General features: G+C 37.0%; 1 protein-coding gene across 1 annotated transcript; it reads right to left on the bottom strand.

Annotated features, from left to right (window-relative positions):
* Positions 1-18938: 18938 nt before the first annotated feature.
* On the bottom strand, positions 18939-49423 carry TMEM47 (transmembrane protein 47). The gene is given in 3 exon segments (NM_001266555.1): positions 18939-22341; positions 31433-31573; positions 48998-49423. Coding segments are annotated over 3 exon segments (546 nt in total). The 5' UTR covers positions 49224-49423; the 3' UTR covers positions 18939-22162.
* Positions 49424-72089: the final 22666 nt, after the last annotated feature.

Consider the following 72089-nt stretch of genomic DNA (forward strand, 5'->3'; position numbering starts at 1 on the left):
GATAAGAGATTGTGGAGACAAGGTTCTTTTGAAGTCATATAGTGGCTGCCCTTGGAGACAATAAATGACAAATGTTTCCTATTCAGATCTTTAAAAGGTGCTAGACTCTTAGTTAATCTCTTTAGGATTGGGAGGGGCTATAGAGATTCTTTATAGATGTAAATTTTCCCATACAAAGGTCAGCTTTTCAGGGCCATTTCAAGATATGGCAAATAAACACGTTTGGGAGGTAAAATATTTTTACTTTCTTCTTTGTCACATAATGTTATGCCAGAGTCAGATTGGAAAGTAAGTCATGATATATAAGGTTCAATAAAATCCATCTGATGAGAATTTATGGTTTGTAGGGCATGACTCTCCAGACCCCTTAGATGGGAATTTGGGCAAGATAAAGAAATCAGAGCTTAGTTCTCCAGTCCTATTAAGTCAGGTTGCAGTTTGTCCACAAGGACTCAAATATAGAGGTATGGAGTCCTTCTCAGGCCATATTTAGTTTGCTTTAACACTAAATTAGGAAGAAAAATGCAAATCGAATTAAGCTGCAGTTCTGCCTTTCACAGTAGTAGAAAACAGTAGAACATCAGGTTTGAAATGTGAGATTTGATTTTGGTCAAGTATTCTAAGGCCAAAGAGAAGTAAGTAGCTAACAATGATATAATTTTCTGAGACACATTTGGAAGTTTCAGAAAAGCTATAAAGATTGATTCATCTTGGGGAAATGAAATAGGGTGAGGATGGAAAAGAGAGAGATTTTAATTGTGTATTGGTGTTTACAAATGTTGACCCAGATTTAGAACTTTGAAAAACAGAGTTAAATTATACCAGGCCAATCTCCTGAATGGCTCTGAGCAGTGAGGTGCTTGAGAAGTTGCAGAACAATGTTTCCCAAGCATTCATGGTCTTTCCTACCAAACTAGGTCAGTGTTGTTTGGATATGAAGTTTATTTTTTCATGGACATTAAAAATCCTAAAGTAATCTTTAATTTCTCTCTCCATTAAATTGTAAAGGAAGAAATAAATTTAAAGTTCTAAATTGCCCAGATTATTATCTAACTTTCTGAATTTGATAGAATACAGTTAAATATGTTTTAACTCTAATTCAATGAAAGATCATGATTTGAAACCCCCAAATAATAAGCATCTACTATGCTTTGCACTTTGCATTAATTATCTGAATTAATCCTTACTATGTCTCCATAAGATTTACTTCTATTATAATTCCCATTTTACAAATGAGGAAATTGAGATTTTAATTTGTTCAAAGCCACTATGCTAGCAAGTGGATGATTCAGGACTCAAATTCTGATCTGTCTTACTTCTAAACATTATAAAACTTATGTTGTAACACAAAGTGGGATACTCATAAGCCATTTTTTAAAAAATTAAATAAATGATACTGGAACAAATTAGAGTAGAAAATATTAGGCAACAACACAGGTTCGTGAACTTTTCTTTGAGGTGTGTGTATGTGCACAGTGTGTGTATGTGCACAGTATGTGCATGAGTTAGAATAAAATCATGTTTCTGACTGTACCACAGTAAAAAATTGAAAAATATTGCCGTCTATACCTTGAATCAAAATGATCTGTGGCAATTATAATATGCAAAAAAAGAAAAATCTTAAAGTACTATGACTGTCAGATTTGATTGGTAACTTCCTCAGATTTAGAAGCTGTATGGGCTATTTTTTTATTTTCTCCTTTACTAGATAGACAAGCAGATATCTCTCAGATGGTTCTCTGGATTTTACAACTCAGAATTTGATCAACAACTCTATGGTGCTTAAGCATATACGATATCTCATTTGATGCCAAGCAGCACTGTGAGTTAGGGCTCATGCAAACATTAGAGACGAGGACACAACTCAAATACCTTTTTGAAATATCACCCAACTAGTACAGGACAGAAATAGGAAACAAATATGGATCCAATGATGCCGACCCCTTCTCCTCACTCTCCTCACCTGCATATGGGAAGTACTCCATCTACACACAACTTTTAAATTTAGAGCAGAAAACAGGATGGTTATGAAGTGTGAGTCCTTACATCACGAGTGTAGATATGTTGCTATGGCTTTTTGTATGAGTATTAAAGGTATTTCCTTCTTTTTTTTTTTTTTTTTTTTGCTTGAGACGAAGTCTTGCTCTATCACCCAGGCTGGAGTGCAGTGGCACGATCTTGGCTCACTGCAACCTCTAACTCCCAGGTTCAAGTGATTCTCCTGCCGCAGCCTTCCGAGTAGCTGGGATTACAAGTGCCCGCCACCACGCCCGGCTAATTTTTGTAGTTTTAGTAGAGACAGGGTTTCCCCATGTTGTCCAGGCTGGTCTCGAACTCCTCACTTCAGGTGATCTGCCCTCCTCGGTCTCCCAAAGTGCTGGGATTACAGGCGTGAGCCACTGTGCCTGGACAGGTATTCCTTCTTGATTTGACAGCATCAGGAAAATAAATCCAAAGAGTCATTCAGTTTAGAGAACAATAAGTAACACAGAGTCCTGCAGTCTGGAAATTACCAGTTTGTCAGGAATGAAGAATCCTTTGATGTTGCTGACCTTTGGGGTAACAGGAAGTGGGAAATTAAATTGGGACTATTTTAAGTAAGATGCTAATTGATAGGCCAGGAAACTTAATTTAGCGACAATATATTTTATGAGGAGGTCCAATAGCTTATTGCTCTTTACAAATCTCTTATTCCAAATTATATAAAATGTTATTTATAATTGGAATAATAAGTTGATTCTGATGGTCACTAGTCAATGCACTCAGTAGAGGCCATCTGATAGATAGCAGAGAGGACAACTCTAGAAATATTTTGATACATTGTTTAATGCTAAATATATTATAGGCACATATGTAAAAAGAACCTACCTGTAATTTATCTGTTCACCTAGCTCAAATATAATTAGATATACAAATAAGAAATCAACATGATAAAATACAACCACTACGTTTAGGAAAATACAAGTGAGATAAGAATGAAATACTGTATTTTGAACACTGTTGTTGGGAATGTGTTTCCAATATGTTTCCAACTATTATGGAAAATAGTGTAGAGGTTCCTCAAGAAACTAAAAATAGAATTACCATATGTTACAGCAATTCCATTTCTGGGTGTTTAACTGAAAGATCTGAAATCAATATGTCAAAGAGATGTCAGTACTCCCATGTTCACTGTAGCACTATCCACAAGAGCCAGGTTATGGAATCAAATTAAGCGTCCATCAGTGGATGAGTGGATAAAGAAAATGTGATGTATATACACCATGGAATACTATTTAGCCCTAAAAAAAGAATGAATTCTGTCATTTGCAACAACATGGATGGAATTAGAGAACATTATACTAAATGAAATAAGCTAGGCACGTAAAGACAAATACCACATTTTCTTACTTATATGTGGAATCTAAAGCAATTGAACTCACAGAAGCAGCAAGTACAGTGGTGGTTACCAGAGGTTGGGGGATGGGGAGAATAGGGAGAGTCAAAGAGTACAAAGCTTCAGTTTGGAGGAATAAGCTTGATTTTTTAAAATCAATTTCACAACGTGGTGAATATAGGTAACAATTGAGTTCTGCACATTTTAATATAACTAACAGAGTATGTTTCTAATGTTCCCATCCCAAAAAATGTTATTTAATGTGATGAATATTAATTTGATTCAGGTTTCCTCATTGTATTGAAAGGTTATGACACCAATTTTAACCTCATAAATGTGTATGACTATAATTTGACAATATATAATAAAAATTTTTTTTAAAGAATAAAAAACATATTTAGCCATAACTCACAAATTCTCAAGTGCTTTTGAGATGGCTTTTCTGAAAGTACTAATATAGTATTTAGCTACTACCAGCTTCATTTCCATTTCTGGGAGCAAGTAACCAGGAGATGGAATGCTACAGTGTTATTGTTGGCAAAAGTCCAGGTCTTTCAGTTGTCAGTACTCCCTGGCAATGCATAAGTTTTATGACATTAAAGAGTTAGGAAAGTATGTCTTTGTGTTATACATAAAGTGATGTCACAAAATTATTTACCTATCACGAAGCATCTCAAAATACAGCTGTAATATAAGGTAAGACAACTGGATTTAGAATCAGAAGACTACAGTCAAAAAGTTAAAATGTAGTAGCTGGGTAACGTTGAAAATTACTTAGGCTTCAGTTTCTTTACCTGAAAATGATAGATGATAATTCCTTTTTACAACATGTTGTAATATTTGAGATTGAATTATATAAAATTGCTGATATTTAGTCATGTTTATGTACAAAAATGATAATTTCACTTAGATCAACCTCATAGTAATATTTAATAACACACTTATTAAATCTTTCTTTGTTATAGGTGCTTTGCTATAGTTTACATGTTGTAGTAGATTACAATGATGATATATTAGTCCGTTTTTACACTGCTGTAAAGAATTTCCTTGAGAATGGGTAATTTATAAAGGAAAGAGTTTTAATTGACACAGTTTTGCATGGCTGTGGAGGTCTCAGGAAACTTACAATCGTCATGGAAGGGGAAGCAGGCACATCTTACGTGGTGGCAAGAGAGAGACAGAGAAAAAGTGAGGGAGGAAAAGCCTCTTATAAAATAATCAGATCTCATGAGAACACACTCACTATCACATAGAACAGCATGGGGGAAACCAACCACATGATCCAATCACCTCCCACCATGCTCCTCCCTCAACATCTGAGAATTACAATTTGAGATGAGATTTGGGTGGAGACACAGAACCAAACAGTATCATTCCGTCCCTGGCCCCTCCAAAATCTCATGTCCCTTTCACATTTCAAAACCAATCATGCTTTCCCAACAGTCCCCCAAAGTCTTAACTTATTCCAGCATTAACTCAAAAGTCCAAGTTCAAGGTCTCATCTGAGACAAGGAAAGTCCCTTCCACTTAAAAGCCCATAAAATCAAAAGCAAGTTATTTACTTCCAAGATACAATGGGGGTACGTGCATTGGATAAATGTTCCCATTCCAAATGGGAGTAATTGGCTAAAACAAAGGGGCTATAGACTCCATGCAAGTCCAAAACCTACCAGGGCAGTCATTAACTCTTAAAGATCCAAAATAATCTCTGACACCATGTCTCACACTCAGGTCACACTGATGCAAGGCGTGGGCTCCTAAGGACTTGCGCAGCTCTGTCCCTGTGGCTTTTCAGGGTACAGCCACTGTGGCTGCTTTCACAGGCTGGCATTGAGTGCCTGCAGCTTTTCCAGGTGTATGGTGCAAACTGTCAGGAGATCTACCATTCTGGGTTCTGGAGGATGGTGGCCCTCCTTTACAGCTCCACTAGGCAGTGCCCCAGTGGGGACTCTGTGTAGGGGCTCCACCCCAACAATTCCCTTCTGCACTGCCCTAGCAGAGATTCTCCATGAGGGCTCTGCCCTTGCAGCAGACTTCTCCCTGGACATCCAGGCATTTTTATATATTCTCTGAAATCTAGGCAGATATTCCCAAACTTCAATTCTTGACTTCTGTGCACCTGAAGGCCCAACACCATGTGAAAGCTGTGAAGGCTTGGGGTTTGCATCCTCTGAGGCAATGCCCCAAGCTGTACCTTGGCCTCTTTCAGCCACAGCTGGAGCTGTAGTAGCTAGGATGCAGAGCACCAAGTTCGTAGGTTGCACACAGCAGTGGGCCCTAGGACAAGGCCAGGAAAACATTTTTCCCTCCTTGGCCTTGAGGCTTGTGATGGGAAGGGCTGCCATGAAGGTCTCTGACATGCCTGGAGACATTTCCCCCATTGTCTTGGTTATTAACATTCAGCTCCTTGTTACTCATACAAATTTCTGCAGCAGGCTTGAATTCCTCCCCCAGAAAATGGGGTTTTCTTTTCTACCATATTTTCTGGCTGCAAATTTTCCAAACTTATGCTCTGCTTCCCTTTTAAATGTAAGTTTTAATTTCAGACCATCTCTCTCAAGTTCAAATTTCCACAGATCTCTAGGGCAGGGGAAAAATGCCACCAGTCTCTTTGCTAAAGCATAGCAAGAGTGACCTTTGCTGCAATTCCCAAAGAGTTCCTCATGTCCATCTGAGACTACCTCAGCCTGTACTTTATTGTCCATATCACTAACAACATTTTGGTCAAAAGTATTCAACAAGTCTCTAGGAAGTTCCAAACTTTCCTACATCTTCCTGTCTTCTTCTGAGCCTTCCGAACTCTTCCAACCTCTGCCAATTACCCAGTTCCAAAGTCGCTTCCACATTTTCAGTTTATCATCACAGCAGTATCCCACTCTACTGGTACCAATTCTCTGTATTAGTACATTTTCACACTGCTATAAGGAACTTCCCTGAGACTGGGCAATTTATAAAGAAAGAGGTTCAATTCACCCACAGTTCCACGTGGCTGGGGATGCCTCAGGAAACTCAGTCACGGTGAAAGAGGAAGCAGGCACATCTTGTATGATGGCAGGTGAGAAAGAGAGAGAGAAAGAGCGAGAGAGAGAGAGAGAGAGAGACAGAGAGAGAGAAAGCGAAGGTGGAAATGACCCTTATTAAACCATCAGATCTTCTGAGAACTCACTCACTATCATGAGAATAGCATGGGGGAAACTGCCCCCATGATCCAATCACCTCCCACCCTCCCTCAACACCTGGAGATTACAATTTGAGATGATATTTGGGTGGGGACACAAAGCCAAAGCATATCAGGTGGCTTCAATTTTTATCCCTCCCTGTATTTGTGTATTTTGCAATTAACATTTTCAGTGTCCTCTCAACATGAGTGGACTGACTTAACCTGTCCCTTCAATCTGGGCTCATTAACTTGATTTCTTTAGGTCAATGGCATATTAGCATGTTTGAACAAGAAGAGGCTTGAAATGAACTCATGCAATGGGATTATCTCTCTTTTGTCATTAGAATATGTCTAGGATAGACTGCTGGAGAATGAACACATATAGAAGAGAGCCAAAGACACTATGTCATCTTAACCTAGGCTATCTTAGATTAATGGATATCCAGCCAGTCTGCAGACTTGTTGATGAGGCCAAGCATGATTAGCATAGCCAGCTTCTAGCCAACCACAGATATAGTTGTAGACCACTGAGGATTTATTTTGCTATACACATTATTATGAAAGTAAGTAACAGATACAAATGATTATCTCATTTCATCTACCCAATGCATCTGTAGGCAGCAATGTTATCATCATTGTACAAAAGAAGACACTGAGACCCAGAGAAAAGTTCAGTAAACCACCCTGGGTCACATTACCAGACAGTAAATGACAGAGGCAGGGGTGAAATCAGGGAGTCTAGCTCCAGAGGCCATATTCTAACCAGCACACTGCATAGCTTTGTTGTCGTGAAGATGAAATGAGATTATTTTTTGAAAGTACTTTGTCAATGTTAAAGCACACTAAAAATATAAGGCATCATTATAAGGCTGCAACTCCTTTTCAAAGATGTAAAATTCCAGCTAAGTTTCTTCTTTATCTCATAAAAAAATAAACCCCAGGCAAGCACTAGATGATTTAAAATGCACTGTTCTTTGATATGCCAGTTACACAGAAAAAACTGATAAATGGTGAAATTTAACATGCCACCTTCCTTTGAAATCAATGATAGACCGCTGCCATTTGCTACGCAAATACCAAGTAAATAGAAAAATAAAGCCACGGTTTTCTTGGCAAGTGTCATTAAAAATAGATTAAGTTTACAGTAAATGTAATCTGTGATATAGATCATATAGACAAAAAAAAAAAAAAAGAAAAACCAGAAGGGAAATGAAGGCATTAATAAGATATTTCTTAATTTTATGAAGCGTTACACACTGAACCAAAATAACCTCAGGGAATAGTAATGAAACAAGGCACTTATTCCTCAACCTAGAGGAAGCATGCAAATACAAATGATGCAAAACAAAAAGCTGATTATGCCTTGAAATTGGAATAAACATAAAAAGAAAAGTCTGGAGATGCTAATAGGCATTAAGTTTATGAGCTGTGACTTTATTTACATGGAATATTCTCTTTGGGCATGAATTTTTAAAATTCCATTTGATTTTTCATGTTTCCTGTATTGAAATCTCCCAGAGTTATTATTTTTTGAAAAGAAATAAGAATAGAATTCTGCACTGAGTGAAATGAGTAATCAGGAACATGACTGGTGAAGTATAGGATCTAAGCTGAGTAGGGCATGACTAGAAGAGGAGCTTTTTGATCTGCAAGGTTTTTGTGTGCAGTATTCTTTTATATATAAAAAATGAAAACATAGAAATTGCCATTTTTAAAAGGGAGAAATAAAACGAATAGACTTAAAAGAAGAAGAGAGAAGATAAAAAAAAAAAAAAAAAAAGAACCCAAAAGAAATGTATTCCACAGAATAGGAAAAGAAAATTCTGCTTTGGAAAGGGTAACTGAGACTTAAATGATTTATACACAACCTGTTGTTTCATAAATGTTTCCAAAAAACCTTGGGTTTGATTTAACTGGTTCTTATTTTATATCATCTGCTTCTCTGGTAATTGTCACCTATTTTTTTCTGTTCTTTAAATAAAAAGGAAATTTAAGGGGAAGAGAGAAAGAGAGCAGAAGAGCTTTGCTTTGGAGTGTCTTTACATTCTTTAATATTCAGCTTTGAGCACAAAGCATTCACTCATTCACTCATTCACATATTCATCAACTTAACAAACATCTACTGAGTGAAAGGTTTATTTCTCATTGGCGGTTGGCATATACAAGCTCTACTTAGGGAAAACTTACCCTACTAGATTAGATTTAGATAGCACTTTTCTTTTCTGACTTACCACACTTTGGTAATAGTCCATCACCTTCTTCAAGTGAAATTCAGTGACACTTAGTCTCCTCATACTCTACTCGGTCAGCTGGTGTAACTTTGTTTTACTCCTGCTGAATTTTACCTAGCCATCATTGCTTTATTGTCATCCTTTCAATACTTTTTAATACTGAGGCTATAATCCTATAATACTATTTAAAAATTCTTATGTTTTTTTTTTTATTATACTTTATGTTCTAGGGTACATGTGCACAATGTGCAGGTTTGTTACATATGTATACATGTGCCATGTTGGTGTGCTACACGCATTAACTCGTCATTTACATTAGATATATCTCCTAATGCTAAGTCATTGAACAAATTTTCAACAGGCCAGATGACTAAAATATAAAAAACAAAAGAAACCAGAAAAATTGGCACTCTATTATATAGCTAGTGAGCAGGCAAATTGGTACTACCACTTTGGAAAACTGCTTGGATACATGCAAAGCCGAACATGTAAATTTCCTATTACACATCAATTTTATTTCAAGTTTTAAATATGCAAAAGAACTGTATCTACAGTTTTATCAAGGGACCTGTTCAAGAATAATTGTAGCATCAATATTTGTAATAGTCCAAACTGAGAGCAACCTGTATGTCTAACCATAGTAGGATGAATAAATAGTGGCATCTACATATAATGGAAAACTGTACATCAATGAGAATGACCAAACTACAGCTATATGCAATGACAAAGGTAAAGATCAAGAACATAATGTTGAGCAAAACAAGACAGGCATAAAACGAATACTCCATGAGTCCATTTTCCTAAGTTCAAAAGACCGACTAAATAAAACTGATGTATAGAAATGAAGAGTTACATGCTCAAGCTATTTTTAAAAGGTGAACAAGGAAATGATTGTCTCTGGGATGAGCAAAATGGAACTACAGTGATGATATGAGCATGAGAGATCTCTAAGCTGCTGGCAATTTCTGTTTCTTGATCTTCATTATGGTTAAATGAATGTTCATTTTGTGATAAATCACTGAGCTCTACATATGTATATGTACACTTTTGTGCTTGTGATTTATTTTACAATAATGAGATTTAAAAAAACACTAATCAGAACATCATGTAAGGAAGGACCCCTTCAAGATTATCTTCCAGCTCATCTCCAGTCCTGAACCTAAGCTGCGATTAAACAGCATCTTTTTTTTAAATGGTTGCTTTTATAAAGAGCAAGTGTTTCAAATATACTGCTTAAAGTCTTATCTGTTTTTTTTTTACCATTATTATTTTTTTAAATACATGACATATTAGCTTGGAAATGCTAGTCTGGAAACATTTCTCAGAAGATACATAGATAAGTCTCCTAAAATAAAAGACATTAAAAAATACGGACTAAGATATGTGAGACAATTGACTTCTTCTTTTTTTTTTTTTCCGAGGCAATTTCACTCTGGTTGCCCAGGCTGGAGTACAATGGCACGATCTTGGCTCATGGCAACCTCCGTCTCCTGGGTTCAGGTGATTCTCCTGCCTCAGCCTCCCAAGTAGCTGGGATTACAGGCATGCATCACCACATCAGGCTAATTTTTGCATTTTTAGTAGAGATGGGGTTTCACCATGTTGGTCAAGCTGGTCTCGAACTCTTGACCTCAGGTGATCCACGGGCATTGGCCTCCCAAAGTGCTGGGATTACAGACGTGAGCCACTAAGCCCGGCCAATGTACTTAAATCTCAGATATTTTAATCCTAAAAGGTAACTGTGAAGTGAAAGTCCTTTACTTAAAAATAAGTAATAACTATATTTTATCAATTCTAAAACATATTTTTACATACTGAAATCAAAGTGCATCTTATAATCAATAGTATGCTTAATTTCTGTCAGCCTAGATTGAAGTCAAGGTCTTTCAGAGAGAATTTTCACTTGCTTTGGCCAGCCAACTTCAGGTACTAGCCACCTGAGACCACTTTAAATTAAATTCTCTGTGTGAGGTGTTTTGGGTCACACTGGTAATGTGAATTCAGACCTCAAACCTGCCTAAATACTAACTAGTGGTTAAAATTTTCCACCCTATGCCAAGGTTGAGATATGAAAGTTCCCTTGTTATTTCTTTCTCTGTGGCCACACTATTGGGTCATGTAGTCTTATAATGAAGGTATAGCCTTTGGTGTCCCCATTTTATTTAGGGAATTCCTGTTTGATTGCCTCTCCACAAAATCCTGGTTGCATTTTTTCTTTCTTATTGGTACATAAAATCTTACAATCACTGGTGCCTTAGTTCATACAAAATACAGGTTACAGGTAATTAGAGATTTGGTTTTGTTTCCAAAGGAAAATATTTAGCCCAGAATTGGATAGGAAGACTCAGATTGATGTTTACATGTATCATTTTGCTTCAGCACACATTAAATTTGGTCAAAATCTTGCTACATACTCTATATTGTTAGTAAAAGCATCAGGTTGCAATAAGATTAGTGAACTTACTTTGAGAACTGTAAGTAATACCACAATATAAGGAAGAATTGTTTCTATGTGCACACTACATTCCCGACTTGAATTCTAAGACCCTAGAAGTCTAAGATTATATTTTTAGTAATGTCCTGCTGCCTTGTATAGTATTGGGCCCATATTAAAGATGCAATAAAACTTGTTGAATGGTTGGAGAGCTGAAAAATGAACATATGAAATGAAATACAGTTGTAAGAAACAGAAAAACTTCTGTAAATTTGTGTGTGTGTGTGTGTGTGTACAACCGAACGCAAAGAAAAGGTCAATATCAGGACACAAGAGAAAAGACAGCTTCTGAGTCGATCTTCATTGTGAAAACGTTTTGGCCTTGCCAGGATTTGATATTATGGAAGAGTGCTTGGGAGGAGATTGGAAATCCTATCTAGAATGCTTGCTCCAACAGATTCAATTCACAGCCTTAGCAGGTAATAAAAGAAGCCTCTGGACCATGTAAGAGATTGCTCTGGCATAGCTAGGTGCATTGGCCATTTTATGTATTAATGCCAATCTCAGATAAATCACTTTTCTGGTCTGCTGTGGAAGGAAAGAGGATATTTCTTTCAGTAAGCGAATGGAGGATTACTGACTTGCTGACCTTTCCTGACTGTGATAAAAGATGACTTCTTTCCTTTCAGCAATACTTCAAAAATGGAAATTGCTCTTTTAAATGTACGATGTAAGAATGAAGTAGGGAGCCAGCTATTATTCCATAAATAGATGGTGGCAGAGGGCATCCCTTGAGAAAGGGAGAGTTCTCATTAGGCCTATTTTTCTGAGAGCTGTCAGTATGCATGTATTTGCATTTAAAGATTGTGGAGAAACGAGGAAGCAAGTCTTGACCGGATATATTTTTAAGACTCTGTTCTTATTCTTGCTACACTTAAATATAGTGTGTAAAACACAGCACTCTTAAATGCCTTATGCTATGTTTGTTATGTGGATTCATATGTCATTTTCCTGACGAAGGAGTCAGGAATGCAAAATTATTTTGCCCCACATTGTTAGATCCAAATAAGAATGGAAAATAACAAGGCACGTATTTTCTTTTGACCCAGGAAATGTGACAGTTTCCTAGTATTTCAAAAACAAATAGCTTTTGCTACGCAGGCCATAGGAAAAAGGAATGGGCTAAAGGGTTAAAATTTTCATTTTGTATGTCCAAGAGTCTTTTGAAGGCTTGAGAAATGTAAACAAATGAGAAAATTATAATGTAGACTACGTAGTAATATCAAATACTGACAGAACTAAAATGGCCTGGCGGAAGTCCCACCATATTGCTCAAGTCTTTTCCTGTCAATCAAGTCTTATAGGGCTCTTCTTTCCGTGGCAAAAGTTGTCAAAATCATTCCTTTGTCTTGTGTTCTGAGTGTATGTGGCTTCGCTACCAAACTTGAAGATATTGTTTACAACAAAGTAGGGATGGTGTATTATACCAGTGGACACTTTTGATGATGAATCAATTTGTCTTAAGGGCCTAAGGCTATCTTCTGTCATACAGAATCAGAAAAATATACATCAAAGCTTGATTGTCAATCAATCAATAGAACTTTCTTTTTGGAATTAAAACTTCTCAAAGTGGAGGGGAAAAAAAAAAAAAAACTTTTCAAAGTGGATGCTTTTCTTTGGCCCTGGAAAAAAGCTGTGGAAATGACAGATAATTTGATTGCCTATAATACACTGTGATTACAGTTATTAAAATCATTCCACCACATCATTTAAACACCTAATTTCTTTTTTTGTTTCTTTGCCAAAAAAAAAAAAAACCTTTCCTTTTTTTGTAGGTGTTTATGTCATAGGAAGCAGTCCTTTATTTGAAGGTTTTTATCTATGTTGTAGGTGCACTTGAGATTGAAATACATACAAGTCATAATCTTTTCACACACACACACACACACACAAAGAATAAGCAGATTTGCCTTTAGGAAACCTGATAGCAAGAAAGTGGGATTTTACTTCCCTTCTTTTATTTAACCCCAGGCTGAATTGGGAACACAAATGTAGAGACTAGGTCCTGACCTTGGGTTCACCTGTCCATACTTGTGTATAATCATTTTTTCATACGCATAGTCACTATGTTAGCCAAGGGATGATCTAACAATAGTTGTAACTGTTAGGCTGACTTGCTTAAGCAGTCATGTAGGTCAAGTCACCAGAGACTTGGATGAGTACAATCTTTGTCCATAGTCAATTAACATGTCTGCTTCCACAAGCTTGGTTCTACCTGGACTTGATTCACCTGAGCCCAAAGTGGCACTAGAGTGAAGACAGTAGAAACCCCAGTTGGTAGTTATTTGTGTGATATATTACTGTAAAATCCTCAAGAGTAGCTATAAGCACAAAGAAGCAGTCAACTAAACTAGCATTACTGGAGAACACACATGAATGATGCTCTCTTATAGGCCAATGCAGAATGTCGATGTATCCTAAAGATAAGATGGAGAAGAAACTACCATGAGTGATTTCAGAGATTCCAGGACAGTTTTCATGTTATCTGATAATGATTGATTTTCTCCCCTTAGCACATGACTTTGATCCAGAGAAAAATAAACACAAAAATGGAGAATTAATACTACAATGTTTTTTACTTAGTTATATTCTACTGTAAGACAATTGGAACCAATTTTGATGGGGGCAATAGAGAGTGTTTAGCACTCCCGGGTGGGATGGGAAGTTTGTAAACAAATCTTCGTGTACTTTTCAATTCTTGTTTGGAGAGTTAGCACAATATGAATATTGAACCATTTAAAACAAGGATCTTCATCTAGATTTTCTTGCATCCAACTAAACCTGGTTTAATCAAAACAGGAAATTATTGGAAGAACACAGGAGTATTTTATGGACTATAAGGCAACTTGACCTCACTAAGAACTGAGACCACCCACTCTTGTTCTCTCTGCGTCCTACAGGATTCTCTCTTGACTACTTCTCTGTGCATATCTATTTCATTTCTTTATTCTTCCCAGTTTGTTTTCTTTGCATCTCTGCATACCCCAAAGCCTATAGTTTATGCATTTTATTACTAGGTACATGTAGAGACCAATTCCAAATTAATAGGCAAGAGAAACAGAGTGGCTAAAGGCAGGAACTATCTCTGTCTAATCGTCTTTGACCAGGGGTGTAGGGTCATGTGGTACAAATGTGGCTACCTGCCAAATCTTCTGTTTGTCTCTAAGAAACCATTATGGGTGGAGCATAAACTCCAAAGTTAATCAATTCCATCAACCAGTCAGATTTCTACTCTTTTTTTTTTTTTTTTTTGAGACAGAGTTTCACTCTTGTCGCCCAGGCTGGAGTGCAATGGCACATTCTCGGCTCACTGCAACCTCCGCCTCCCAGGTTCAAGTGATTCTCCTGCCTCAGCCTCCTGAGTAGCTGTGATTACAGGCACCCGCCACCACGTCTAGCTAATGTTTTGTATTTTTAGTAGAGACGGGGTTTTACCACAGAGTTTCACCATGTCGGCCAGGCTGGTCTTGAACTCCTGACCTCAGGTAATCCACCAACCTCGGCCAGATTTCTACTTTTTCTCATACCTGCACGCTCTTATAACATACAATCATGACTAAATGGCGGCACTTGGAAGATCCAAATCTTTGACTTCCTTTTCCTATTAAATAACTTCCCCCAATCCTTCCTCTTTGTATTCCATAAGTTATAAACAATTTAAAAAGTGCTCTCATTTCAAAATAGATACCACACAAACCATTCAAAGTACATAAATGTATGCAATTTATATATATTTATACTTATAAATAAAAACCAGCCCAACTTCAGGAAAATAGCATATTACAAGTGATTTCTCCATCCAAACAGCACAATAGTCAAACAAGCCTAACTGAAGCCAAACAGCACTTTTGGTTTGAATGAGCATAAGAGGGCTTAATTGTTGTCTCATCTTTTAGAGCATTTCTGAATCAAAGATGTCATGCAATCACTGGTAGCAGTAGTTTGCTGTATTTTGGCTCATACTTGTAACATCCTCAAAGCTCAAATGCCTGACTAAATATGTACTAATGTTTATTGACTGTGAGACAGACAGGGAAAACTTATTTTTACTCAAGCCTGAACAATGGGGGAAAGTAACTCAAAATATTCCATGTCTTACAAGTTGGCTGGAAAGATAAGCGCTAAGTACTGAAGTTTGTACAGAGAAATATACTGAGCAATGAATTTTGCAAAATTCCTCTTCATTATGAAGCAGTGAAAAACGCTAATGTCTTCAAAGAATATAATTGGAAATTTTTAATGAAACAGTATGTCCCTATAAGGATTTCTATATTGTCAAATTTATGCCAGTGTGTTCCAATGGGAAACGGCATTTGTACCTTGTGGTCAAATGAGAAACATACTTTTCATGATTATAAGTGTTAAATGTTTTATCACAACTTATTTTGCTGCCTTCACACAAACCATGTGCCTCAAAGAATTAACACAATCATCATAGCTAGATAGTGTTTAAGAAATCACCTAAAAGTTAAACATAGGAAAACTTGTGCTTGATGTGAGAAGTTGTCACACCACTGAGCACTGATATAGACAAAGACGGACCTACTCTCCAAACATGCTTTGATGCAGGAGAAGTTTGCCCGGGAGAGGTTACCAAGCATGACGGTATTATCTGCCTTTTTGTTAACATACAGTATCAAAGACTAGCAAAGTAGTCATTCTTCTCCATTTAACCCTTAACAATATAACATTCCATTCATAAGAATCTTAGGAGAAATGCTTCCTGCTGAGGTTTAAAACAATTCCTTCAATGTCTTTGTTAACTATATTTTAATCTAAAAATTAAATAGAATGTAGGGATGATTTTCATTTATTTTACCTTTATGATGACAAATTCAAAGCAAGCTGAGGGGTAGCCTATGGTACCATCATTTCATATATGTAGTATTTTAGGCTTAATTCCATGACTGACTGCTCTTACCTAGTGTAAGAATGCCTTCAGGTCATCATAGACATAGCTTCATACATGCAAATGTAGCATATATAGAATTTTTTTTAGATACAATTTTCTTCATTAATCCTTGTCACGTGTAAACATTGAAGTATTCAAGGTTTCTGGTGGTTCGATGGCATGATTTTCCAGTACTTGTTCCAAGTTTCTTTTATAACCATTATTTCTATGAAGTCATTCAACTTGGAAATAATTGCTTGCCAAAACTGAGTTTCTCTGGTGAACCACTCAACACAGCTTTAGTTTTACAAAGAACACCATTCTTTGTGTGCTGTTAATCTTGGCTTAGAAACACCACATATTTTCCTTCCCAACTGAACAGTTCAGCTCCTGTTCTTTTAGTTATACTTTGGAACCATTAGAGTTACTTGTAGAATACAAATGTGAGTCACCTAGCTGATGACTCCTTGAAAAAAGATTTTCCACGTATGTGTACATATATTATATATATGTATAGGGACACTCTGCCCAGGACATCATTCAGTAGTTGTTAGAAATGTGAGGACTTCTCACAGTCCCCAAGCCTGCCTTGTATAGGAAACACTGTTGACATTTTATTACATGGAGTTTTATTATCTAGTCTAATTTTAACTTACTGGGATTAAGGTGCTATGGTACCACGACCAAACACTTGACATAGAAGTTAAAAAGTCAAATAAATTAGTGTTTCCTGTGAAAATACTCGTAAGCACTTAATTCTAATTTCTGGGTTTTTTTTTTTTTTTTTGAGATGGTGTCTTGCTCTGTCACCCAGGCTGGAGTGCAGCAGCACGATCTCGGGGTCACCGCAACTTCCACCTCCCAGGTTCAAGCAATTCTCCTGCCTCGGCCTCCTGAGTACAGGCGTGGGCAACCACGCCCGGCTAATTTTTTGTATTTTTAGTAGAGATGGGGTTTCACCATGTTGGTCAGGCTGGTCTCGAACTCCTCACCTTGTGATCTGCCGGCCTTGGCCTCCCAGAGTGCTGGGATTTCAGACGCAAGCCACCGCGCCTGGCCTAATTTGTGTTCTTTTAATCTTAGTTAACATCACATTTCTGAAAAGCTATGAACAGAAAATAATAGCATGAAAATTTGATAATTTAGGTATTCAGTGGTTTAGTCTACAGAATACAAAACAATTTCACTATCAATTTACTTCCTAACCAAAATGACTTAAAACCCATCAAAATGGAACAGTGTTGACATAGCATGTGCCTGATTTCATAATTCAAACTGCAACAGCCCATATGGCCATTATGGAAAAGTAAATTGAAATTGCTTTTCTGTTTTATGTTCACAGTGAAAGCTCTGAAGGCAAAGGATTTTTTCTTGTCAAATTCTAGTGAAACTATGTCTCCATGTCTTCCAAATTCAGGGAGACTGGGTCATGGATAATTACTAGGCAAGCCATGTTTGTAAAGGTGATTTACTCAAGAGTATGCTGTATAAAAATGAAAGCACTTATACTGAAAATACATCAAATGAATGCTGCTACTCCATCAAATTAGAGTAAGGCCACTGAAAAGGAAACTTTCTAAAATGACAGAAAAACTGTGAAAAGGTTAGAAGTTATAACTTAAGTATGGATACATCTGAAAATGTGATATTAAATATATCATAGGCTTACAGGGAATTTGTAGTTATTTTCTTCTTAGCAAAACAAATATACTGTGATCCTTGCAAAATGTGATGGTTCCTATGAGACATGAAAAAACGTCTTGATGACAAATATATATTTTATATTCAAACTGATTTTATCAACACAAGCAAGTTTGCTCAACTGTGGTTCTATTTATATCTTCAAGAAAAATTTTTGGGCCAGGTACAGTGGTGCACGCCTATAATCTCAGCACTTTGGGAGGCCAAGGCAGCAGATAGCACTAGCTGAAAAGTTTAAGACCAGCCTGGGCAACATGGCAAAACCCCATCTCTACAAATACAAAAAATTAGCCGGGCATGGTACCACGTGCCTGTGGTCCCGGTTACTTGGAAGGCTGAGGTGGGAGGATAGCTTGAACCTGGGAGGCAGAGGTTGCAGTGGGCTGAGATTGCGCCACTGCAGTCCAGCCTGGGTGGTGACAGAGTGAGACCCCTTCTCAAAAAAAAAAAAAAAAAAAAGAAAAAGAAAAAGAAAAAAATATTGGCATACATGCAAGTGAATTTTATTGAATGTCTAATTTAAACCGCTTTCCACAGACACTCACCATTTATATACATCAAAGGGTGATGAGTTTTGACTTTATCAGTTTCTTCACACATGCACATTGGACACACACATGCTCATGCACACATACACACTGAATTTTTAGTCTTTCTAAGAAAGAGATAATACAGACAAGCCTGCTTTAACACTCTGCAAACATTGAAAATTACACAAAGAACAAAATAGTATATCAAACCCTCTGACGAATTATTTCCAATTGTGTGATTAGAGTCGGAATAATGGAAGCCAACACTACATCTCCTTTGTGTACATTTTAAAACAGAAGGTTAAAAAAGATAGTATTTTTTAAAAATAGTATTCCTTTATCACTGATCGCACAAAGGCTGTGGAGAATAGAAGGATCTTGGGAGATAATCTGTAATAAGAAATTTAAAAATGTTTTCAAGTAAAATCAGCATGTCATATTAAGATGTTTTCTAAATAATATATATTTTGAAGGAGAAAATATAATGAATATATGTGATTTAGAAGCGTTGTCTAAAGAGTTTACACAACAGAGAAGACACAAAGTCAAACCACATCCGTGAAATCACTTTTATTTTAATTTTTTTCCACATAGATAACTTCATGTCAACTACAAAAATCATGAAATGAAGAACTGATTGTGAAACTGCAAACTCAAAATCACTGGAGTGATAAACAGGTTTTCCCCCAGATGACTTAAAAAAAAGTAACCAGGATACCATGAATTCATGTTTAAGTAGTAAACATGTCATATATTTAAAAATAATAAATATAGAATAGCAGTACAGAAACTAACAGCATAAACAGCATGAAGTATATTTTATTTTTTTAAGACAGATGAAATTTCTAGGCACAGTTTTAGGCATTAAAGAGGACACAGAGGCATAGGTTAGAGTGCGCTGCTCTGTACAAAAATACAGTCTGAATAAATTACATTGCTAGCCATACAATTAGACGTCACTTACCAGTCAGTTCATTGCATGTTTAATAATATACAGGTACATGCTAATCCATATATATCATTTATATTCAAACACATAAGTCTCTCTATATTTATGTCTTTAAAATTTACATGTTGAACTTACAAAAAGCTAAATAATTGTGCAAGAAATTGGAATAACTAGCCCTGCTGAGTATTTTATGCTATATGTGTGAGTATATATGTGTGTGTATACCTCTATCTATAGATATAGCTCTATATCCATAGATAGCTAACAATGGGTTTGTGGCTAACAATTCTGCTTAAGAACACATCAAACAAACCTAAAGCTGCAAAGACATAATGTTAATGTAGGTGAAAATTTCACTTGTGTTTATTCTGATAGACAAAATTGTAATTCAGATGTGAAGCAACAATTTTCATGTTGTAGTGAGATTGTTAGTAATGAAACACTTCCAAATATTAGTGATGGTAGAAATACAGCATAGGGCTCTTTGCTGGGAAGGGAAAAAAGTCACATAAGAAATCTAGTTTTCAGTAAACTGCAAATATGTGTGCCTCAACCTATAACATATCCTGTCACTTTGAGCTTGTCATATTGACAGAGAATGAAAACTTGGTAAGACTCGAGATGTGATACTGGTTTAACAAGACACTGCATCCTCTACTAGGACCAAGAGAAGTGACTCATTGGTGTCAGCACTAAACTACTATTCTTTCATTATTCAGGAATAAAGAGATCTCAGAACAGAGAATGTTTGGTTGCTGAAATCCCTATCCAAATATTGTATTTCTCATGCTGCTCTGACAATATGCAATTAACTGCAAGACAGTCTGCCCCACATTTTACTATTTCTCAAAAACTTGCTTCAAAAGACTCTATAATATTATCTTTCTGGAAAATTTCCACTCATAATTTCTAATGATTCTTTACAGAATCGTATATTTTTATAAAGGTTTCTGTCTATGATGTATTTATTCGCTTTTGTCTATCATTGCTAAAGTAAGACTAAACCTGGTACTTCATATTTGTGATTTTATAGAAAAGTCATGTGTGTTTTTTAGCATTTGGGTAATAAAGTAGGGTTTTTTTTTTTCTTTTGGCTGTTGTTTTTGGCAACCGTTCTTAAGACTAGCTGAAAGTAGAACTGTGCTTTGGGAGGTAAAACAAATTATTAAATACTATCGATGTGGTCCTGGTCTTAACAGATTTTGCAATACAGTAACACATAGCTACTTTTAAAGTAATTTTTCTAATGCTTCTTGCTGCAAGAGGGCCAAAACCAGAACATACTGTTTTAGTGTCTTTGTTAACAAAAATAATTATTTATAACTTTTATATTAGAACTGTATATTTGATAGAAAAATATGTTTATAATTAAGCTATCCAAATTTGTATATGAAACAATTAACACAAGTTTGCAGCATGAGATTAGTTGCAAACTTATTCCCTATTATTAATACTTCCTTCCATTGAACAGTCAGTAATTCCCTTAACAAAAATCCACCCTAAGTGTGTGCACAAATCGGTTAGCCCATCAGTTAACTTTAGAGGACCAGGTGATAACCAGATGAATTCTACTCCTCTACTGAGACATTTAGATATTTATATAAATCTATCGCTATTCCTTTTTTTAAAAAATGAAGACATTTAAAATACTTGCAAAAAATAGCAGCCTTCTATTTTAATGAATTTTACACAAAATGATCATCCTAATTGCTATTCTCTTTTCAACTACAGTGCTTACAGAGAATCATTAATTTTCAGATTAACACCATTTCAATTTTTATTCTTAGGCAACTCTATTAACACTTTCCAGTGAAACAGTAAAGAACATAGAGCAAAAGCTTTAAGATACCATACTTTTGTATGGTAAGTATGAAAAATCTAAGCCTCTTAACAATGCGTACAAGGTTAGTGTTCAAACCACTTCACTAGAGTAAATATTAATTTTATGTGTAATAGGCAAATGTATGTGGAGGGTTAAGGAACAACTAATTACCATTTATACTAATGGTTCACCTTCTATGAAAACATGGAAGCTTGTTACATATGCACACTTGTTTGCTGCAATGTTTGGCAAATGATTTAAAGGGTAAAAAAGCAACTCATGCAGATTTCTTTCTGTTTGCCCCAGGAAAAACAGAGATCCTCAATTCTTCCCCAGTCTAGATAGGGCTGAGGCACCAATTTCTAACCACATAATGAGAAGCACATGTCTCCAAGTCTTGACTCTCCTCCCAGGGAGATGCTGATTGCCAAAGCATAACCTCCCATTAAAAAGAGTATTCTTGAAGGTGGAATGTGTACCATTAACCACTTACATTCACAACTCCCATTAGATGCTGAAGGGCAGTTCATTTTTCAAGGGCTCATTCAAGCAAACAACCAACAGCCAATGTAGTCATTGGGTAGGATAAGCAGGCAGTAAGGGCTCTAACAGTGGAATCCTTGTCAGCGCAAAGGAACTTCTAAATGTTGCTTATGCCAACTGCTCCCCTGCAGGCAATAGGAGATTGAGGCAAATCTCATTCCAACTAGTTTCTCACAATGGTTGCTGTCATATAGACCCTTCATTTGTCAAGAAAAACGATATGAACATATTGGAAGTTTGCAGCATTTGCCTATGTCTAATCAGCTTTCTTAATTTGTGCAGATTTCTAAAATGGATGTAAAAGCTGGTTATGATGTTGACAGCCAAAAGGCAAAAAAGATTAAATCAACTGAGCAAACTGCTTGATGCTCCACAAGTGTTTTAGAAAATAGTAAGTTAGAAAAGATGCAGACGTAATCCTTTTGTTGGATGGTGGTGGTTGTTTTTACTTTGAGACTATTGGTTCTAGTAGTAGTCTTCATAGTTCTTAGGGTTCAGGCAATAAAGGATGGCACCCCCAAATGAAAATATAGTTGCACCCCAGGCCAGGCCATAACCCCAGTTGAACTCATGGTAAATTTTCAAGCTCACAGTTTCAATGAACTTGATTGGGTAAAGGACCAGGCTGCAAACCTGTAAAACAACTGAAAGCAAAGCAAATCAAAATTAGAAAATGTTATTTACAGCAAATCAAATAAATATATAACTGTATATGTATGAGAGTAACTTTGTAATCAAATATACATAAAGGCCAAAAATTTTAACGATTGCTTGTTCTAGATGGTATACTTTAAAATACTAACAATGTTTTTGTTTAAATACCTTTTCCCAGTATATAAGAATTATCCTATTAATTAGTAAATCATTATTAGTATTGATGAAATAATTAGTGCAATATAATAATTTATATGAGCATACAAAGTAGTGATTTTCACCTTACAAATATAATTATCATTATTATTATGCCAAGTAGTACTAGTTAAACTAAATTGTGCCACTACTAAAACGTGTAAGTAGCTCCTCAAGAATAGCGACCCCAGCCAGGCACAGTGGCTCATGCCTGTAATCCCAGCACTTTGGAAGGCCCAGGTGGGTAGATCATGAGGTCAGGAGTTTGAGACCAGCCTGCCTAACATGGTGAAACACCGTCTCTACTAAAAATACAAACATTAGCCCGGTGTGGTGGCGTGCACCTGTAATCCCAGCTACTCACGAGGCTAAGGCAGGAAAATCACTTGAACCCAGGAGGGGGAGGTTGCAATGAGCTGAGATCGCACCACTGCACTCCAGCCTGGGCGACAGAGTGAGACTTCATCTCAAACAAAACAAAACAAAACAAAAAAATAGTGACCCCAATGCCAACTGAAACTCTTGTTATTTATATATGCTATTAAGGAATTAGGAAATTCAAATTAATTTCTATTGATGCAACTGGTCAACCTGTGAGTAATAATGTGCTTTTGATGTTGTTGCCGCTTTGCAATACTAACTCATACCAATATGTCAGAAAGCCCTACCATGATGTCTTTGCTTACATTACTCTGATCCAAAGCTACTTTCATTATTTTCTTCTCATCCAGTCTATGCCTCTTGTCTTTAAAAAGTGGCTTAAAAGTTATTAACAGATGATATTTTCATATCTATTTTCCACCTACTTTCAAAAAAGAATTAAGTCTCTAAAGGCAAGAGAGATAATGGCACAGGAAAACCTAGGCTAATTATGGCTACTATAACAGAGGTCAAAAGGTAGCTCTTAGTCCCTGGTGAGATCCTAGTTCTGTCAGGGCTAAAGGGAAAATATGATTAGTCATCCCGAATAAAACAAACCAAAATAATCAGGAAGGGAAAGTTTATTTTGTTTTAGTTTTGTTTTGTGTTGTTTTTACTATCTAAAATAAAATGAAATTTATCTTGTGGATATGCACAAGAGATAATGTCTTCCACTTAAAAGTCTTAGCTTCCTATTAGATCAATTATTACGTAATTTTATTTTAATCAGTTTAACTACAATTAGTTAACTACAGCTTCATTCTCTACCATAGGACGGCTTCCACCCTCAAGAAATAGACAATCTTTTCCCTAAAAAATACGGAGTACAGTTATATTTAACAGGGGTTGGCAAACTACCAAATCTGGTCTGCTTTTTTGTTTTTGAAAAAGTTTTATTGGAACACAGCCACACTCATTCATGTATGTATTTTCTATGCAACAATGGCAGAGTTGAGGAACTGCAAAAGAAACCACACAGCTCACAAAGCCAAAAATATTTACTTTCTTGCCCTTAACAAAAAAAGTTTGCTAAGCCCTGATATATGAAACGATTTTATGGGGTAAAACAATTTTTGTTTAATTCATCTTAAAAGAACAAAAATGTGAATAATTAAAGAAAAGGAGGGAACAAATTGACATAGTAAAACTATGTACATAAATATTTTTGATATAGCTTATATTTTTTAAAAAGAACATTAGGATGGATAGTGTGTTTAATTAAAATGGAATTTTATGTTTTAACATGTACTCTCATCTATTTTTAGCACATGTAAAAGATTATTACCAGTATGATGAAGCTTCCTAGAAAGTCTACATAAATAGTCATCTTTCTCTCCCATAAAACTGGTGAAATACAGCAAATTCATGAGGAAATGATTCCTCAAAATTTCTTTCTATAAGGCTCTGGCTTGGTGTCAAAGGACCTACCTGGAACTAGATATAAAAATACCCAACATTTCTGCTGTGCAGCCCAATACTGCTCTGGGTCAGCACTTTGCCTACCATTACTACTGAGAGTAGATACATGAGTAAGTTTGCATAAGAGGATACGCTACTGATATCCAAAACAGAAATCAGACTTTCTCAGAAAAAGTTTTGGTTGTTGTTAGGACTCAGCTGATGGCATATTATATGACCCACACTTCATCTATTTCCAGCTGGTAAGTGCTAAAATGTGCATTAATTTTAAAAAAGCCCAGTTGGCTCTGTGCCTTTGTGAGGAAAAGGGAGCTTTCATGTTTTAAATGTCATAAAACCAACAAGAAGTCAATTACTATCAACCATGACTACAGAAAAAAAAAATTCCAAAGTTGCCAAGTACATTTGGGAAAAAAAAAAGGCACTTCTCCTTAGGTTTCTATACTCCGGTCACTTGTCAAATACGCACTGATCCTATCAGGATATGACTGAAACAAGGATGTGAGTTAGGTATAGTAATTCATTCACTCATTCAATAAATGCATCCATTCTATAAATATCTGAATGTTTCTAAAGTCATACGGTTTAAGGCATTACCGGTATCAAAAGAGACAAAGCTGCTACTCTCATGGGTAGTCAGTCCGTTAGGAAACAAATATAGAATATAATGTCACATATTGCTAAGAGACAAGAAATGCAAGAAAGCAGACAGGACACAGGGATGAGGGCTGCTCTTTTAGATCAATTGTGAGAGAAGGCTGCTCTGAGGAGGAGATACTGAGCACAGATCTGAATGAATTGGGGGTGCAGAACAACATAGCGGGGACCGAGCATTCCGAAGTGAAAGGCACAGGTGCTGCAAAACTCCCGACACAGGAGCACATCTGGTGCATTGGAACAGAAGTCAGAAGGCTGTGATTGCAGCACAGAGAGCAGGGAGGGAGAAGCATGAGATATGATGGAAGAGACAGCAGGGGCCCTTCGTGGTTCATGGACAGCCTGTGAACCATAGCTAGGGTCTAGATTTTATTCTAAGTGTGACAGGCAGCTGGTAGAAGAGTTTGAGCAGAGAATAATGAATCTGAATTACTCTAAAATAATTACATTGCTTCTTTTGTGAACTGACTAGTCCCCGGGTGAGGTGTTTACCTAGGCTGCTTTTAATATTCATTTCAACGTGTTTTATTTAGCAAATATTTGGCCTCCATGGTATAATATAATGATATAATTTCCCTCTAGTGGAAAAATGGAAATACAACTCCATTAGGCTCCACTGGCATAGTCTCCTGAACAGCTTTCTTAGACTTTTATTGTGTTGGAGCTCAATAAAAATTACTGTAAAACATTTCGTGCGTCTGAATTATTCGACTCCCTTTGGAATCACAGAGAAAAATGAATGTAATAGCAAAACTGAGAAAAATATAATTCTGCATTTGTAAATAATTTTCTCCATGTAATAAAATTCACAGATGTAGGTAAAAATGCCTTCTTGCCTTTCACAGATTCTGTAGAGGGAAGAAAAAAAAAACATAAAGAGTTCAGAAGTCAAGAAAATAGCATTATACTATATTTCCATTTTACTACCAATCAATGAAACAAAATAGGCATTGGATATGGTATTCTCTATGCTCTACCTCAAAGATAACGTAGGTATAGTTCTGGAACATTTTAGAATCTTAAGAGATTTGGGGTTCATTTTATGCCCCCTGCACTTTTTTGAAAACAGGCAATGAAACTATTAACCATGAAATTGTGTGGACCAGAGGCATGACGGGAATACCTACTCATTCTTGTGTTTTATTCTAGTTTTAAGGGGATATTTTTCAGTGTTTTCAATATTAAAATATTCAAAGCATTGATATTGAAATACTCGTTATTTTCTTCTAAGGAGGATATTTCAATATTTTGACAAACACATATTGGGTGCCTACTGTGTGCTAAATGAAGGGGATAAGATAGATAAGACATGGCCCTCGCCCTTTGATAGATTCATACTCTGATAGTGCAGACAGGCACACAAGTAATTACAAATCAATGCATTCAACAGCAATAGTAGAGGCATGTTTACTTATAATACGTTCAACACACATTTACTGAGCTCGAACATTGTGCCAAGTACTGAGTCAGCTTAGAGAAAGAAAGGAGGGCTTCAGAGGGACATCATTTGAATTGCTTCTTAAAGGATGGATGAAAATTGGTCAGAAGAGGCAGAGGAAAGAAAAGACCTCTAGGAAGATGAAGCAGATTATATAGCACTTATAGGTATAAGAGAGTATGGCTAGAAGCAATTCGCATGGGTAAAATGAAGGGCGCATGCACAAGGCTGTTTAGTTCATACTATAATAGCATAGTGTTTCATAAAGTAATAAACTTTCGTTTCTCTAGGGAGACCATCTGAGAGGTTATTGTAATCATATATGCGGTTGGTGTCCTATCCATATATTTTTATCCTCACCACTTCAGCACATGCTAGCCTGACTTCCAATTGCCAGCACCTGCATTTCTTTGCCTGAGTTTCCTCTGGCCACTAAAGCTACTTAAGCTGCCTATGGGGCAGGCCAGGTCCAGAAAATGAACACTGCTCTCCCTTGATCATAACCGACATTTCTCAACCAATGACTCTCCAAATTTGCTGTGTTAATACCCCAGCTCTGTAGTCCTCCGAATGAGATAATTCTCAAGATGTGTGTTCTACACAGGTTTTCAAAGTTTCCCCAAGAAGACTAAGCTCCAGCTGCTTCAAGTGACAACTGGCTTGATAATGTAACCTTTTAATGGCTGCTTTCCCATCCCTGTCTCATTTTCCATATACCTTATCATATCCCTTCTTTTACCTTGCAAATAAAGTATATGCACTTGATTTCTTATCTCGGGGTTTGCTTCTGAGGAAATCAAAGGGACAAGTGACAAGACCAGATGTTTATTTCACAAGGAGACCTCATGTGTTGTATCCAAGACAGATTACATGGGGAAGAGACTAGAGAAGGACAGGCCCCTAGGAGGTCATTCAGTTTGTGGGGACCTGTGGGCAGTGATGACTAAGGTGTCATCAGTGGGAAAGAGAAGCCAGGGAATCTAAAGAAAGACTAAAAGAAAGAACTGAAAAACTAGATTCTCAAGAAGGCAAAAGAAAGGAGTCACATGAACATCTTAAAACAGTCAAATATTGCCATAGAAAAACAAAACAAAGTAAGGGAAGACCAAATTTGGGGACTGAGACGTTCCATTTAGGGAAAAATTGTGGCCTCGACTAAGGAAATAATGATGGTGTATGAAAAAAAAAAGGTATAAAATTAGGAGATAATTTAAAGGCAAAGGTTGATAGGCCCCACCAGCCAGGTTGGTCCCTAAATATAAAATTGACATAAAAGAAATAATAATTTGGAGAATAAAAAGCATTTGCCAGTGAAAAGTTAATATGAAGGTATCAATTTATTTTCTTTTTAAAATTCAATTTGTAACTACTAATGGTAGCAGTATTAAATTAATTATTGGGTTGTGATACTGTAAATTGTTCTAGCCAAAGTGTAGTTTGATAACGGTACAGGGAAATTAACATGGAATCTAAATATTATGAATAGAAGAACTCCCTTTCAGTTTGAAATCTAAACTGAATACTGATTTTTCTACCCAAATCTAGACTTGAAATGGCTCCACAGTATCTTACTGTGATTTATAGGATGGTGACGAGGGCTGTAAAACACAAGTCTCTAATCAGAGATAGCTCAGAGATGGAAATCAGTTGCAGGTCCCTGAAAAAAAAAAATCACCTTTCTATATAAACAATCCTTATAGGAGGCTTTCTGCAGATATAACATAAAGGAATCATCCTTAATAACATAATAAATGGGGATTCTGTATGTAAAATCAAATTATAAAAGAGAATTTTCTGCAATTTGTATTAAAGGTCTGGGGAAGAAAGAAAACACTCATCCTACATTCCTGTGGGACATACAAATGACCTGCAGAAAGTTTGAAACCAGACAATGAAAGAAGAGAACGTGGAAAGAGGCAGTCCCTCTAATTTCACCAAGTCTTTAGTGAGAACTGGATGCCAGTTATCAGAAGCACATCATATATTACCTATCACTGCCAGTTACACAAAAAGAAATATGCTGTAGTCAACTGTACTGGAAATGTGCATAGCTTTCATTATGTGCTATGGTTTAGCCATGCTGCACTGATCAGTTTGTGGTCTTTGTGACATCTCAAGGTACTGAATTCCTTCAGCTGTTGCTCCCAAGAAACGGAGTAACTGGAGTTACACGATGGACTCCAACCGTAGTGCACAGTTGGTAACTGAATTCAAAATCAAGGCTGATTCTGCACTGATTTTTCCTATATGTGATATGTACTGAAGTAAAGATAACTGGGGAATCCTCATTCGGGCTTTCAAGTCAGATAGGTATCCTGAATTTAAACACTAGATGTACAACTTACTAGTTAAAGTAACCCTGGGAAATTACCTAGTTTTTCTGAACCTGTTTCTTCATTGAAAATATGGAGAAAATAAATAGCTAACTTTAAGACTGTTATATCCGAGACAGTGTATGTTAAGTGTCTAGCACTGTGACGCATGACAGGTGCTTAATTAATCATTCTTATCAGCATTATTATTATAAAAATATCTAATTCTGAAGTCTAGATTTCTAGGACTGGTGAGAAAGAAGGCTGTGGAAAAAAGGACAGTATTTTAGATGGGCTACAGCAATGGCTAGCTCTTAGCTCTTCTAGCAACTATTCAAGAAGGTAATAAGGCCACCCTAAATAAAAGACCTCAGAGAAAAAAAAAAGAAGACAAAATCTTTAAAATCTGTTTGGCTATCTTTATGAGACTGAATTATCAGTTTTCAGTAAAAACCCTTAGAGTGGCCGGGCACTGTGGCTCACACCTGTCATCCCAGTACTTTGGAAGGCCGAGGAGGGTCGATCATGAGGTCAGGAGATCAAGACCATCCTGGCTAACATGGTGAAACCCTGTCTCTACTAACAGTACAAAAAAATTAGCCGGACGTGGTGGCAGGTGCCTGTATTCCCAGCTACTCAGGAGGCTGAGGCAGGAGAATGACGTGAACCCGGGAGGCGGAGCTTGCAGTGAGCCGAGATCGCCCCACCGCACTCCAGCCTGGGCGACAGAGTGAGACTCCATCCCAAAAAATGAACAAACAAACAAACAAACAAACAAAAACCCCTAGAGTATATTTTATACCACCAAGATTGTCTACTTGTATAGTGTAGGAGCCCAACATATTAAATAAGTAAAAACATAAATATATGAAAAAACATCCTTTTGATAATTATTACTTTTTTGAGCTCTTTTGGTCTTAGCTTTGTAGTCATGTGAAACTAGCTGCTTCCTAAGACCCCAAAAGAGAAATGGCTTAAATAAAAAAAACCTGAATTACAGTTACTTGTTTAGATGTCTGTTTTACCCCATCAGATTATGAGCTACGTGCCTTAGTCATTTTTATATCATTCATTCAAAAACAATTTATTGAGTGTATATGAGTACCAGGCATAGCACACAGTACTAAATCAAGTAAGTGTGAAGTCTCAGACAGAGAGGTTTCCAAGCAGTAGTAGCAATGTGTCTGTTTTGATTTTATGTACTGCACGTGTCTCGGCAGAAAAAAAGACTTTTTATTTTATTTTTTTCCTTGAGACACAGTCTTACTCTGTTGCCCAGGCTGGAATGCAATGGTGTGCTGTCGGCTCACTGTAGCCTCGAGCTCCCAGACTCCAGTGATTCTCCCATCTCAGCATCCTGAATAACTGGGACTAAGACTTCAAAGCTTTTTACTTTATTAGTGAGTATCTGTGGTGATACTGTGGCCAGTTTTATAGGTGTCTGATACTGTGTTTAGCCTGTAATAGGCACCTAAGAAATAGTTGCATAAATAAGTGAGGGAGTCAGTGGTTAATGGACCACTAGATTAAGATTCAGACGCCTCCCAGGCCCAGTTCTGCCAGTAGCTACTAGGCAATCTTGAGCAAGTCACTTAAAGCTTTGAATCAGATGTACTTCTGGATTCCTTCAGCCCTTTGGACCTTCGTTTTTATGACACCCCCAATTCTGACCAGCCTTCATGGGTATAAGAAAATGAACACAAACAGTAGGGGGCAGCAGAACACTTCTGTTTTGTATTTTTAGCTCAAACTACCCTTTAAATCCTGAGAAATTTAATCTATTCCAATCTTGAAACAGCTTTTAAAAATCCATCTAACAGCCTAGATGGTTTTGTCAGTGTCTTCATTATTGAGAGTCACAGAAGCTTATTTTGCAGTCTTCAAATCAGATATGACTGACAGGGTAAATTGAAGGCACCATAGAATGTTGCAGTTTGAGTCAAAAAGAACAATATATTCAAAGGTATTTTTATAAATGAAAATTAAAGCTCACATCAAATCATGTATTGAATCATGTATTGGGCTTTTAGTCTGCAAGCCCCTTTTCTAAACAGTCCCCTCTCTTTTCATTTCATTGGTTGATACTTTAATCCAAGCTTTGCTTCATAGAATGATGGTTGATAAATTAATTAACATACAATTGACTTCATGTAATTGACTTGTCTAATGGTTGGAGTTATACATCACACATTTTCAGGATAACTATGTTTATTTTCAAAGAGATATACATCTTTAAGGGAACACATTTTGGAATTTGTTTTCAGTTTCTTATCAGAAAAAATAATGCTGCCTTAAGATTACCAGGGAAGCAGTAAAAAAGGGGGAAAAAACTGGATGTAAAAAAAGACTGTTAGTAAATACACCTGCTGCAATTCCTAAGGTAATAGCCCTGTCAGGCAGTATTACTTATTCATGCTTTAGTTAGAGGTTTAGAAACTGCCATTGTGCTCTGTGAAATGCTTAACACACTGAAAACTTATAATCTGATAAAGCTTTAGCCAAGTTACCTTAAAAATATAGTAAATGCCTCTCAATTTTTATGTAATACAGCAAACACATACCTCTTCTGCATAAGAAAGGAGGATGGTAGAAAGGTTCATGAAACTTTAATGCTCATTTAAAAGTAATAAATCTGTTTACCTGCTGCAAAAAGCATGACTGCAACAGGTCTATAGAAACGCCTTCGAGATCCCACGCAGATAGAAATCAAACCCACCAGGAATGCAATGAGAATGATGGCAGCACCGCCCAGGAGTAAAGCCAGAGTAGCAATCTGCCAATCTGGAAAGAAAAAAGAAATTATTTTTGAGTGGTAAGTCCTCAAAGAATCAACATAACTATGTTCAGCAGCCTTCACCTTGCAGTGGCTCAACAGATGTGATTTTACCGCATGCTAAGCATCCTTTGGCGTTTCAAATGTTTTGCAACAAAAATGAATAGGAAATGTACTTATTCAGAAAAGTCTCCTATGCTAAGCTCAGCAGAGTTTTTAGACCAGGGGTTTGCTAGGATTTTCTTCCAAGGACTCTATTACGCATTCATGTTAAATCAAGTGTCCCCTCCATGACCTATTTTCAATATTATTATGATTTAAATTTTTATTGAGCAATAAAGTTCACAAATCGTAAGTATAGAAAGTAGAGAAGTAGATGAATTTTTATAGATATTTATACACCATCCAGATTAAAATACAGGACATTTCTATCACCCAGATTGTTTTCTTGCACCCCTTCCCAGTCAATAATGACCCTCCCACCTGGGCTACTGAGGACATCCGTCACCACAGATTGAGTTTTGCCTATTCTTAAACTTCATATACATGGTATAAACCATTTTGTGTCTGGTTTTTAAGTTTCTCATATTCATCCATGTTGTTGCATGTGACAGTAGTATATTCTTTTTTTATTGCTATTTCTTAGAAAGCCTTCCTTAACCATATAAAAATCTCCAAAGTTTTTATCTGTCTCTCCTCCACTCCCTCTAAAACAACTCCCCATCGAATTAGCATCAGGAATATTGTTTGTTTTTTTCCACTTCTTTTTTATTTGATTCTAGTCTCACTGTTGTATTTACCACCACGGGTGTGGGTTCTAAAATTAAGTATTCCCAGGGAGCCAGAATGGACTCTGAATGGCTGCTCAGCCCCTTCATTCATACATGGAAACAGTAAGCATATACTGATCACTTGTTATGTGCAGGCCTCTGTTCTCACACTCTTAGCGACACATAAACCTTATTGAAATGCACTCATTTCTTATAAAACAAAAATGTAGAAATAATATGATGAAAAACTGGCTTATTTTCCATTCATAAGAATGGTAAAATATTCTCTCAAAAGAGACAAAGTGGATCTATGAAAGTACTATACAGGTTGGAAAACATCATATAAAACTATACTATGGAGAGCAGCAGTTGTTTAAAAGCCCCAAGTGCCTCTTCTGGCCCTCAGTTTAATGTAAGTGCAGAAAATGCAAATGGATTTTAATCTATCATTAAATTGCAGTGGATTCTATCCTAAGTCCAGAAGTCATGGTATTTTGATGCTTCCCTCTGAAATTATCCCCCTAGAAAGCTTCCAAAATACACTCTTTGTTACGGTAGGATAAACGATGAGCAGAGGAATTGCCAATACCCTAAGATTTTCTTTTATTTATATTTGTATATCCCTGCCTCAAGCATCCTCTTCCACATCCTCTCCTCCTACGAAATTGTGGATGCTTCACAGGCTCTCAGCTAGAACTTGCACTGCAATCAAGAAACAAACAAGGGGAAAATAGAACAAATCCAAACTTCTTAAAATATAAAGATGAATCACAACAAAGTGGAGAGCATCTTTTTAATGCCATCTATTTGTAACAAAGCGATACAACTTCAAACAAAAGTATATCTGGCTTTTAACTAGAAGTTAAAAGGATAGCCATACTGGGCTTTTTTTATTCCATAACAGTGTGTAGCTTTGAATTAAAAAGCCAAAAAAAAAAATAGTCCTTACATTTGAAGTCTCTAAATTTCTTGGGAAAAGTTTATATAAGTGAACAATTATATTGCACTTCGGCATGATGGAAATTCTTCTAAAAACAGGTGTGTAAATTGAAATTTCTGAATTAAAAAAGTCAAAGTTTAATTATATAAAAGTGTACAATGAAAAAAATAAAATCCATCCATCCATCCATCCATCCATCCATCCATCCATCCATCCATCCAGTTCCTGGAGAGTTTAAGAAAGCCTATGCCAAATATGTTCTAGTTGGTCTATTTTTTTATAGAATGATTATTACTGTTAGCAACTTGTCCTAAATTATTTTACATAAGAAAAAACTTTAAAGCAGTGGCTTCATTTAAATCAAAATGTGACTAAATATCTACCCATATAAAATATCTTAAAATGAAAGCGCAACAGATCGCTTTTTCCTGATAAGCTCTTTCACATAGCTCAACGCGAAAAAAAAAAGCCACACATTTGACTGTTCGCTTTCAGCCATAATTCAAACAGGAATTAATTTTGATCACTTTTCTCTATTTTAAACATCCTCAAAAAAATAGCTAAAATACACATGTTGTTTTGCATTTTGTAAAGATAGACTAAGGTAGAAAATGATAAGCAAACTTTCCGTATAAAGGGCCAGATGAGAAATATTTTTGGATTTATGATTTATGGTCTCTGTTGTACCCACTTAACTCTGCACGATAGTGTGAAAGCAGCCATAGACAATGTGTAAACAAGCTGGCTGTGCCCCAATAAAACTTATTTATTTTTTTGAGACAGAGTCTCACTCTGTCACCCAGGCTGGAGTGCAGTGGCACGATCTCGGCTCACTGCAACCTCCGTCTCCTGGGTTCAAGTGATTCTCATGCCTCAGCCTCCCAAGTAGCAGGGATTACAGGCATGCACCACCACACCCAGCTAATTTTTGTATTTTTAGTAGAGACCGGGTTTGCCATGTTGGTCAGGCTGGTCTCAAACTCCTGACTTCAAGTGATCCACCCGCCTTGGCCTCCCAAAGTGCTGGGATTATAGGCGTGAGCCACTGAGCCCGGCACCAATAAAACTTAATCTACAAAAACAGGTGGTGGGTTGTTTTGGACTCCATGGCTGAGCTGCTGTTTGCTAACCACTATACTTTATATAGCATTTCAAATGTTGAACGTTTTTCTAGGTAAAGATCTCTTAAACTACAAAACACACAATGAAGTTAATTTAATAAATGAATAATACAGGAGTGCAAAGTGATGCTTAACCAATATAGCGACAGAAAATTCCAAAAAAATCCTAATCGCATTTTTTACATTTCCTCAATATAGTAATTCTTCATTTCATTTGGAAAATGAGTAAAATGCTATAGTAGCAAGCACCAGGAGAATAAAACTTAGTAAAAGGGACTAGAACCTAATTAGAAAAAGAACCTCCTATAGCATAGGAGATACTTCTAAAATGTAGATAAACGTAACCAGTTCTGGATTTTCTTCTACATGTCCTATGTTTATTTTCAGCACTGAGGTTGTAGCTAATGACAAAGTTACCCTAGATGTAAAGTCAACAAGGAGAAGCATCAGCATTACCACTGTTGTGATATTTCTACCTTTCCTTTGGTTCACAACCAGAGACACGCCTGCTCAAACAGAAAAGTCATTTTATTTTCCAAAAGAAACTAGAAATGGGCCATGACTGCCACTGTTCTGGCCAAAACCTGGGGCTTAGACTGGATTATTGAGACTATATCCCTGGCGAATGGTGCCAAATTTTAGAATTGTTGTCATTATATCCATTTGGAATGATTCACTCAGACCAGTTGCCCAGAACCAAAACTTTAAATTGCTGATCAGTTTAACCTCAATCAGAAAGCTGAAAAAGTGGTTCGATATGGCTATCATAGTCAAGGAGGTCCGAGGTGCATTTCAAGGTTCAGTGTGGGTACTTTGGAGCTACAAACAGGGCCTGTGGCGTCATATCTCTTTCAGTAAACAACTAGAATCCATTGTCCAAATAATAGCGCCAGCCTAAGAGGTGAACTAAAATCAGGGACTGTGTAAATCAGCCAGTTACCATTTCCCTCTCTCTTACTGAACAAGACTAAAATATGGGGAGTGAAAAAAAAAAGCGAAAAATATTTTATAGACACCTACTAATGGCCATTAAAATAATAGGCTGGGCTTTATATTGACACAGTTGGACAGATATTTACTTACCATCCGAAGTCCAATACTAGATGTAGCAAGAATATATACATAAGACTTGGACAATTTTACAGTAATATTGTAAGTGACCAGGAAACTTGTTCTACCCTGACTTTTCCACTAAAAGATTTGCATGCCACAAATACTTGCTCACCTACACTCAGTGTTTGCAAAACAAATTAAAATTTCACAAAATTCTCTGTTTCCAGCACCATTTATTCAAAAAAGTCATGCATTTTAAGTTTTCACAATCAGTTAATTTCTGTATCAATCTTAGTTGTCCAATTATAGCCTTCACGGTATTTGGTCAGATGAGGTGTTAAGAGTCTGTAAAGATTTATTACTCCGCATTAGTTTTCTACTTTTCTATAAATAATATACCAATACTATAGTGGAACAGTAAACACAAACCAGACCTGCAGAACATCAATGACCATGGTGCTGTTTTACAAATTGCAGTGCTCTGCACAATTAAAACGGGCCATTGTTCAATGTCAGGCCAGCTGATTGGAAATCTGAGTTTGATTTCTGAGCCCACAGAGAACAGGTGAAATCAGTTTTGAGGAAATAACATACATCCTTGGTTGATAAACTGGTGAGGGCTCGAATGGGCCGGGAGGCATGTTTTGGATCTGAAGACCAAACCTGAAATCAGGCTGCCATGTTACGTGTCAGGTTCTCTCAAGAGAATTTTGGCAAAATTGACACAGTGACACACTGGGAGCATTCAAACTGCACCCAAAGAAGTGGAAGCTCAAAATAAGTGTATCCTTCTCTACTAGTGTTTTCTATAACAGAAAAAAATAAAAGTAAAATGAAAAAAAAAAAAACTCCAGGAAAATATATACGCATAATGGTATATTCCTCTGGCAGTTACAGGATAAAAATCAGGCAGTCCCTATATACTACACCATCGAGTTCAACATTAAGATGCAACTCAGGAACTGATTTCAAGTCCTCTTTCAAGGTATTTTTATTAGGTGGCATCAGAGTTTCCAAAGTCTATAAATGGTTTAGTATTCTGCAGAATTGTGCTGACTTACTTTAGCAGTGTAACATATGAGACTGGTCTGAAATCGCCACTGTATTATGAAAATTCTATGGACCACGTTATAATTGTCCAATTGGAGAATTGTCATTCCCTTGGGGAATTCATGATCAAAAGTCACTTCCAATTTTCAGAAAAGACAAAATTTTAACGAGGATACGTTTTCCATATTTTCGAGCCAAGGGCAACGCACAAAACCAGTTCCTAAAGCTTTCTGCCTCCGCTCACCTCATTTAGAAAAATTTCACTTGTCAAACACTCGCTAATTTATTTACCTCTGTAGCTATTGGTTATATGCTGAGATTCATTCTACTATATGTAAATCCCTGAGCACACAATGGCTATTTCCTTTAGAAAATTAGATATAATTAAAAAGCAATGGAAAAATACGTTTTAAACCTTAGAAACAGAAGTCCTACTGTTTAGGTGGGTAGTATTTCCCTCAATGTATTCTGTTGTTTTTATAGATGATTCTCCCTTTTCTATAATTCTCATCACAAATTAAAACAGATTTTTAAATCATGTTCTCATTTGTCAGCCTGGCACTTGTACTTTCATTTTTGAATGCCTCCAAAAGGAAATTATACTATCCAAAATGATATCTATAACTGTAATAAAATAATTCGCTAGACAAGTTAGAACAGTGATTTTTCCCTATCATCTTGAATTACAAGTTATATACAAATTCTTCCTAATTCACCCACACAGACTGGATTATTTTCGCTCATTCCCATCAAACATTCAGCTTTTCTAAATACTTGTATTCATTTGTAGGACATATTTATAGCAAAACATTTAAATTATATTGTTGAGAACTTAGTTAAGTTAGTATTGCTAATCCCATTCTATCATCAGAAACTGGAAATAGTGGGATGGTTTAGTACTAAAGGCAAAAAAAATGCTCAGATACAGAAGAATATTTCAAATTCACATTCCCTAAATTATCCATCTATTCACCAAAGACTATGTCTTTTTCCCAACTAGCTCACTTTGTCAGAAATTATGGCATTTAATTATTTTCACCAAATGTAACTAAAGAATTTTTCTTAATATTAATGCTACATATATCTGAGTTTGGATAGGAAGGCTGTATCCTCACATACAAAGAATGGAATGCTATTTTGTGTAGAAATATAAACTTAGCCTAACTACTTCTAAAGGTATCAAATGATCTACTTAACTTTTAAAAGTTAGTCTGCATGTGACTAATGAAGTGGAAAACTGAAACCGTTACTGAGGCAGTTTAAATCTTGGTTTATCGGCTAAGTTGCATTCTGACCTAAATTTGTCGATACTGCATTAATTTTCCACCACTCTGTGATGTAGACACAAAGAAAAGCAGCCAAATGAATTCCGATTCTAATTTCAATAATTAAAATGATCACTTCTTTTATCAAAACAACTGATATCAAAACTATAATTTTTCTTGGGCAAAGAAATATTTCTTTGTATATGAGGATACAGCCTTTCTATCCAATATAAGGCAAGTAACTATTTGTATTTTATACATTTACAATATAAATACTATGTGTGTTGTGACACACAAAGCAAAATAGATGTTTGCAAAAGCAACTATGTTAGGTATCCATAGTAGTAATCAGGCTGGCAACAATTTGATTTCGAATACTACCCTTTAGGCCCATTCACAGATACAGACTGCCTCCAAAGTATGGTGCTAACCTGATTTTAAACTACAGACATAAATGACCCCAGGTAACCATCCAAACAGATGATGCAATTACCCTAATGACCAAAATGCATGTTAATTTTGCCAAATTTTGGAAAATCCCAGTTGTCCAAAATGCCAGACGGGTTACTAGTGTTTAACAATGTCAATTTCATTCAAGATCTTGGAGCTGTTTTATGTTGATGTTAGAAAAAAAAAAATACACATACTTTTTATTTTTAACAAATAAAGGAACATTTTAGCTGTTTCATAGAATTCTATCTTAGACAATTCAGTGGAAATGTAATTAATAATCTAAACACAGTAACATATGGTGTTTTTTCCTCAAATAAAACCATTTGAATACAATATTTAGCAAAGAGCCTTGCTGTGAAGGCAAGTTCCAGTATGTGGACAAAAAGAAAGACACTATCAGCTCTAATGACTGCTGTTTCTTACCATACACCATCTTTGAAAGCTTTCATTAGCATTTGATGGTAACTAGTGTTATCTAACAGGTACTGGTATTTTTCAATGATAATTTCTAATCATGGTATTTTTACCAAGTTGTGATGACTTTGGTGTTTTGAACATTGTTCTTTTTTCACTCTTTGAATAAAAACCGAATTAGGTTACAACTAGGAAAACTTGATTATTTTGAAAAGCACAAAGAAAACCTACTACTCCAGGATTAGGAGTGGGTGAAACTTCCTCTAAGCAACTAAAGTTACTGTGATGGGTTTAGGGGAGCTAAGAATAATCAAAGAGTAGAATGAAGAAAGCCAGCCAGCCAGCCACGATGAGTATTAAGATATCCCTTTAGTAAATGCAGAGGAATAAAACTGGCAAAGCTAGTACTCCCACCAGCTCCTTCTTAATGCCCCGCTGCAGAAATAGAACCTTTGTTTCCTCCTTCACAGCACTTTGCACATTTATTTAATTATTAATAATTTGTTTAAAACACACCATTTGTTTCACTCATCATTTTATTCTCACTACCTTCCACAAGGCCTGGAACACAGACTAACTGGCTGACTTTGTATCAGAATAATGTCTACCCCCTGCTAGAAAATCAATGACTATGTTTCAATGAAGTTAACTCATTGAGTACAAGTGAGAAGATGGAAAAATAGAGGGAAGCACTCGAACGTACCTCCCTTTAAGTTTCCCAGAGGAGCTAAGAATAGATTCTAGGCTTCATTCACAGAGCATCATGGCAGCATTCTGGTGAATATTTGGTTTAGGGACCTTAAACATGATGACAATAAAATCTTCTTTGATGAAAATTTGAGTTATTTTGTGTCTGTCCCTTTTTATGTACAGCGAATAAGTAATTCAGGGGTCTCAACTTCTATTTTTTTAACATTGTTTTGCCTAATAAACATACATTTTGAACAGAAAGCATAAATATTTGTGATCTTTTGAAACATGGCTCATTAAAATATCATTTTAAACCTCATAACAGTCAATAAGCTGATAGAGACAAAGGTAATATAGATATTTTTTCCCGGTTCTTTGGAAGAGCATGGATGTTTCGTTATACATTTTTAAGTGAGAGTCCTTGGTGTTCATGATTAGAATAGAAAATTGATGATCTACAAGTGTCCCCAAATCACACATAAACCTAGGAGTAAAAATGTTAAGGAAAGGTGTCTTTGTCTAATTTTCAAGGGAGGTGAACCAATAGTTTGAAAAGATTAGTAAAATTTAACTGTCAGTGCCTTTAATGTGAGAGGTTGCAATTCTGCTGAAAGAACATTCAATCTTTTTTGATAAATTAATACATATTTTTAATAAAGCCAGAATGCAATTAAGTTATTGAATGAAAAATTAATATTCATTTAATCAATTTAAGAAACTTAACATAGCTGACTTCCACATAATTTTGGGAACTCTTATTCAATTTAAAATTAAGCTATTGTTAGCCAAGCCGAGAGCCAAATCAGGAAGGGAATCCCATTTGCAATTGCCACAAAAAAATAAAAATAAAATAAAATATCTAGGAATGCAGCTAACCAGGGGGGAGAAATATCTACAGGGATAATTATAAAACACTGCTCAAATAAAGCACAGAAGACACAAACAAATGGAAAAACATTCCATGCTCATGGATAGGAAGAATCAATAGCATTAACATGGCCATACTGCCCAAAGGAATCTACAGATTCAATGCTATTCCTATCAAATTACCTATGGCATTCTTCACATAACTAGAAAACCTATTTTCAAATTCATATGGAACCAAAAAAAGAGCCCGAATAGCAAAGGCAATCCTATACAAAAAGAACAAAGTTGGTGGCATCACATTACCTGACTTCAAACTATACAACAGGGCTACAGTAACTAAAACAGCATGGTACTAGTAGTACAAAAACAGGCATATAGACCAATGGAACAGAACAGAGAGCCCAGAAATAAGGCTGCACACCTACAACCATGTGAACTTTGACAAAATTGACAAAAACAAGCAATGGAGAAAAGACTCCCTATTCAACAAATGATGCTGGGATAACTGGCTAGGCATATACAGAAGATTGACCCCTTTCTTACACCACATACAAAATCAATTCAAGGTGGGTTAAAGATTTAAATGAAAAACCCAAAACCATAAACTATAAACTACGTTGTCAAACCTAGAAGACAAGGTAGGCAATACCATCCTGGACACAGGAATGGACAGAGATTTCATAACAAAGACACCAAAAGCAATTGCAACAAAAGCAATAATTGAAAAATTGGATCAATTAAAGTTAAGAGTTTCTGCACAGCAAAAGCAACTATCAACAGAGTACACAACCTACAGAATGGGATAAAATATTTGCAAGCTATACATCTGACAAAGGTCTAATAGCCAGCATCTGTAAAGAACTTAAACGAATTTACAAGAGAAAAATAAACAACCCCATTAAGAATGGGCAAATGACATGAACAGACGCTTTTCAAAAGAAGACATACGTGTGTCCAACAGGCATATGAATAAAAAGCTCAACATCACTGATATTAGAGAAATGCAAATCAAAACCACAATGAGATACCATCTCACCCCATGGAGAATGGCTTCTATTAAAAAGTCAAAAAACTAACAGATGCTGGTAAGGTTTTGGATAAAAGGGAACACTTATACACAGTTAGTGGGAATGTATGTTAGTTTAACCATTGTAGAAAGCAGTACGGCGATTTCTCAAAGACCTAAAACAAGAACTACCATTCAACCCAGCAATCCCATTGCCGGCTATACGCCCAAAAGAACAGAAATTGTTCTACCATAAAGACACATGCAGGAGAATGTTCTCTGCAGCACAACTCACAATAGCAGACTTGGAATCAATTTAAATGTCAATCAATGACAGATGGGGTGAAGAAAGTGTGGTGCATATACACCATGGAATACTATGCAGCCAGAAAACAAAAACAAAAACAAAAACAAAAAACAAGGTCATGCATATTGTGGGAACATGGAAGGAGCTGTAGGCTATTATCCTTAGCACACTAACGCAGGAACAGAAAACCAAATACAGCATGTTCTCAGTTATCAGTGGGAGTTAAATCATGAGAACTCATGAACACAAAGAAGGGAATAACAGACACTGCGGTCAACTTGAGGGTTGAGGGTGGGAGGAGGGAGAGGATCAGGAAAAATAATAACTATTGGGTACTAGGCTTAATACCTGTACAAGAAACGCCAGTGACATGAGTTTACCTACATAACAAACCTGCACATGTCCCCTGAACCTAAAATAAAAGTTAAAACAAATTAAGCTTTTTCAAATTGTTTTTGAGATGGAGTCTTGCTCTGCCGCCCAGGCTGGAGTACAGTGGCACGATCTTGGATCACTGCAACGTCTGCCTCCCAGGTTCAAATTATTTTCCTGCCTCAGCCTCCTGAGTAGCTGGGACTACAGGTGCCCGCAACCACGCCCAGCCAATTTTTTGTTTTTTTAGTGGAGACAGAGTTTCAACATGTTGGTCAGGCTGGTCTCGAACTCCTGACCTCATGATTCACCCACCTCGGCCTCCCAAAGTGCTGGGATTACAGGCGTGAGCCACCGTGCCCAGCCAAGCCGTTGTTTTAACGTACCCCATCATGGAGAAACTTAAAGTAGAGGTGTTTATTTTTAAGCACTAGTCATGGTTAAAATGTAAATTTGATGGTAATAAACATCTGAAATGTACTTATCAACACATATAATTCTATTTTCAGACTTTAATTCTATGTGAATTCAAATCATGGATGATAATCTTACAAAAAGTGGGCAGCTATTTCACATGCAGTCCTTCACCTCTTCATCCAAACTGCCATACATGACACCATTCAACAATCCTTCAAACACCAAGTGACAGTTACCTACAATATTACAGAACATTTTAAAAACCAACCCTCCAAAAATACTATGGCAAAATGTATCCTCTCTATTGAGTCTTTAACATTGTATCCTTCCTCATTTTCCTTAATCATGTAATACATGTGATTAGACTGGGTTATGTTAAAAATCTTGTCTATTTTAAACATGTTACAACTCTGTGATTCAATACATGGACGGTAGTCAAGAGAAGAGTTATGTTATTAAAACAAAGGAAAAGGAAACAAACAAAAAATAACTCCAACACTTCTCTGGCACTATAAAACTTGGCTCCTGTCTGGAATCTTAATGTTTTAGTGTTCATGTACCAAGCATATCATCAGATGCATTCACAACTTTCTAAAAAAAGAGTAAAATCTTATCATACAACATAAAGTAGCAAATTACAGTCCAGATTCATAATCGGTTTGAGCCTTGGTTGTGTGAGACTAAACCAAAGATTCTGGAAGGTTTTATATGTATCTCTCTGTTTGTGGAAAAGTTACGTTCTTGAGTTCATTCCCTCTCCTATCCAAAGTACAAGTAACCAGTCATGAAAGCCATACGCTGGCTGAGGGAAGTTTCTGTCCCAGTCAGACATTATTTATATAATCAATTCAAAGTTCTTAAGTACAGAAGCTACAAAGCACAGACAAGCTGGTTGGCTATTTGTTGTTGTTGTTCTTCAAAGGCAATAAAGAATGCAGATTTGCATTTAGACTCAGCGTCAGAATGTATGCTCCAAACATAGCCCAACAGCAACTCCTATCCCACATTCTCTTCTACAACGTGACCTTGCCACTGCTCCATCAAAAGGTGGCATTCAATTGTCCTTCCCTTAAATCCAAGCTGGCCATATGGCTCCTTTGTAACCAACTGAATGTGGTAGAAGAGATGTGTGATTTCTCAGCCTAGTTCAGAGAGTCTGGCTCTTTTATGACTCTTGCCCTGTGGGACTCACTTCGTTTGTAAGAATTCCAACTATCCTAAGACCACAATGCTAGAAAGGCCACCTGTAGGCATTCCAGGGAGAGTCACAGCTTTGTTCAGTATCTCACGGCTTTCCCCACCAAGGTGCCAAACCTGTGAGCGAAATCATTTGGAAAATGACCCTACAGTTCCAGACGTTTCGGTTCCTAGCCATTCAAGCTATCTTCAGCAAGGGCTCCAGACATCCATCCTCATTATGTCCTATCTGAATTCCTGACCCACAGAATTCATGAGTATAATAAAATGGCTATTTTATACGACTAACTTGTGTTGTGGTTAGTTTCCCGGCATTAGCAACTGGAATACTCTTGGTAAGAATCTGTCTTTACCACCAGTTAATTGAGACCTTGGTAATCTTAACAAAAATCCAAAGTTTCCTCAATAATATATACAGATAACTTTAGCTACCTTGCAAGTTTATTGTGACATTGGGGATAACTGAGGTGTCTGGCCTGTAATAGTACTGAATAAAAGGATAATAGATTTGTGATCAACCAAGAGCATTGTTACATGCTAGGTAATGTATATCAAAATTTAAATTTAAAATTAACAAGGTACTTCATTATGCAATGCATTATGCAATGCAGAGACTTTACTCCTTAAAGGGGAAAAATCTTCAATTATTGAAAAAAGTATCACTGGGTTTTACTGAATATATAACCAGGAAGAAACATAACACTAACAAACAGACACTTTCCTATATTTAATCTTTATGATAAACCAGACATTAAGTTGTAGGAGGTCACATGATTGGTAAGTGGCCAAGTTCAGGTCAGTTAGAATCCAGTGTCTCGTGAATTCTCCAAAATACTACTCTACTGTGACACAGAATTACATTATAATTTAGCATAGCTCACATGGAAGTTTGTTGTGGTATTTATTTATTTATTCAGTTAGTTATTTGGGGGTAGCCCTCAGAACCAGAAGAGGTTCAGGGAGCTCCCTGCTGTGGTATTTAGGTTAGGTATTCCAGAGACATATTTTGAAGCGTCTATATCCCTGTCACTAACATGTCTAGTAGCACTGACTATACCTATGGTCTCTGTAAGCGGTCTTACTATTAAACAAAAACTTGCAGGAAATTTCTTGAAATGTATTCCCGACAGCAGGTGAAATCTATTGCTTGAGATATGCTTTTGTTTGTTTTTGTTTGGTTTTGAAATGTTTTATTAAAGGCCAGGCTTTTCCCACACCCATCAAATCCCTTAGCTGCTAAGACTCATCTAAGTGGCTCCCCGGGGATTATAATCCTTCTAAGAATGTGAGCAAAAGAGAAATTATATCTGTTCACAAATTAAAATGTCCTTTGTAAAAGTAAATCTAAGGAACTTGAAAATCTAAAAGACATTAACAGAGAGCCATCAGGAAAATCTTGAAATAAGTTATACTTGGTTTTCTCTGGCTTATCAGTAGAGAAAGTTTTGGTGCTCTCTGGTACTCCTAACTGTCCACCCGTCTATGCTGCCTAGGTTAAAGAAAACTGCATTCATTACGTTCTTTTCAAGGAAGTTAGAAGTGGGTATAACGACGGTGACTTCCAGGCTTGCTGGGCTATTTGTAAAAATGCATCAATACCAACACATTTCAAGCAACAAGCTGAACCTTCCGTGGAGCAAATCACATTGTGAGGTTTCCTAATGAAACTGTGTTTTTGAATTAAGGAATAAATGCAAAATATGAACAGATGAAACATGTTTGAACTCAGAATCACTATATCTCAGATTTGCTAAGATTTGCAGGTGGTTAGGCAGTTCCATTTATCTTTAACACCTAAGATAGGCTTTCTTATAAATTCCTTTTAAAGTAGCTTTTTATACTGAAGTTAAAAAAAGATCTACATATAAAGCACTCTAAAAAGAATTTCTTGTCAATTAGAAATAATAATATTCACCTGTGATTAGCATACGGTATACTGCCATTTCAAAACTACCAGTGACTCATGTTACAAATGCAGCTATTTTTAGGATAGTATGTGAATGATGCTAACAATATCCCTTGAAAAAGGTACTATTTGATCAAATATTTTGTGGATGAAAAAACAGAAAAAATGAATTTGTTATATCCCTAAATTACTGTTAGTAAAAGTGTTCATTTGGCCATCTGTATGTCCTTGCTTTTTGCTTAGTCAACAAATTGCAGACACCAAAAAGCAATATGCTTTATATGAAATAGCTATGTATTTACACATTTTAAAGAAGAAATGTAAAGTCTCCTTAGAGGTTATACAGCACATTTGATATCAAATTTAGGGCATCAGCATTCTGTATACACTTGTGCCTTTCCTATTTACACTAAGGATTCTTGTAATTGCTGTGAAACCCTAGCAACTATGTCCTAGAAATAAAGTTAGCAAACTAAATGTGACTAAGCAGAAGTGTAAAATATTACTATAATTTGTGTAAGACTTAAGGTTTATTAAAAGGTTCCCCAAAACAGTACTGGGGAAAACTATCCTAAGAAAGAATTCTGTGGCCGGCAGCCATGTGAGTACTGCGTATTCTAAACTTTCTAACAAGCACACTTTATTTTTTTTTTTCTTTCCACCATTAATCACAGTCAATTAGCCGCTTTCTCATATGTCTTTTTGGAACACTTAGAACTTAAGATGAGTGCCTCAACTGTCCTCCATACATTGAATTGGGACACCAGAGAAAAGCATTACGGCTGACTGACAACCGGATTACTGGTTCGTACTAGAAGAGCTGACGCAACCTTCAATACACCAGAACACAAGAGGCATGGTTCTACTTTTGCTTAAAATCATAAAACACGTTATAAACAGCAAACGATGCACATTTGGTACCAAAATTAAAATGCAAGTTTAAAAATAATGGCTTAGGGGAAAGTTTCAGTGGAAACTGGGTCTAAGTAGGGCATACTATTGTGAGTAGAAACATTCCTGAAATGCTCCTTCAGTAAATACAGGCCTGCCTTTTCACAGCAGTTTTAATTCTAATTAAGACACACATTTTTAATTAAGCCTTAAATATCCCGGTGAAGGCCCTTCAGTAAAATTGTCCTTGGTGGTTCCTCCCAAGGTAATTTATTTTGAAAGACAAAGATGTGGATCTCTTAAAATCTTCACAGAAGACATTTCCCTCCCTGTTTCCTGCTACTCCACGCAGCAAACAGAATGAAAAAAGCTGCTTGCCCTTTGGAACAGACAAGAAAAGCACTGCTGGTTTTGATTCGGGCATTCCCCTTCCTTTCAAAACACTGGTGGAGAGAAGCTTCAAGTTCACATAACACAAGAAAGCACATTTTGTAAAGTGGGGACACAGAGCAATTTTCCGTATCTTGTTTCCTTTCCTCCACCCCCGCCCTGCGTCCCACCATCACCGTGGAGAGCGAAAAATGAACTGCTATTATATATACAGAAAGTCAAGAACTTGTTCCAGAAAACCTCTAACAAAACCATCTCTACTTTTTACCCATTTGCTTATGAATTCTACTTTATCTGGGCTGAAAACTATTTTTTAAGGCAAGATAAGATGAAAGCTGATTTTCAGAAACACAAATAGAAATATACACCGGGCTATGACTTTCAGCAAGGGGGTAGAATAAACGGGGAAAAATCCCAAACTGGGCCTGCCTTTGATTTTTACTTTGCAGAGTGATATTACCGCTATATTTGCATTAGGCTTGTGTCTCCATACTTCCTTGACTAGAGAGGAAAAAAGCTGAGATAAATGGGTATGGAGGTAATTAAGAAAAGGTTAGCAAACACTGTATGTTGCTCTACAAACTCGAGCTGGCTTCTCCCCATTCCCTACATTCCTGGCCAAGAAAAATGGATAGTGGCCTAAAAAGCAAATGTGAGTTGAAACGGGTTTCTCTAACCTATCTGAAAAGTCTTTATGCAATCAGGGGGCTATTATTTCAGGAGACAGAGAGAAAGGGGCAAAACATTCACGTTGCTAAGGAGACGTGCAGAAGCTGTCATTCCTACATAAATTTTATTATTGAAGAGGGGAAAGGAGATATTTTCGCCAAAGTTTATTTGGATCCCCTGGTTACCGAAGAAAGAAATTCTGCCGATTTATTTTATCTTTAGTTGTAAACAGCCAACCCTGAAAGAACTGAAGGACCTAAATGTTGACCTCCTGCTGCCAACCAGTTCCCTCCACAGTGAATTAACCAACAAAGAGGAAACCCTTCAATGGGAATTTTGAGGTAGTGTCAAAGAAAAAGCCTTTTTTAAACACAAAATTAAATTTACAGAAGAAACTTAATCCAATGAACTAATCTGAGTTATAACAGGAAACCAAAGACAAAGGAAAATCAGATTTTTGTGGCTTTTTGTGCTATTTCAACTTTGTTACAACTTGAAACGTTTCCAGGAAAGCTTTATAAATAGTCCCGAGAAGACATGAAACTGGAAGGAATGTAATGAGTTTCTCAGGTGTCTATGTGTGTGTGTGTGTGTGTGTGTGTGTGTGAGAGAGAGAGAGAGAGAGAGAGAGAGAGAGAGAGAGAGAGAAAGAAAGAAAGAAAACCGCCGGCAGGTCCTCTCCCTTTATTCCCCTTTCTCTGCGCTGACACCAGCAGTTGAAGAATCAAAATTAGAAAGGAAGGGGTTTGTAGCAAGAAATCATAAGTTGACAGATTTCTGCTAAGGGCATAACTGGGGCGCCAGGGAAGGCAACTGGAGGGTCAGGGAGGGCGTAAAGCAGTAAAGCCCCCTGGGACTGGTAACCTCAGTAGCTACCTTATTCTCCACTTACCACCCCCATCTTATCCATTTGCAGCTTTCAGCGCTGGCGGAATAAAGCACAACTTTCTAGGCATCTGTGAGTAGCTCATGGAGAAAAGAAAGGTCTGGAGGAGAGAAGAGTTACTCAGAGTGGCAGAGAAAGAAAGGCAACTCGCAGTCAACGGCGGCGTCACCAAAAAAGGAAAGGAAAATAAGCCTGTCCCTCTCCCAACTCTTCATATCCATCAAAAACGTAAGGAAATAAAATCCAAACGGAAATACATTGGTGAAAACGCAGATAAGGGGGAGTGAAACCGGCAGAAATGTGAACACTAGGCAAATTCGTCCTCGAGAGAGGAGGGAAAAAAGAGTGGGGAAGACCGAACAGAGAACCCCCGCAGCATCTCGGTGGAGTTGGGGAGTTTTTGCCTGCTGCTTTTTTAACGGGGGTGTGGAAGGCGTCGCATTTTTTACACAGCCACATGGCTCTCGCCTCAAATGATAACAAATACCCAAAATAGCGTACGTGTTACTCCAGAACAGGAGGAATGGCCACGGGGGAGGGAGAGGGCGTGGGCTGTCGCTTTAGGTTTGGCGACCAGGGATGTGGAGGGAAGAGGGGTGGAGGCCAGGAAGGTGGCTGGAGCCCCAGGATCCGAGAAGGGCCTGGACGGGGTGGGACGGGCCAGGGCAGGGAACGCGGGGAGGTGGGGACAGGTGGTGACTGTCCTGGCAGTGGGACGCGAGGCAGTCCGGGGCGGGAGGCAGGGGTCGCGGCGCGCCGGGCCCTCACCGCTGCTGAGCGTGGACTCGCAGTGCCAGATGTCCAAGCTGGCGGGTTTCCGGCAGGACTCCCACAACGACAGGTAGTACTGGTGGTCAGCCGTGACCCAGGCCGGGCTCAGCACCGCCCCCAGGTCCAGACACAGCGCCAGAAAGATGCACACCAGCCCGACCAGCTTCAAGGGGGTCAGCACCGACACGCGCACCTCCTCCATGCCGCTGCCCGCCGAAGCCATTCCTGGGAGCCGCTGTCTACTGCCCCGCCGCAGGCGAGGACGCCAGGCGGGTCCGGAGAGCCGGGAGCCGGACCTCTCAAGGGGGGAAGCCGCCGAGCCGCCACGCGCGGGGACTCGCTCCCTCGGGGCTCTGCGCGCCCCCTGCCGCGCGGCCAAGGTGGGTCTGCGGAGGCGGCCGGCCGGGTGGGGGTCGTCGGCAGCCGCAGCGACGTCGATTCCAACCCGGACCTTCGCTGCCGGCCCTGCGCCGCGCTCTGCCCGCGCCCGCGCCCGCTCCGCCCGGCTCGGCCGGGCTCGCTCCGCCCCGGCCCCTCCCCGGGCTGCGGGAGGCGGTGCCGAACGGGGAGGGGCGGAGGGCCAGCACTTAGTGGCTTAGGCTCCAGTTCCCAGTGCCGGAGGCTCGCGCCTGTCCCGCCCCTACCCCGCCTCTGGCCCGCGGGCGGAGCCCGGTGCCAGCCCGCGCCCCCAGGCGCGCGGCAGTTCCTTGAAGCAGCCCCGCGCCCCGCCCGGCCCTCGCCGGACCCTGGCCCGGCCCCCAGCCTCGCTGACTCCAGGTCGCCGGGCTCTCCCCCTCGCCCAGTCACGTGGGTTTCCTTTTCTTAGGGAGCAAGAGTGGGCCGTTTTCTAGAAGGCGCCAGAAGTGGATTCCTAGGTTTCCTAAGCTGTGCCTCTTGGAGCAAGCACAGGTCCTCTGTCTCAGTGATGTAACACGCCCCTCCCCGGCCAATTTCACATCCTGAGAGATTTGGAGGAAGGAGAAGAAAAGTGACTAAATGCATTTCGCCCTCTTTTCAAAACCAGGACGGGCCCAGGAGTCCCCTGGTTTTACCTATTTCCTCACTTCTCCGCTAGCCTGCTGCCACTTCTGTTCTCCGGGCTCACCTGCTTTTGCGCCCCGCTCCCCCCCCCCCGCCCCCATGAAGGGCATCTGCTCTGAAAACGCAAGCGCTAAAAAGGAAATGAGAGCTACTGCAAAATATAAAGTAAATCTTACTTGCGTCTCCACTGCTCTGCCTTCTGGGTGTTGGCTAAAACCTTTATTAATTCCACTTTGCATTATGCCAAGCTGGATCTAATTTCCCTCCTGGGTATTAAGATGTCCTTGTCCTTAGCAAGATCTAGCCCAGGACCTGCAATAGGAAAAGTGATGTGTATATTTCCTGAATGGGAAACTAAGCAATCTACAAATATTTATTGAACATCTAAGGTCTAAGGATTCAGCACAATAGAACATCGTCCTGTTCTTAAGTAGATGCACCATATTTTCCCCCTATATGTGAGGACTAAACACCTCTTGAAATTGAAATTCTGTTAATTGCCTGGTTCAGTATATGATTTGTGGGTTATCTGTCTTTCGTAGCTCTTTGACTCATCTCCATCTTTTCCATAAAAGAAATAATTTACTGAATAGATTAGTGGGGAGGGCGATGTTTCCAGATCTTTAGTCATCCCAAAAATTTGGTGAGACTCCGAAGACAGTGGTTAAGAGTTGAAGAATGCAAGAAACACGTTCTCTCTTCTATGAAACACAATCCTCAGTGTTGCAAGATTTCATACTTTTGGTTGATAAAAATTATTTTCCCCCAACCACATCTCTCCATACGTTGAACACATGTTGACTGCAGCAACACTTTGGGTGTAAGAAACAATCGAGTTAGTGTCAAATGAAAACGAACCTAATATAAAATTAAAACGCCCGGGCTTTTCTTATATTTACAATTTCGGGAACTTTTCTCCCACCTCTCAATCATTACCATGATAATTATAGCAGGACCCTTAACAAAGAATGCCTAGAGCATCCAGAGCTCACTAACCTCCAAATCCCAAAGGGCTTCTTGGTTTCTCAACTAGAAAGAAGCCTAAGTGCATCTTCTCCTTAAAAACTTAGGGAACACTGAAAAATTTACAAACCGGGACAATTAATAGGTGACCAGGATTGTGTGACTGTTCTTTTATCTAGATTTATAATGTGTATTCAAAAGTAATAAGAAAATGTCTTGAGTATGTTTTCAAAGATATAAAGAAATCTTTATTTTGTTTCCAGCTTCTATCATCTTCTCCTTAATAAGCTTATTTTCCAATCAGCCAATAGTTTTCTTTATTCTCTTCAATGTAGGCTTTCTTTCCCCTCCACCCCTACTCCAACCCCCACCTCCACCCACATTTTTGCTTAATTTTTTCTGGCTTGTTCTCAACTGCTTACTTGAGTTACTCCATCTTTCTTTATGCTGCCTAAAAAATTGTCTCTATGCTGTCTCCAAAACTAGAAAAGTAAACCATCTTTAACAAAAAGTCAAATTCTCCCCAAAACTCTATTCCTCTATTAATAATTTATAGAATTTTGCACAACATAAGGCCCATCAACCACCCCAAATCCTCAATTTCAAAATACAACAAACTCTCAGAAGTATTTTTTTTTCTTTTCATGTATTTGTAGCAAACTCAAGGGCACAAGGACACTTCCTCTCCACCTGCTGAAGGTTCACTGAAAATGAACTGAGAAAAGGTAGACTATTTGGAGAAAAAAATGCATATAAAACTTATTTTATGTGCAGAGGGGAAAAAAATCATAGGAGTGTGATTACCCAATAGCCCAATGAGGTCCAGATGCTTATATACCCTTCTTCATAGAAAGAGAGATGGGGGTGTAGGAGTAAATGATTGCCCGGGGAAACTGGGCCCAAAGAACAATGGCCTGAAACAAAGTTTTTCTGAGTTCTGGGGAAAGTGGTGGTAAGGTGAGGGGCAGAATGTCACTGTGAACAAAGGTTGTCTTGTAATGCAGATTGGACCTCCCAGGTAATTTCTGAACTACCCTGGAAAGAATAGATGAAAAGGCAGTCCTGACATGGTGAGAACTCCCAGTCTCTTCTGGGTGGTTAATCTTTCCTGGTTATTTGATGAGATTCCAAGGGAAGGGAATCTTAAGATAATTGCATTTTTTTTGGAAAGGAGTTTTCTTAGTTAGATAAGGAAATTCCAGAGGGAATTCCTCCTCGTGCTTCAGGAAACAATGAGAGTCAGAGAGACAGAGAGGCAGGGAAAAGTCAGAGAGAGACCTTGAGGCTGATTCTTGAGTTCAGCATGTCAAAGCACCATATTTGGGGGTTTTGTTTTATCATCCAAAAGACCACCAGGATGGCTAAATAGTAGAAAGAAGAGCTTTATTGTCGATATTAGTTTTCAAACTGGGAAGAGAAGGTATCTGGCAGGAGCCGAAGGTGCTCCCTCTTTGAATAGGGGAAGGACAGGTTGGGTCTTATACCTCAGGGGGTCCATATTACAAAATATAATCATACATATTCAGCAAGTTTGGAAGAAAAGCTATACATATTTATCAGAGGAGAAGAACGCATGCCCAATGGGTAAACATATATGTAACATCCCATGTTCACTTTGGGACAGGGTCTTAGCACTCAAATGAGGTGGAATTTGGCTCTTTACATCAAAAGGTGAACTGTATGACACAAAGACAGTTTCTGTGCAGCCTCTATAAGCTGGCTAAAATTTGCTTAAGGTCTGTAATCACTTATCAGAAGAGAATGTTTATAAGGCCCATACTATGTCCAATCAGAGTTGCAGTGGTCTCAGTCGTAAATTAGTTAGTAGGAATCTGATAAATCCTATTGTTTGGAAGTTCAGAGCAGTAGGAATCTGCAAATTTGCCATGCTAGCTAGGCCCTGAACCCTAGACCCATAAATCATTTTGTTTCCCTAACCATAGGGTTCATATTAGCTAATATAGGGGCATCTGTTTCTCAGATTAGAACTTTATGATCCCCAACAGTGGGAAAACATATTTCAAACTGATGTGAGGCTATCTGTGGTTTCAATTTATCCCGTTTAGTGTGAAGAAATATGTAGTCAGAGATCCTGTTGTAAAATTTACAGTGTATGCACCATAGTATTCTTCCAATATCTGAAAAGTCATGAATTGCCCAACATAGCTGGCCCCAAAAGTTTCATATAAAAGACAGTAGACTTGGCCGGGAATGGTGGCTCATGCTTGTAATCCCAGCACTTTGGGAGGATGAGGCAGGTGGATCTCCTGAGGTCAGGAGTTTGAGACCAGACTGGCCAACAGGGCGAAACCCCGTCTCTACTAAAAATAAAAAAATTAGCCGGGCGTGGTCGTGCATGCCTGTAATCCCAGCTACCCGGGAGGCTGATGCAGGAGAATTGCGTGAACTCAGGAGGCAGAGGTGGCGATGAGCCAAGATTGCACCATTGCACTCTGGCCTGGGCAACAGAGCAAGGCTCTGTCTCAAAATAAAAATTATAAATAAATAAATAAATAAATAAATAAATAAACAAACTTGTATTTATCCTAAAGATGGGAAAAGTAGAATGGGAGATTCCAAACATTGAATGAAAACCTACCCCTAAAAAAGTATCTGACTGGAAGTGGGTAGTAGTTGGGGTGGGAAGTGACAGTTAAGATTTATGTATATATCTTATGTATGTATCATATATGTGAATATATATATGTGTACGTGTGTGTGTGTGTGTGTGTGTGTGTGTGTGTGTGTCTGGCAGAAACAAAAATTAAAATAGATCCAGATTTGAGAAATGAGATTGAACTGTGAAGAAAATTCAAGTCCCTAGTCAAGAAGATTTAAGATCTCTTGAAAGGGATGGCTTTGTTGGCACATTCTGTTTCATTTCTGGGATTTCTTGTTGCAATGTTGCAAATTTTTTCGCTTAAAATGATCATAAATGATGGTGATTGATAGTTGCTGTTTCTGCTTTTATTTAAAAAATAACATTTATAAAAATTAATAATCCTGCATCTAAAAATCAAAATTTTATCGTTTTCTAATGTCTTTTCTATTTTAAAAATGTACTATACTGTTGAATTAGTTAGATTTCAGTCAATAATATCACTTAATTTACTATTCACATTAGATGCTGTTTCGATTTCAAAGTAATTGATGTTTCACAGTGGGATCTATGACCATAATAATATAGTAGTCCACAAAAAAGAAAACAAATCATGGAATTGGAAACACTGAAGGACATGAGAGGGAAAGGATGATTAGTTTTAAAATAAATGTGTTCATTGTAATGAAAGAAGTGTGCGTCAGATGACCTGGAGGTAGGAATATGGGAAACTTAGACTATTCTCATTGGGACCAATTCTAAATGTCTTTTCCATTTCCTTGTCAAGCATTCATTTCCTTAACAATGGTTACATATAGGGACTACTCTTCCTCCACATTTATATTGTATTTGTATTCATTTAAAGCTATGTGAAGAAATGACCAGGTGTATGTATATCAAGCACATCATTACTGCAGTTTTAATCTTTCTGGCTCCTTGTTTTTACAATTACAAGTTGAAACTTCTGGTTACCCTGAAGGAAGTGCATGCCTACCAACTTACTCTCATCATGGTGGAATTTTGGTTATCCTTGGACATCATCATCATCATACATCATTTCTATATCTGTTTTGGAGTGTCCTGTGCTTGGGAACTAAATGGAAAATGGAACACCATAGCCTCAGAAATAGTTACCCTGAATACTTGAAACATTGGTAGGATGAGCAGGCTTAGTTGATTCTTGCTGGAGCTTCGAGGGCTAAGTGTAGAATCATGACTTATGTGTTGACTGAGACACAGATCAAGCGGGCAGAGTAGAGAAGGAAGGCATCAGGAAGTTATCTGTCCTCCCCCACTGCTCTTCATGGAGCTGGCTAGTTAAGCTTTATCTGTGACTTTAAATTTTAGTCAAATCCATCTTTATGGACTTCTTGGTGAATTTTCATAGACAATCTTCATAGAAACGTTTTGTCCTTGTGCCTTTGAATGAAGATGCTTGCAGATAGATGGAAAAAGTCTAAGAATTTCCAGCTTAGATACCCCCTTCCTGAATTTGAGTCCTGTTTTTCAGTTTCCCACCTTAGCAATAGATTTTGATTGACCAGATGACCAGCACTGTTGTGTTCACTGCCATGTGCTTATTTTTTGTAATATAGAAAATCTCAAAACTGTTGTAGCTGGGAGCCCTTCTCCAATGTTCTCCTGATGGACACTGTATCTGTAGTGTCAGAAAATTCTCCTTCATAAGGAAGTATGGGTACCTCCTCTCTTTTATGGTCAAGGACTCGCACTTGCAATGGGGACAAAAGTGACCCCAAATTGTACATCTGAAGTATAGTGATGGCTCAATGTCAACTAAAGGAAAAGCTGAAATTAAAAAGCATTAAGTAGAAAGAATACCTACAGCAGTTTATACTCACATTCCAACTTAGAAGAATGCAGCTAAGCTATTTCTCTTGAGTTTCCAAAAGCTGGTCTTAAATGTCAGCAGTACCAGGGGATTGAGGATAGTGGAATAAAGATTCTCTTAGGAATTTTATTTCAGTGTAGCTTTAGCCTTTAGATTTCACCTTTTAAAATTAGTCTGTAAAGTGAGTATTACTGCATGGTATGTCTACAGTCTGTCAAAATTCAAAATGTCAGTTGATTCATGTCCAAACAAACATAGGTGGAAAAATATTAGAACAATATGAAGATCTGTGCTTATGTCATTTCTGAATCATTTTCTTTTCAACTTTAGTCTACGTGTTTCACACTTTTCCCACCTCTCCTTTCAAGCTTTCTTATCTTTGGTAAATAAGAATCGGAATCTCTTTAAATTCATCAAGACCAAGGCTAAAATACTCACTTTGAAACCTACTGACTGTATGGCTTTGAGCACGACATGAACCTCAGTTCCCTCCTTTATAAAATGATATAATGCGTCACTGGGTTGTTGTGAGGATTAATGGGGTAATTTACATAAGGTGTAATGTCTGGCATATGGTATGCACGAACTGTGATTATTACATTATTATAATCCAGATGTCAATGAGGGCCTCCTGATCTCTGGGAGATTTAGGTAAACTTTGCTCAACTCTCCAATTTCATGATCCTTCAGAGTACAAAGTCCTTTCCAAAATTCTTGCTTCTTCTGTTCTCTGTATTTGGCTCTGCATCTTACACTGAATTCTTCCCCTTGAAAACCTGGGTGCAAATGCCAGTCCCTTTACCAATTTCTGGAAAAAAAAAATCAAACGGCACTAGTTTTGAGTTAATACAAGACTTTTCTAACTGCTTGAGAAGTCATAAGAAAGGGGTGCTACACAATGAAGAGGAAAGACCTCCATATCTTGCTTGCCTCATCAGAACCCACATCTGTGCCCTCTTCGCGCTCTGTCAGTCTTCTCCCTCCTTTCTTTCCCCAGTGCTCATTCAGTAGCTTCCACCCCTAGTGCTCTAAACTCTTGCTACATGAAGTGCATATGCCATTATTACTGGCATCACCTGGAAGTTTGATGGAAAATGCAGATTACTGGCCCCACCAGAAATTCAGACCTACTGAATCAAAATCTGTAGTTTAAACGGGATTCCTAGTGACTCTTGTACAGGTTGAAGATTGAAAAGTGCTGATCCACGTCATCTTCTCAGGCCTCTTAGGGCTCAATGTCTACCCCAGTAACTGTATTAAAGTTAAGAGAATAAAAATTCACTATTTTATACCCTACCCTTCAACACATTATGTGGTGACCGGGTGAATGGTGTTTCTTTCATGTCCACTTCTCAGCAGGCTCTATTTGTCACTGATTTTGGTCCCATTGACAATGGTGAGTCAGCTTTGTTTTAGCTGACGTAAGTGTATTCTTCACTCAATTGTTCTAAACCACCTTGTTTGTTATGCTCCCACTACTGGGGGCTGTGATTCTCAGTGCAGCCCATGATTCTGACAATGTATTAATTGGCTGATAAAGATAAATGAGGATGTCTCTCTAGGTACACCTTAAACACCAACTTTTATGACAAAGGAATAAAAAGAGTGACATATGGCTTCTTGTGAATTCAGTTTGTGACATTCATACAGCTTCACGATGCATAAATAAACTACTAGAGATTTAGAAGTAAAAAGCAAAAGTTCATTTATCCAAGTCATCTGAAAGAACATCATGACACAAAGTACAAAAAAGCTGCTAATCCCCACTGATAAAAACTATCAAATAGGAAGAGTCACAGACTTGGAAATGATATCTCTAGTTAAAGTAAGAGGATGAAGCTGCATTGTGATTTCAAACTGTGGCCACGTTGACATTTGCTCTCTGAGCTCTTTTTAAATCCCTTATCTTTAGCCAACCCAGTTGTCAGATTTTTGAATAGTCTTCTTAGTTGACAAAAAAATGGTGTGCCCATGAACAGTGCTGTAAATAGAAGCTGCTTATGGAAGCCAAAGCAACTTAGAGATGGCATTTGGAAAAATGGATCCAGGTGACATGATGTACAGATATAGTGGATATAGGGTTTATAGAATAATGGCGAGAAAGTTAAAGTGGAAGATGAGTAAAATTTACTTTAAATAGAATTAGAAAAGTTCAATTACATATGAATGGTTGATAGGTTAGGAGAAAAAATAGAAAGGAAATAAAACATTGATTACTAGAGTTGATAATTAAGACTAAAGGACAGGCTAGTTACCTTTGTAGAGATCAACTTTTCATGGCTGACACTGAATCAGGATGATTGACACCATCATTCTGTGTTTTGACACCACTGCCCTACAGTGAACTAAGTAAAGCTGTGATATCTGATAACCATTTATTATTTCTTGACAAGGTATCACCAATTTTGATAAAGCTATACAGATAAAGCAGATTCCTAAATATATTCAGAGAAGTACATTTTTCCAATAGATTCTATTCAATGCCAATTACAATTTCTCTCATAAGGTTTTGAACCTTTTTATCAATTCACTGTCACTTTCATTTCAATCTCTGGGCATTCCTGTGTCATGCATTTTAGCACTTTGAGTGTTCCCAGGAAGGGAAGTACATAATGTGTGTGTGTGCATGCATGCCTTCAGTCTTCTTATTTTTTAAAACATTAGTTTCTCAGTGACTGAACTAATGTGCATTTTGCTCATGCCTTCCCTGGAATATGTTTCTTTCTTAGAAACAGGCTTCCTTTTAAGAGAAAAAAACAAATCTGGTTTTCATTATTTGCTCAAGTTTCTGAATGCAGGATCAAATAATGTAAAAGAAAATAAATACATTAAAGTTTTGCTTTAAAGTCAGCAAAACCAAAGTGGTAATTATTTTAAAGGATATGGTTATAATCATAGACTTGCTGCAAAATACTTTTAGTTATTCCATGCTTAATTCTGTATTCATTTATGATATCATTTTACATTTATGATATTTTTCTGATAGTTTTCAATGTTTACTACCATTTTCCAAATCCAAAATGAGAGAAACAGAGACAGAAAGAGATAAAAACAATCAAAAAGCATTCCTAAAGTATGTATACAAATTTACAATTTTTCCATTTAGAAAAATCGTACTAGTTTTTATTTCTTTTTCTGCTCTTATTTTATTTAGTCTCTCACATGATCCACATTTTTTGGAATAAGAAAGCAGTAAATCAAATTGTGTGAAAACACACACACACACATTCACAGGCACACCCATACACACACACACACAGACACCATACACACAGACCATACTGTATTATTTTATGACATCCCATCCTTGTGAATATTCTTGTGTTGCCCCAGGAAAGAAGTAGAACCATCTTTCTCTGAAGTATAGTCACATTTCATCAAACTAAAAACTATCTGCATATTTGGGGATAATATTTCTACTTCCATTTTACTGAATATAGTGCTTGTTTTGCCATTGCCAAGCCAGATCCATGCCAACCAGTATGTTTATCAAACGCAAATTTGGGACACAAGGTGTGGCAAACTAGACAAGGTGTTCTGAAGGAACAACTAGACAAAATATTAAAAATCAGGCATGTCTTGCCAAATTTGCGACATAGGATTGCTAAATCTGCAGTGTAAAATGTTCACTCTGTCCTTGATCTCTCCTCTCAAACTTCTTTACCGTTGAAGCCAAACATTTAAATGGCTTTGTCCTCAACTTCATTTTTTCTTCACACTTCCAAATGTTTTTCTGACCATGCCCAAGTTTATCATCATATGCATTAATGCTGCACTCTTTAGTCTTGGAAGGTATTTCCTGCCTTATCATCATCCCTTCTGGGAAGAATAAGGATAATGTAAGATAGTAGTAGAATATGTGCATAAAAGAGGATACTTTTGGTGGTGATCATTAATGATGCTGTAAATGCAAAGAGGCCAGAAATAGAGAAGTTAGTCTAGATTGAGCAGAGTTCACTGAACAATGAATAATTGATATGGTCATGATTCTATAAGAATGAGACATTAGGAAAAGCATTGCATAGGAAAAAATGCAAAACCTATTTGGAAACAATCAAGATATGTGAATGCTAAAGAGTGAAGAATTGGAAATGATTCCACAATGTTTAGGTAATCAGTCTGTTTGAAAAAAAAAACTGATTCAAAAGGAAACTTTATTTTTTGCTCTCTCTCAAGGTCACTTTAAACATTTTTAGTATGAGCTAATTTTTCTTCACTCCTACTTGAAATCTCTTACAGAGCTCATGGGTTCTGTTCACTTTCAGGTAATAGAGTCCCATGGTCACTTTAGTTTGCAAATACAATTTCAATTCATTGATTAGAATGGCCAGCTGCAATACATTAATCAAAACTTCAAATTTGATTTAGCATTAAATCTTCTTTGTAGCTCAGGCCTGATCCAGGTCAAACATATAAAGTTGAGCCTTTCTTTAAGGGGTGCTGCTTCCCTTCTAGGGATATTTTTATGTCTTTGATCAGGCTGAGGGGTTCAATAAATATGAAATTGGTCCCACTTTGTTTTGCTCATAAATTCAGCAACTGGAAAAAGGGGGTCTGTTTCACCTTTATCAAGACACTCTGGTGTCTTGGTATCTGTTCTATATGGCACCTCCCTTAAATTTGAGGAAAGGGGAGTTCCATTATGACACCCAGTTACAATGTGCTGCCAAACTTGGCCAGGAGGTTGAAAAAGAGAGGGGACGGTGTGAACATCATTCAGATGGCTGGTCAAGAACTGCCAGAGATTTAAATCTTATCACAGTGTGTATTAATAACATCGTTTGAGATCTAAATAGCTCCTAATAAGATTTTACTGCACGTTATTTTACTAATATCATTTTTTATGACTTACTGAATGCCTACTATGCGCCATCATTTTCTAGGTGTTCTACACATGTGCTTATATTTATTAAATGAACACAAGTACACTAGATGCTAGCCCTTCTTTTCAGGTTAGGGAACCAAATCTCACAAAATTTGAGTTACTTCCCTAAGGCCACATAATTAAGTAGTAAAGCTGAAATTTTAATCTTATGTCATCTGAAATTGATAAAACATAAAAGCTATGTTATACAGAGGGAACAAGGATTGACAAGCACTGCTAATTGCCTTTTGTTTTATTCCTACAACTACAGTAGACCAGCTCAGGACTGACTCCCGTCACTCCCCCCTTTCCCCTTGGTATTGCTAATTGCCTTTCTCTCCACCTTGAGACTGAGTCTTTTAGACTAAGCAGTATTTACAAAAGAAACACACCAAGTTAATTTTATGTAAAGCATGATCTGAATACACATACAAAGAAAAAATTTGTAAGACTACTACAGTTTTAATATCCTTTATCCAACGTGCTTAGGACTAGAAGTGTTTGGGATTTTGGATTGTTTTTTAGATTTTGGAATATTCACATATATATAATGAGACATCTTGGGGGTGAGACCCAAGTCTAAACATGAAATTCATTCATGTTTTATATATATCTCTTCCACCCATAGCCTGAAGGTAATTTTGTACAGTGTTTTTAAATAATCTTGTGCATGAAATAAAGTTTTGACTACTTTTTGACTGTCACCTGTCACATGATATCAGGAGTAGAAATTTCCACTTCTGGTGACATGTTGCTGCCCAAGAAGACTCAGATTTCATGCATTTCTGATTTAATATTTTCTGATTAAGGATGCTTAATCTGTATATTAACCAGAGATGAATGGATGTGTCTCAAGTGAGAGATAATAGATGTCAGTACACTATTGTTTCCTAGTTCAGATATCTTTTGTATTATAATACTTTATATATCATTTTGATGTATCATGATCTCATGTAAGGAATCTATTTCTACTTATCCAGCTCACCAACTTAACATTCTGCACTCTGTCTGTAAAGCAAGCCAAGACATACTAATGCAAGACTCATGGTTAGTAGATCACATTATTGTTGACCCACTCACGTATGGAGATATTTACCAGGAAGTGTTTGTGTTTGCTGTGATACCTCATTGTGATATTGCACATGTTCTAGTAATTGTTAAATTAACTGTGGAAAAAGAAATGGTAGAGCTTTGGAAATAATTGGACAAAAATCTAGATGCAGCCCAAATCCAGAATAACTCCAAATGATCTAAGTTTTCTTTCTTCTTAAAAATCAAACAAACAAATGAACAAAAAGGATAATAATTGATTCATGAAAGATATTAGGGAACTTCTATCCGTGGACCTTTATTTAAAGGAAGTCTCTTGAGCCTGTATCACATGATTGGTCAATTGATGCTCATACTCTGAGAAAGTCTCATTTTATGTTGAAGAACAAGGGTTGAGAATGTTTGAGTGTGACATGAAACACACACACACACACACAAACACACACACAACCCAATGATAAAGCTGGAGCCCTTGACCAGGGTACTCCTGTGTCCCATGAAGTGTCCAAACCACCAAAAGCCTGGGTCAGACAGTCATCATACTTTAGAGAACCAGAGTTAAACTAGAATCCTTATGGCAACAACACAATGTCATTAGAACAGGACTTTCTAGCCCTCTATATAGATAACTTTTGGGAGGAAAACTGATTTATTTGGATCAAGTAAATTATCTTTTTGCTTAATGCAAGCTAAAGGGCTTAAAAAGAAGAAACTGGATGTTCTGCTAGTAAAGATATGTGAGGTTTTAAACAATACATTAGAAAAATAAAAGAGATGTGACTGTGTTTACATCTCAACCTACTGAAAAAGGTCATACACATTAAACCTGATTTTAGGACATATTATTAGATTGAATATAAATCATCTAGTTATCTTTACAAAAGATTATTTAGTATCACTTTATTTGCAGATGGAGGAAGCTACAGACTTAGAAAAACAATGATTTTATTAAAAAGAATTATAGATTGAGCATCCCAAATCTGAAAATTTGAAATTTGTAATGCTTCAAAATCCAAAACTTTTGAACAACCCCAACAAGGTGCTCAAAGAAAATGCTCACTGGAACATTTCAGATTTTGTATTTTTGGATTTGAGATGATCATTAAAGTATAATGCAACTATTCTAAAACCCCCCAAAATCTGAAATCTGAAACATTTTTGGTCCCAAGTATTTTGGATAAGGGATACCCAACCTGTATAATGTCTTGCATTTAACATTATTTTCTTGCTTTTAGTTTTCCAATAATTCCACTTATAGGTACATGCTGTAGAAATACTCTTTATAGTTAAAACACAGATTTTCTTGCTTTGGCTACTGCAGTGAGCCAATGTTTGTACTTAGTTCCATCCAGGTTATTTGTTTTTAGCTTTATAAATATTCCGTAAATATGTAGTTAAAACACCTAAGCTAAAGTAGGTGCTTATACCCCTCCTTCCCTCATGAAAAAGGAGGAAAAGAAGTATGATAAAGCTCTGGCACGGGGCCAGAGCATTACTTCTTCATGAGCAGTACAATGAATGCAGCTAATTGAAGACATGTATGGGACTGCATCCTGGGGAGAAACCCGGCAAACCACATCAACAGATTTTCAATCCTAAGGTGCAGACAGGAAGTAAAATCCAGGCCTATGGCAACCAGATGGGACTGAGGGAATGGGATGATATCTAGAGGGCCCACAATGAAAAGTGGAGAGGTAGAATACCGAGAAATCCTCTGAGAAGAAGCAGTAGCTGCCATGGATTTTTACAAGATATACAAGGCTTCACACTTGTTCAGGAGGGAGCTGTCACCAGCTCTCACATGGCTTGGACAGTAGTGGGTAATTTCTCAGCTGAAGAAATTTTTTTTTTTCAGTTTCCACTGGATTCATGCACAGTGTTCTAACTTTGTGAAAACACCAGTGGTCATGGGATGGGATTGGGATGGGTATTGCAAACTGGTGTAGGTAGGTCCTCAAAGGTTGTTATACTAAACTGCCATATAGATGGTAAATGAGTTCCTCCACACCAGAGAAGTAAGTTCACATCGGGCAGCTTCTGCCTCTGAGCAAATTACCAACTCTAAAACCATGTTTCTTCCCAATTAGTTCTTAATATGAAGTACAACATACTTATAACAAAGGGTATATAAATATAAGCAACAACAATTAACTGAACACTCATGTGCCTAACCCACATTTAGAATAGAATTATAATCAGCACCTTAAAGCCCCTGTATGGTCCTCTTCATCTTCCCCTCTCTATTCAGCTTAGAAGTTCCACAGTACAAAATTTTATATTAATTTTCTCTTGCTTTTACTGTGCATTTTTCCCACAAGAACAAGCTATTTAGCTTTACTTCATTTAGTGCTTTATGAATGTAATTGTACAGCATGCATTTTTCTGTGACCCTTTTCTGAGTTTCTTCCATAATGATACAGGAAGTTGCTATCCACCCATTTCTTCTGTTGTGTAACATTCCAATGTATATTCATACAATGAGTGAATATGTGTCCTCTCTTCTGTGGAAGGCCATTTGAGCTAGTTACATTTATTGCTTTTAAGAACGATGCTGCTAAGAATATTCTTGCAAACATTGCTTAGGGTGTATGTGCAAGCATTATGTACTCAGGAGTGGAATTATGGGTTATAAAGTATGATCTTATTTACTTTTATTGGACAATAATGAATTGTTTTCCAATTTATACTTCGACCAGTACTGCATGAAATAAAGTTTATGTTGATCCATGTTTTCATGAACATTGAGTTATCTGAAAAGCTTTTGCAATAACGTCTCAGAATTGTCCAAATGGGGGAGGAAGGAAGGAAGTACTGATTGGTCCATGGGCTCTTCTACCTTTCTGGTGAAGATAGACTCATGTGCTGCTAACTAACTACCTTGTACTTTTAGGTTTCATATATGTGAATGCAGGTGAGTTCATGCAGGCAACCCTGGACAGCATGGATTCTGGAAAGGAGAGGTACAGGGTGTACCCTTGGGAGAGAGAGCTCTTTAAGTAGCTCCTGAGCAAGCTCATTAAAGACAGTATGGAAGCAGTTGCTAAAGCAGGGGATGAAATAAGAGTTGACACACAAGAGAGTACAAAATTTTTAAATATTTTTTGTGTTATTTTTTGTTTGTAGGTATCCTTTATCGAGTTATTAGTTCTCTTTTGATTTTTATTAGCTTTATTGAAATAACATATGCATACAGTAAAATTAAGAGTACAATTCAATGAGTTTTTGCTAATGTATAGTCATGTGACTTCCACCCTCATCATGATATAAAATATTTTCATAAACTCTATAAGTTTCCTCATTTTCCCTTGTAGTCAATAACCTTCTGACAATGGCAGATCTGCCTTCCATAGTTAATAATAGTGGTTAATGATTCCCTTTCATTTCTAATTTAAAAAAATTCATATCAGGAAAGAATGTTGAATTATATCAAGTGTTTTATTAATTTATCGATATGTTCATCTTGGTTTTTTCCTCTTATAGTCTCTTAAAGTAGTGAGTTGCACTAATACTTTATTACTATTTAAATAATTCCTGAGATAGCAATTTGATGATGATTTTTAAAAATAAACAAGACTATATTCATATTGTTACTAGTTTGTTTATGAGTAAACATCTATATTCATGAAGTGTTCCTGTAACTTTGCATCTCACACTCTTTGGGAGGAAGTCACTATACACGGTTCACACTTGGGAGTGGAGAATTATGATCTACCTCCTTGAAAGGTGAGTATTTACATAAGTTATTTGTAAATCTTCTGCACAAGAGACTTATTTATTTTGTTACAAATATTTATTCAAGCACTTATTTATGTAGCTATGGACTCATAGACATTTATTTTATAGTTTAGGTTATGGTCCAATGCTGCATGATTTTGTTGCTCAAATGTTGGTTCCTATGATCCTTTCACACATCACAATCATTGTACTTTGTTTCATTTTGTTTTTTCAAACACATCCTTACTTTCTAGCACTACAAGATGCTCCAGGCTCATCTTGTACATTTCTAACCCAAGTCCTAGAATCAACTATTTCTCAGGGAAGCCCAGTCCTATACATTTTTAATACACTATTCTTTAAAAATTTTTGCTATTAACGTTTTTATGGAATCATTGAATTATTTGAAGTATTCCTTCTTTTTCTCTACTTACCTGTAAAGCCATCTGATTCTTGTGTGTGTGTGTGTGTGTGTGTGTGTTTGGTAGAATCAACTATTGATGCTGTATTTTAATGAATTTTAATTTTTTTAATTGAACCAGTTAAGGTGGGTGATATTATTTAAGAAATTTTCCCCATTTTATCTAATATTTTAAATTTATTGACCAAATTATTTGTAGTATTATCTTTATAATCACTTTAGTATCTGTGGTTATTTCATCTCTTTCACTTCTAATAGTCTATTTTGTCTTCTCTATTTTGTTTGATTTATTATTAGGACTAAAGATTTATTGGTCTTTTCAAAGAACTGTTTTTTGTGGGCGTTGTTGACCTCTTTTGTTTCTATTTTTTAAATAATCTTTATTATTTATTTCCTATTAGGTGGGTAAAGTTTACTCTGTTATTGTTTTTATTCTTAGGTTGGATACCTGGTTAGTTATTTTAAAATGATTATTGTTTTCCAATATACATACTGAAGGCTTTAAAAATTTCTCTAAGTACAACTTTAGCTAGATCCTACAATTTTGATGTGCATAATTTTTGTTATTTAGTTTGAAATGGTTTATAATTTCATTATGATTTTTTCCTAACTCAAAGGTCATATAAAATGATACTTTAAGTTGCAAAATTCATTCAGTTTTTATTTATTCAACCAGTATTTGTCACATACATAGAAAGTACCAGAAGCTATTCCAGTCACTAGTGATATAACAGTAAATATAGCAGAATGAAAGCTATACGATTTGGGAGTTTACATTCTAGAGAGGGGAGACAGATGATAAGATACATAATATCGTATATGGTGTGAAATGATTTGGAGAAAAATAAAGTATGGGTGAGGGATAGAGATTGAGTTATCGAGAAGGTGTTTGGTGAAGTCAGTAAAAAAAATAATAATAACATTTGTAAAAAGACCTGCAGAATACGAGGGAGCGAGTGTTCAGATATTTTCAGAAAGGATCCTGACAGAAGAAGTAGCGAGTGAAAAGTTCAGAGGTGGAATCAGGTTTAATGTGGTAATGGAACAACAGAGGCCAGTGTATCTGGAGCAGACCGAATAAGGGAGAGGGGAGGAGATGACATGATGAAGTAAGAGAGACAAAACCAGAAGCCACTGAGGTAATATGAAGAGAGGTAAGACTCATCCAGCTAAGATTTTCACAGGCTCATTATAGTTGTGGAGTTGAGAATAAACAGCGTGGGGAAAAAGAAAGCAAAAAGACAATATTTCCATTTGCTTTGTGGTCTAGAGCATGGTCAGTATCTACAATGTTCTCCAAGTTTTTGCAGAAAACATATATCCTTCAATCACTGAATGCAATGTTATATATACATTCATTAGATCAAACTTCATTGTGGTGTTCAAATCTTCTGTATTTTGCTAATTTTTTAAATCTATTTGATTCATCAGTTGATACAGATATATGTTAAGGTCTCTCAGTGTGTTAGTATTGAAAATTTTCATTTAATTTTGTCAATGTGTGCTCTATATAGCTTAAGGCTATATTATTAGGCACATATGAGTTAAGAATAATTATCTTCTTGCAAATTAAATGTTTTTCTCACCTTGTAAAACTCTTATTAAAATAAATTAAAATAGAGACCATGTCTGAAGATTCCCTGAGTAGACAAAACTAGTTAGGCCTCATAAGTGACCTAAACTTGATGAATTTGCAAACGTAAGTGAAATTTAAGTTGAGCTATTTCCTATAAATGCTGATATTAAAGAAAAACAGAATTTAAGCTCAACCAATCAGAAACGACCAACAAACTTGTAATTCTACAACTGAGGACTTTCCAATGGAATAGATTAAATAAGGCAATTGTATAACTAACCAATCAAATATTTTCTTTGCTTTACTTCTGTGTCTGTCCTATAAAAGCCTCCCTTTTGTATTTCCTCCATGAAGCTCCTGAACTGCTTCTGGTTTGGAGCTGCCCAAGTCATGAATTGTTTGCTCAAATAAACTCTTTAAAATTCTATTGAGTTTCAGTTTACCTTGTACACATTCTTTATACATGCATAATTTATTTAGTCTCTTTCACTTTTTCCAGCTCTGTCTTTCTGAGATGCATTCTTGAGAGTTTTTATGGATCTATCTTTTATTTATCTCTTTTCTTCTTAACTGAACAATTTGCTGTTTAACTATCAAATTTTTAATTTTAATTATTATGGTTTTCATTTCTACAAATGCCCTTGATCCTATTTCAAATATGCTTTCGCATTTTTTATTGTTTCTTATTCATTGTTAAATTTTCAAACCTCTATTTTATGTTTTGAAGTATATGAACGTAGTTATTTTGTATTATGGATTTGATGATTCCAACATTGGGATTCATTGCATATCATATTCTCTCAGTTATAGTAACTGGCTTCTTGTGGCTTTTGTATTTTTGTTTCTGTAAACTCATGTTCCTTAGATTATTACCTCTGGAAATCATTTGAGAATTGGGTTGCAATTGTTTCCCTCAAAGAGGATTTGTTTTATTATTTCAGTCATTTGGGGGTTCAGAACAGTTATCTTAAATACTAAATACACCTCTCGAGGTTTCTGTTTAAGTGAATTTAGGCTGCAAACTTGTATGAGACTAGTTTGTGTTTAAAAATTCTCAGGGGAGGTTGTTTCTTCTCTTTGTACAAGGTGAATGTCAAGACAACAAGTTTTCTTGCTGTCTTATTGGTGTGTCAGGTTTATTTCTTATTACTGTTACATGGAAGGTCTTTCCCTCTTGGGTCCTAGCTTTATTCTCAGTTGTATTAGACTCCTGCCTTGAGCAAGCCTTAAACTCTTCTCTTGTCCCTGTGCCTTCTGTAGCAGCAAATAATACTCTGCTCAAGGTTGCCAAGGTTTACAGATGCCCTGTGGACAAAGGATTCCTTATTTATCTCTTACATTCTGCTATTTATGCTTTCATTTTATTTTTTGTCATTTTTTCATTGTTTATTTCTTGCCAAATCAGTGGTGACATTTAAAAAAAAGTTCATATTTTATGCAACTTTTTGTTGTTTTTCTTAGAAGGGATGCTGAGGGTTTGAAGTCAGCCACACGGCTTCTAATAGAGCCACTTGACAAACTCTTTCTCTTCATGTACGTTATTTTCCTCTTTTATGTGTACAGTATTGTTTAGGTATTGTTTAACCTTTACCGTCTCCCAGAATATTACTTTGAAGAGAGAAAACTGTGATAAGAATTAATCCTGATAATTTGATAATTGTTGATAAAATTGGAAACAAACAGTATTTTAGTATGTCACAGAAAAATATTCAATTATATTATCACCCAAGTCTACTAGAAACCAGCCAAATGTAAACCACAGTTATTAGTATAAAATGTGGACAACCATTTTCCAAGTTGGGAATCTGAAAGCTATAAGCAAAAACCACTCAATATAATCTCTATTTTAGGATTATATTTCTTCTAACTTTCACCAGCAATGCTAGGTAATTGGACAGGTACTATGAAAGAGAGATGGATAAAATGTAATCCCTGAACTTCTTTCTATTTTCTGTCAAGTCATTGACATCCATTCTGACAACCAGGGGATATATGCCTAAAAGAACATAGAATTATATCAGTAAAAATAATAATCTTTTATAAAATAATAAGCTCCTTGATAAGAAAAATCTATTAATATTGTTAAAATTTCAAATTATCTATAATGATACACAGATCCAATGCAATTTCTACCAAAATTACAAAGGCATTTTTCACAGAAATAGAAAAAATTCTTATAAAATTTGTATGGAGCCACAAAAGACCCTGAGTGGCCAAAACAAACTTGATAAAGAAAAACAAAGCTGAAGGCATCATACTTCCTGATTTCAAATTATATTACAAAGCAATAATAGTCAGAAATGTATGGTGTTAGAACCAAAATAGAAATATAGACTGATGGTAAAAAGTAGCGAGCCCAGAGATAAACCCAAGCATATATGGTCAACCAGTTTTTGGCAAGGCCACAAACAAGACACAATGAAGAAGTATTAGCTTCTTCAATAAATGCGTTTGGGAAAATGGGACATCTACATGCAAAAATTGGAACTGGATCCTTCATTTTATGCATTTATGCATTTACGTATTTATTTAAAATTTTAATTGAAAAATAAAAGTTGTATATATTTTTGTGTACAGTAATGTATTTTGAAATATGTATGTATTGTGGAATGACTCAGTTGAGCTAATAAACATATGTATTACCTCACTTAACTTTTATCATGGTGAAAACACTTAATATCTATTATCTTAGCAATTTTTCAGAATACAATACATTGAAACCATAAAGCTCTGACAAGAAAACAGAGGAAAAGCTCCTTGATATTGGCCTTGGCAAAGATTTTTGGATATAGCGCCAAAAGCACAGGCAAAAATAAATAAGTGGGACGATATCAAACCCACACACACAAATGCTAACTATGTGGGGTTGAATAGGATAATTAGCTTGACTGTAGTAATCAGTTCACTATGAGTATCTGCATCAAAATATCACATTGTACACCTTAAATATTTATGATTTTTATTAAATATTTAAAAGAGGTGAAATTAAAAGAAAAATAAAAATTATCTCTATATTCATGGAGATCATTGGGTGGTAGTTTAGCCTGACTGACAAAAACATAAATTATATGGGTACAGTGAACAGATTTATAAAAAGCATCATGGAATCACATAAAAAGACCCTTGATCTGGTATGCTGAGACAAAGGGGTTGAGCCGTAATAGACTTTTTCAGAAAAATTGGAAGTTAGGTAGGTGAGAAACAGTTGGTGCTTGCCAGTTATCCCATCTATATTTTACAACCTGCTTTGCAGTTAGGTTTGACCATATTACTAGTTCTGGCCAATAGACAATGAGTGAGAGTAGCATAAGTCACTTCTTAACTAAGGCAGTTAAGAATGGGGAATGCCTCTGTAGTAGTCTGTTTTCATACCGCTGTAAAGGTACTTCCTGATACTGGGTAATTTATAAATAAAAGAGGTTTAGTTGACTCACAAGGGTGGCCTCAGGAAACTTACAATCATGGTGGAAGGCAAAGGTGAAGCAAGCAGCTTCTTCACAAGGCATCGGGAGAGAGAGAGTGTAGGGGAAATTGCCACTTTTAAACCACCAGATCTTATGAGAACTCCTTCACTATCTTGAGAACAGCATGGAGGAAACTGCCCCCAGATCCAGTTACCTCCCACCAGATCCCTCCCTTGACACGTGGGGATTACAACTCGAGATGAGATTTGGGTGGGGACACAGAACCAAACCTCATCAGCCTCTTCCATCCCATTCTGCCCCTAGACATGCCCTAGGAAACTGCATGTGATGGTGCTCAATATGGAGAAGGATTGACCAGTCTTGATTTGACTTTACAAAAGTGAGTAACAAACATTGTGTTTAGTGATGAGATTTTTGAACCCTGGCTTTAGTGGTAGGTAATGTAAATTACCTAGATTAATGCAGTAGGTTTTAGGTTTGGGATCCTCCAGGAACAGATGCCAACACTAGGATTCAAGAACAAGTAGTTTATTTGGGAAGTGACAGCAGGACATGCCAGATAGGAAGTAAGATGATGATCAGATAGCAGCCAATAGAAAATTTATTTTCAAGCATTTATTATTGGTAATTTGAACTTGATTCTGCTAGGGAGTTCTGGGGAACAGTGTAGAATATGCACTTTTGAGTTATTCTTCAGTGTTTGATAGGGTTGAGGGAGCTGGGGTTGTATACACCAGTTCTTGTTAGTCAGTGATTGAAAGTTTCTCCTGGGAAATGTTAATTCCCCAGCACTTTTACTTACTATGTAGATGAAAAAATGGGCCTTAGTGGCTAGAGAAAACATTCAAAAAAATGCAGCTGGAAACAGCATGGTTTCACTTATATGAAGGCATGATACATGACATTTCTGGGAACCATAAATACTTGACTGCAGTTGGAATGTAATGTGAGTGGCTGGATGGCATGAAATAGGGCTGAAGAGACAATATGCCAACTAGTCATGGAGGCACTTGTTTGCCATGTCAGGACATTTTGTATTTTGTCTTGTCAGTGACAGAAAACTGTGAATTGATTATAAGTGTGGGAGTGATGTGGTCAGATTTGCATTCCAGATCGGTCACTCAAGGAGGTATTTGGAGATGGAATCGAAGTGGACCAATTCAGAGACTGTTGTATAGCTTCAGTGATGAGCTCACGAAACTGGAAACTACAATAATGATAATACAGACAATATTGATAGTAGCTAATATTATTTAGCAGTATGTATGTGCCAAACTCATTTTTAGCTTCTTACATAATAAGTCACTTACTACAACAATGGTATCAATAGCAATTACTTTTATATCCATTTTTGGGAAACTGGCACAAAAATTTTAAGTACAATGCTGAAAATCAGTTCAGCAAACTGAACTGAATGAGATGGATGGACTTGGACACATCTCAGCGTATGTGGTTCCAGAGTCTACACTCTTAATGTAACAACACCAACTGATCGAAAAGAATGGATTTCATAATGTTATTTGATAAAATCACCAGATCATGATGATTTGTAAGAGAAAGTGTGAAGGATGATTAAATTTCTACCAT

The sequence above is a fragment of the Macaca mulatta genome, chromosome X, assembly GCF_049350105.2.
Source record: "Macaca mulatta isolate MMU2019108-1 chromosome X, T2T-MMU8v2.0, whole genome shotgun sequence".
Taxonomy (NCBI): Eukaryota; Metazoa; Chordata; class Mammalia; order Primates; family Cercopithecidae; genus Macaca; species Macaca mulatta.